This window comes from Helianthus annuus, chromosome 4 (genome assembly GCF_002127325.2).
Source record: "Helianthus annuus cultivar XRQ/B chromosome 4, HanXRQr2.0-SUNRISE, whole genome shotgun sequence".
Lineage (NCBI taxonomy): Eukaryota > Viridiplantae > Streptophyta > Magnoliopsida > Asterales > Asteraceae > Helianthus > Helianthus annuus.
The window spans coordinates 4865250-4931959 of NC_035436.2; the positions used below are offsets into that span (position 1 = coordinate 4865250).

Here is a 66710-nt window from a genome sequence, read left to right on the forward strand (position 1 = left end):
GAATCTCTAGGCCATCTCTCCCTCCCTCTTTCTCTCTCTCCAACCATTCTCTACTTTGTGTGTGCACATGGTGCTTCATATCTGAACAGACGGAATCTTCTTCAGGCGAAGAAACGTTTGTTCTTTATTCTTCTTCTTCTTTAATATTATATTTTTCTCACTTGATATCCCAGTTAGTGTTTCTTGAAATCGTGTGTGCTGAAGAGAGTTGGGACCGTTATCGGTCACTTTGTCAGCCAAATTGCTTCATGCGGATGACTTAACCTCAAATGATGTTGAAGAGAGTTGGGACCGTTATCGGTTAATTAAACCATCCGACTTTTAAAAATCCAATATGAAAATCACAATAAATTACAATCCACAATCCTCAAATGAAATTCTTAAATCATGGCTTTAAATAATTGTTTTGTTTAACTCTAACTTTTCCATTTTTTGCCTTAGATATCACTTCATCATCATCAGTATCCAACGCGATTACATCATTGTTGTCTTCTACCATTAGTGCTCGCAAGTCACCAGCAAATTATGAATATCCAATTCCTCAGTTTCTTCATTCAAATTCACAATTTGGGTTACAGTTGGTCAATATTGAAGTTAACCACGAGGTTAATATATGTAATATTTTAAGAGTTGTGGTGGTGATGGTTGTTGTTAGTGGTGGCGTCCGGCGATAACGAGTGGTGGCACTATGGGAGTGGTGGTGGTAAAGGTTGGTTGGAGAGAGATGAAGAGGAGAGATTCTAGGGTTAGGGAATTGAGGAAGATGGTGTTTATTTATGGGCCAAACTATCTACACACCAAGTGTGTAGATAGTCACCCTTAAAAGGTGTTTTTTGTCCTTATATGTACACCTTGCAGTGTCGAACTGTGGCCAAAACGTGGCGTTTTGGTCCGGTTAACCAGAAAAATACTGACGGGTCTGTTGAACAGACCAAAACGCCGAGCTTTGGTCGCGTTTTGGTCCTATCAACCATTAATTAAACTACCACAAGAATGTCTAGTAGAGACAGCAATTGGAGAAACTGTTAAGATTTCTGAAATCTTGCAAGGAGCAAGAATAGAAATTTTTGATCAAAAATTTATTGCAAACCTTTACCCAATGAATCTGGTAGGATTTGATGTCGTGTTAGGAATGGATTGGTTAATAGCCAATAAAGCCAATATTTTATGTGATCAAAAGTCAATTCAGGTAAAATCACCAAGAGGTGAAAAGATCACAATTAAAGGAGATAAGTCATCTAGATCCACTAAATTCATCTCTTTGATGAAAACTGCGAGTTATATAAGGAAAGGATCTATAGTGTATTTGATTTCTATAATCACTAACACTAAAGGAAAAGAATTAAAAGATATTCCAGTAGTGTCCCAGTTTTTAGATGTCTTTCCAGAAGAATTGCCAGGACTACCGCCAGACAGAGAAGTTGAATTCAGAATTCACCTGCTACCAGGAACAGCACCAATTGCCAAAGCACCTTACCGTTTGGCACCCGCGGAAATGCAAGAACTGAAGAAACAACTAGACGAATTGTTGAAGAAGGGATTCATACAGCCAAGCTCATCGCCATGAGGAGCACCGATATTGTTCGTCAAAAAGAAGGACGGATCAATGCGTATGTGCATTGACTACCGTGAATTGAACAAAGTCACGATTAAGAATCGGTATCCATTACCGAGGATCGATGATTTGTTTGATCAACTTCAAGGAGCTCGATATTTCTCTAAAATTGATTTAAGATCAGGATATCATCAATTAAAGGTACAGGAAGAGGATATTCCTAAAACCGCATTCCGAACAAGGTATGGTCATTATGAATTTACTGTCATGCCATTTGGTTTAACCAATGCCCCAGCCGCATTCATGGACATGATGAACCGAATATGTAAACCATATTTGGATAAATTCATAATTGTCTTCATAGATGATATTCTAATTTACTCTAAAAGTAAAGAGGAGCATGCAAAGCACTTGCACTTACTTTTAAGTTTATTGAGAAAGGAAAAGCTTTATGCTAAATTTTCAAAGTGCGAGTTTTGGTTAGAACAAATACAATTTCTCGGACATTTAGTTAATCATGAAGGAATTCATGTAGATCCAACAAAGATCGAGGCAATTACCAAATGGAAAACCCCTGAGTCTCCAACCGAGATTAGAAGTTTCTTAGGATTGGCCGGTTATTATAGAAGATTTATCCGAGATTTTTCTAGAATAGCCATTCCTTTAACTAAGTTAACCTGTAAATCTGTTAAGTTTGAATGGGGACCAAAACAAGAAGAAGCCTTTAGAATTCTTAAGCAAAGATTAACCCATACACCCATACTAGCGTTACCAGAAGGAACTGAAGACTTTGTAGTCTTTTGTGACGCTTCAAAGTTAGGTTATGGATGTGTATTAATGCAACGTCAAAAGGTTATAGCTTATGCATCTAGACAGCTTAAGAGTCATGAAGAAAATTATTCAACCCATGATTTGGAATTAGGAGCTATAATCTTGGCCCTTAAGATTTGGAGACATTATCTTTATGGTAGTAAGTTTACTATATTCACAGATCATAAGAGTTTAAGGTATGTTTTCGGGCAAAAACTGTTGAATATGAGACAAAGACGCTGGATGGAGTTATTTAGTGATTATAATTGTAATATCCAGTATCATGCAGGAAAAGCCAATGTGGTGGCTGATGCTTTAAGTCGAAAGTATCACGAAAAACCAAAAAGGGTACGTTCTCTTAAATTAAATCTACAAGTAGATTTAAATGATCAGATTAGAAAAGCACAAGAATCAGTAATCAAGGAGGATACTGAAAAATTAAAAGGAATGATTAAGGAATTAGAACAAGGAACAGATGGAATTTGGAAATTCCATAAAAAGAGAATGTGGATACCTAAATTAGGAAATTTACGTCACCGTATATTAGAAGAAGCTCATAAATCTAAATATACGATGCATCCAGAAAGTGATAAAATGTACCAGGATTTAAGGAAAAATTTCTGGTGGATAGGAATGAAAAAAGATGTAGCAGCCTATGTTTCTAAATGTCTAACTTGCTCACAAGTTAAAGCTGAATATCAGAAACCCTCAGGTTTGCTACAACAATTAGAAATGCCAGTTTGGAAATGGGAATTGATAACAATGGATTTTGTTACCAAATTACCCAAAACAAGAAAAGGTAATGATACAATCTGGGTGATTGTAGATCGGCTAACCAAGTCAGCTCACTTCCTACCAATGAAGGAAACCTTTAGTATGGAACAATTAGCCAAATTATATGTAAATGAAATTGTTTCATTACATGGAATTCCTTTATCAATTGTTTCTGATAGGGATAGCTGTTTTACCTCTCATTTTTGGTCAAGTTTCCAAAAAGCAATGGGAACCAAGTTGAACTTAAGCACAACTTATCATCCTCAAACAGACGGGCAAAGCGAAAGGACAATCCAGACAATGGAAGACATGCTTAGAGCTTGTGTAATTGATTTCGGAGGTAATTGGGACGAACACTTACCTTTAATAGAATTTTCTTATAATAACAGTTATCACACAAGTATCAATGCTGCACCATTCGAAGCACTTTATGGACGATAGTGCAGAACCCTAGTCTGTTGGGCAGAAATTGGAGAAAAACAACTATCTGGACCCGAGATAGTACAAGAAACAACTGACAAAATCATTCAAGTCAAGGAACGACTGAAAGCAGCGCGTGATCGACAAAAGAGCTACGCTGATAATAGACGCAAACCACTAGAATTTCAAGTAGGAGATAAAGTATTATTAAAAGTCTCTCCTTGGAAAGGAGTAGTAAGATTCATCAAAAGAGGAAAACTAAGTCTCAGGTATATTGGACCTTTCAAGATTATTAAAAGAGTAGGACCTGTAGCCTATCAGCTACAACTGCCAGAGGAAATGGCAGGAATACATGATGTATTTCATGTATCTAATCTCAAAAAGTGTCTAGCCGATGAATCACTCTTAGTACCTCTTAAAGATATAAAAGTTAATGAACAACTCAAGTTTGTAGAGAAGCCTCCACAGATTGAAGATAGGAAAATTAAGAATCTCAAGCATAAGAGATTAGTTCTGGTCAAAGTAAAGTGGGACTCCAAAAGAGGACCTGAATACACATGGGAGCTTGAATCAGAAATGCAAAGGAAATATCCACACTTGTTCCAGTAGATCTCGAGGACTAGCTCTAAAACAAGGTGGGGAGGATATAACAACCCTCGGTAAAACCGACACCCTCATAATAATTTTGACACCCTAATATATCTTAAAATGTCTCAACATGTCTTTATATACACCCCGTATGTGAAAACCGAGCCAAAATAGATTATAATATATACAATAAATTAAAAACCCTAAAAAGTAAGCTGAGGCGGGCCGCGTAGGGCCTCACCTCAACTTAACGCGGGCCGCATTAGGATGTAACCGGACTCCTCTGAAATCATTAGTTGATGCGGGCCGCGTACAAGTTCGTTTAAGTTAATGCGGGCCGCGAGCGACCTAGAATGTGGCGCAGCCCGGTGATGACAGGGTGACCCAGCCAAGCTACGCATTGACCGGAGGTCAACGCGGGCCGCGTAGGCCTTGTGCTCATGTCACGCGGGCCGCGAGAGGGTGCGATTTCAGCCTTATAAATAGAGGCCATCGGCCTTCAGTCCGTCTCGCTCATTCCTTTCTTTCTTTCTTAATTTTCTATAGTGGCGTTATTATACCCGGGCATTATACCCCCTAAAATAGCGAGATTCTTCTACGATGTAAGTATTATAACCCCTGGAGACGTATTAGATACTCTGCCCGATTGATCTAGGGTTCCGTAACGGCTGTCGTGGTTCTGCCCGACGTAGTCGTTGGAATGCCGTCTCGGGGAGGGTATTTACTAATGTTAAAATGGGTTATTATACTAACACACGTGCATTTGTGTAAATTATAGATATTCACCAGGAAACCCTAAAGAATAACCTAAGACAGCAATGTGAGTGATCCTTCTTTTTATATACTCATTTTTGTGAGTTGATCCAGTTTTTGTAAACCTTTTGTTAATTATTTTTACAAAACCTTAAATACCTTTCTATGCGAATAACAGTTATTGAGTATTTGTAAGAATACAATTATCGTGGGTATGTTGGGGTTTTGTATACAAAATTTGTTATCCCCTGGTTAAGGAATAACATTTCCACAAGTCGGGTTCGACAGTACCAACGGGTGATAATTGATATAACTTGGAAACAAATGTAATTGCGGGATCGCCCTCAATACTGTTCACTGTGAAATTACTTTTTATTTAAACCTGATTAAAATGGGATTCACTCACCAGTATTTCCCACTAACAAAATGTTTTTAAAACGCGTTTCATGTAACAAAATGTGAAAGCCAAATAGAAGCCAGCTGGACAGCACTGAAGGCTTGGAAAAGTGGCAATAAAGTTACCTAAGAATAAAATGGATGTTTTTATTAAATAAATAGGATTTATTCCTATGAAATGTGTGTATTGAAAACTTGGGTTTTACCCATATGTTTAATGTTATAAAACATGGTGGTTTACTCTGATTAAATATTTCCTAACTACGGTCCTGATGAAAATTTCCGCTGCCAAATTGGATAAATAAACGTGATACCACCGAAACTGGCTCGCGGCCGCCCGTTCCCGGGAACTAGCGATCGGGGGCTGTGACAGAAGGTGGTATCAGAGCTATGCCACTGATTCAGCCACAGAAGTGTTCTGCTGACATCAAAATTTCAAAGTGTTAGGAAATAAATTACGGGAATACGTGCATAATTGTATTTTCTTGCTATGTGTTATCTGACTATTTGTTAGTTTACAGTATGAGCGACCAAGGACCCTCTGACGCCTATCGTCAATTGTCTGGTTCGCCTAGGAGCGAAGGCACCTCCTCTTCTCAGCCTGCCCTCCCGGGGTATTCAGCTGACACAGAAGAAGGAATCTTTGTGTTTAAGGCTCAATCTGAAGAGCCATTTCCTCAGAAAAAGAGGGGATGGTTCAGTAGGGGAGCGCACGAGCGTAGGAAACGAATGAAAAAGTTGCAGGAACAGCGAGTGTTAGCCGCAACAAAAAGAGAGACTGATGCTTATAATCAGGATATGCTCAATAGGGGTATCGCTAATATCCATATTTTAGCAACCACTGCTGCTGACCCAAACCTGGAACAAATGCTAGCACCCCAACCACCAAATCCTGACCAACCCATGGAAGTAGAAAATCAAATAGAAATGCCTGATTACAACCCGGAGGAGATACCTAGGGTACCTGCACCAAATCCCCTAGACCCAAACTACTACGACCCCTGGTGGGATGACGTTAGGGAATACGTGCAACAAAACCCAATACAGGAAAATGTGCTAATACCCAACTTAGGAGCCTACCCAGGGCTAGATCCTCAAGATCCCTACAACATTAGTGATGCATATGTTAGGGAAATCTTAGAGAATCCGTACCCGTACCAGGCCCCTATGCCTCCATATCAGGAACCCGCACCCTATATTCCAAACCCAGTCCTAGAACCCGCACCCCCAATGAGTGCAGAAAATGTCCAAGAACTTCGGACTTTCGGTGAGGAAATTTTAGAAAGCAGTGAGAGAATGTGACAGGTGGGAGAACGCCTCGTCTGGAAATACGACGAGCGTAATATGGATTTTTGGATGAATCCATATCAGTGAATGTGATGACAGGAACGGTAGTAGTAATATAATAATAATATATGTGTGTATGTGTTAGAAAAAAAAAACACTACGGATGCCTACTATTAGTATTGTAGCTTTACATTTCAGTCGGTATTGTAATTTAAATTTCAGTACTGGTGTGTAATGATGCATACTATATAAATAGAGTAAAATTCACAATGCTCGACGTTTTTGGCTAAAAGTGCGTGTCATGTGATTGGTTATATTCAAATATTAGTTGTGATATTAATATTTGGTAAATGTTTAAAATTCAGATGGCCGACGAGGAAAATCAGGATAATCTGAATAACGATAACCAGAGTAACATTAACGTGGTTAATGAGAATCCGGACAACAATAACAATGGAAACCAAATGGATAATAGTGTCGTTCAACACATAGTGGCACAAGGAATTATAGATGCAATGCCATTTATTATTCAAACGGTTCAAGAAGCGAATAATAAAAGTAAGCATAGCAGTAAGCAACCAAGTGAACCGGAACACAGCGTGAACAATGGACCCATACTTCAAGCGCCCATTCCCAAAAGAAGAAGAACATGCCATATGGTTGTTCTTACAAAGAATTCTGGTCCTGTAAACCAACAGAATTCTCGGGCAATGAAGGACCCATTGCAGCCCTACGCTGGATAGAGAAAACTGAGGCTGTTCTGAAAATAAGCAAATGTGTTGAAGAAGATAGGATAATGTTTGCTTCAAATCTGTTTAAAAATGCAGCCTTAGAATGGTGGAACACTATCCTCCAGTCAAGAGGAAGTGATAGAATTTATAGCATGGAATGGGAGGAGTTCAAAAATATGGTAGAAAGGAAATTCTGCCCTCCCAATGAAAAGGAACAGATAGCAAATAAGTTTCTGAATCTTAGAATGACCGGGGTAGACAGTAAGGGGTACACTACCACATTCTTTGAATATGCTAGGATAGTACCAACCCTTGCATCCCCTGAACCGGTATTAATCTCCCGTTACATCTGAGGATTAATTGGAGAGATTAGACATGTAGTCAAGGCAGCTAGACCCCAAACCATAGAAGAAGCTGTAGAACTAGCCAATACCTTGACTGATGAACTAGTGCGAACTAGAGAAGAAGACCAGAGAAGAAACCTAACCCAAAGGCTTACTCAAGAATTCCGTTCTGGGAATTCCAACCGTAGAAATATAGGTTCTACCTCTGCACCATACTGCAAAGCCTGCAAAAAGAAGCATTCTGGAAGATGCTCTACTTACTGCAATTACTGTAAGGCGCCAGGACACAAGGAAGAAAATTGCAGGAGAAAAACCAGTAATGGAAGGTGCTACAACTGTGGAGAAAAAGGTCATATTAAGACAAACTGTCCAAAATTGGCTCCAGCTGCAAACGACAAGAATCCTAAAAACGCTAGAGCATTCGTTCTAACTGCAGACGAAGCTAGGATGATTCCGGAAGTTATTGCTGGTACGTTTTTAGTTAATGATATTTTTGCTAAAGTATTATTTGACTCTGGTCAATCATTAACTAAACTACCACAAGAATGTCTAGTAGAGACAGCAAATGGAGAAACTGTTAAGATTTCTGAAATCTTGCAAGGAGCAAGAATAGAAATTTTTGATCAAAAATTTATTGCAAACCTTTACCCAATGAATCTGGTAGGATTTGATGTCGTGTTAGGAATGGATTGGTTAATAGCCAATAAAGCCAATATTTTATGTGATCAAAAGTCAATTCAGGTAAAATCACCAAGAGGTGAAAATATCACAATTAAAGGAGATAAGTCATCTAGATCCACTAAATTCATCTCTGTGATGAAAACTACGAGTTATATAAGGAAAGGATCTATAGTGTATTTGATTTCTATAATCACTAACACTAAAGGAAAAGAATTAAAAGATATTCCAGTAGTGTCCCAGTTTTTAGATGTCTTTCCAGAAGAATTGCCAGGACTACCGCCAGACAGAGAAGTTGAATTCAGAATTCACCTGCTACCAGGAACAGCACCAATTGCCAAAGCACCTTACCGTTTGGCACCCGCGGAAATGCAAGAACTGAAGAAACAACTAGACGAATTGTTGAAGAAGGAATTCATACAGCCAAGCTCATCGCCATGGGGAGCACCGATATTGTTCGTCAAAAAGAATGACGGATCAATGCGTATGTGCATTGACTACCGTGAATTGAACAAAGTCACGATTAAGAATCGGTATCCATTACCGAGGATCGATGATTTGTTTGATCAACTTCAAGGAGCTCGATATTTCTCTAAAATTGATTTAAGATCAGGATATCATCAATTAAAGGTACAGGAAGAGGATATTCCTAAAACCGCATTCCGAACAAGGTATGGTCATTATGAATTTACTGTCATGCCATTTGGTTTAACCAATGCCCCAGCCGCATTCATGGACATGATGAACCGAATATGTAAACCATATTTGGATAAATTCATAATTGTCTTCATAGATGATATTCTAATTTACTCTAAAAGTAAAGAGGAGCATGCAAAGCACTTGCACTTACTTTTAAGTTTATTGAGAAAGGAAAAGCTTTATGCTAAATTTTCAAAGTGCGAGTTTTGGTTAGAACAAGTACAATTTCTCGGACATTTAATTAATCATGAAGGAATTCATGTAGATCCAACAAAGATCGAGGCAATTACCAAATGGAAAACCCCTGAGTCTCCAACCGAGATTAGAAGTTTCTTAGGATTGGCCGGTTATTATAGAAGATTTATCCGAGATTTTTCTAGAATAGCCATTCCTTTAACTAAGTTAACCTGTAAATCTTTTAAGTTTGAATGGGGACCAAAACAAGAAGAAGCCTTTAGAATTCTTAAGCAAAGATTAACCCATACACCCATACTAGCGTTACCAGAAGGAACTGAAGACTTTGTAGTCTTTTGTGACGCTTCAAAGTTAGGTTATGGATGTGTATTAATGCAACGTCAAAAGGTTATAGCTTATGCATCTAGACAGCTTAAGAGTCATGAAGAAAATTATTCAACCCATGATTTGGAATTAGGAGCTATAATCTTTGCCCTTAAGATTTAGAGACATTATCTTTATGGTAGTAAGTTTACTATATTCACAGATCATAAGAGTTTAAGGTATGTTTTTGGGCAAAAAGAGTTGAATATGAGATAAAGACGCTGGATGGAGTTACTTAGTGATTATGATTGTAATATCCAGTATCATGCAGGAAAAGCCAATGTGGTGGCTGATGCTTTAAGTCGAAAGTATCACGAAAAACCAAAAAGGGTACGTTCTCTTAAATTAAATCTACAAGTAGATTTAAATGATCAGATTAGAAAAGCACAAGAATCAGTAATCAAGGAGGATACTGAAAAATTAAAAGGAATGATTAAGGAATTAGAACAAGGAACAGATGGAACTTGGAAATTCCATAAAAAGAGAATGTGGATACCTAAATTAGGAAATTTACGTCACCGTATATTAGAAGAAGCTCATAAATCTAAATATACGATGCATCCAGGAAGTGATAAAATGTACCAGGATTTAAGGAAAAATTTTCTGGTGGATAGGAATGAAAAAAGATGTTGCAGCCTATGTTTCTAACTGTCTAACTTGCTCACAAGTTAAAGCTGAACATCAGAAACCCTCAGGTTTGCTACAACAATTAGAAATGCCAGTTTGGAAATGGGAATTGATAACAATGGATTTTGTTACCAAATTACCCAAAACAAGAAAAGGTAATGATACAATCTGGGTGATTGTAGATCGGCTAACCAAGTCAGCTCACTTCCTACCAATGAAGGAAACCTTTAGTATGGAACAATTAGCCAAATTATATGTAAATGAAATTGTTTCATTACATGGAATTCCTTTATCAATTGTTTCTGATAGGGATAGCTGTTTTACCTCTAATTTTTGGTCAAGTTTCCAAAAAGCAGTGGGAACCAAGTTGAACTTAAGCACAGCTTATCATCCTCAAACAGACGGGCAAAGCGAAAGGACAATCCAGACAATGGAAGACATGCTTAGAGCTTGTGTAATTGATTTCAGAGGTAATTGGGACGAACACTTACCTTTAATAGAATTTTCTTATAATAACAGTTATCACACAAGTATCAATGCTGCACCATTCGAAGCACTTTATGGACGAAAGTGCAGAACCCCAGTCTGTTGGGCAGAAATTGGAGAAAAACAACTATCTGGACCCGAGATAGTACAAGAAACAACTGACAAAATCATTCAAGTCAAGGAACGACTGAAAGCAGCGCGTGATCGACAAAAGAGCTACGCTGATAATAGACGCAAACCACTAGAATTTCAAGTAGGAGATAAAGTATTATTAAAAGTCTCTCCTTGGAAAGGAGTAGTAAGATTCATCAAAAGAGGAAAACTAAGTCCCAGGTATATTGGACCTTTCAAGATTATTAAAAGAGTAGGACCTGTAGCCTATCAGTTACAACTGCCAGAGGAAATGGCAGGAATACATGATGTATTTCATGTATCTAATCTCAAAAAGTGTCTAGCCGATGAATCACTCTTAGTACCTCTTAAAGATATAAAAGTTAATGAACAACTCAAGTTTGTAGAGAAGCCTCTACAGATTGAAGATAGGAAAATTAAGAATCTCAAGCATAAGAGATTAGTTCTGGTCAAAGTAAAGTGGGACTCCAAAAGAGGACCTGAATACACATGGGAGCTTGAATCAGAAATGCAAAGGAAATATCCACACTTGTTCCAGTAGATCTCGATGACTAGCTCTAAAACAAGGTGGGGAGGATATAACAACCCTCGGTAAAACCGACACCCTCATAATAATTTTGACACCCTAATATATCTTAAAATGTCTCAACATGTCTTTATATACACCCCGTATGTGAAAACCGAGCCAAAATAGATTATAATATTGATGTGCTAAAAGTGGTTAAATAAAAACTACTAAAATTAACCTAATCTAGACACTCTAAGCTTTAAATTTATAAACTTAGACTCGATCTAAAACTAAACCACGCAACCGGCAAGTGTACCGATCAATGCAGTATAGCTACAGTAAGTCCGAGTATCGAACCCACGAGACTCTCTAATTACGCTAATTAGACTCTATCTAGACCTAGACTGACACAGACTCTAACTGTTTAATTGGTTGGGGGGGGGGGGGGGGGTTACGGAAAAACTAAGGAAATCTATATTAAACTACTAAATTAACTAAAGCTAGACTAAAGACGAATGAAGACTAAGGGCTTTTCTTATATGATGAACGAGACCACCTAGACAAGAATCCTGGATCGTTTTTAAGAGATTACCGATTAAGTTAAGTGCACGAGTTATGGAACCGGGATCTTAAAGTACTAAACCTATTAAGAACCATCGAGGCCCTCGACCCTTCTCAAGGAGAAACCTGTGGAGCTACCTAGGCCGTTAATCCTACCGGTTATTAGACGCCTTTCCAGTTGTCTAATTATTGTGTAAGTACCCTAATGTTGACCTATTCTTTTCCAATCCTAGATCTAGGATAGTTTGAAGTAATTAATTTGACTTGATATACTAATAAGACCGACAGGTAAACCAAGACATGACCTTTTCCAAGGACTATCTTAAGCAATTCGCCGGGTAAGACCTACCAATAGCCCCTCACTTCCCAGGTATTAGGACTAGTAGAACACTAAGACTTAGCAAATTATTACCAATTACTTCTAGGGGTTATTGCGCAATTTCACCCTAAAGAGTTAAGGTTTTCTAACGTGATATAGACACTCACCGAAATCCTAAACCCTAATATGACTCTATGTTGTGATATAGACCGTCACTAAGAATCATACGAAGCAAATAATAACAATAAACCGAATCAAAGCATGCATACACATCAAACCATTAAATCAAACTGCTTACTAAACACAATCAACCCGTAACAATCATGCAATTAACAAAAACAGTAAAAACTTTATATTAATCCATTCATCAAGTCTAAGTGGCTTAAATGTTTAGCCGATCAAAGTCATGAAAATCATAAAAACAAGAGTAACTTTAAGTACAAGAAACATGATTGAAAGAATAGGAAACAAGAATACGGAACCCGAATAGCGTAAGAACGACCCGGACGATCCCTTCAGCTTCCAATCTTCAAACCAATGATTCGAGCCCTTAAAACCGCTCCAAGAACTCCAAGTTGCTGCCGACTTCGTCCTCTTTGTGATGGTCTTTTTTTTTCTCTTCTGTCTATCATAATTGCCGTCCACTTCTAAAGATATATATTACGTCGAATAATGGGGCTCCTCCAAGAAACGAATATACTGTCCAAATAATATCCCTCTTCTTGGGCCTCCAAGCCCAATTAAGTTGCCCTCCTTGCTGTTCATTCGTCCAACAGGTGGTTCCCTAGCCGATTCTCTACGTCTCCCTTTTGATTAGGTTGGATTTCAATGTATATATCATTTAAAGGCCCACTCATGATGTTAATTAAATTCCTTGGACATAGTAAAGCTTCTGGTCACGTTTTTTTTATGTCCAAAGTGAATTGTGTTTTTTTTTCTTTTTATAAGGTTAATAACATAACATATTATATTCATTCAAAGGCCCATAACCTTCATATTCATGTAAAACTGGACAGTAGAATGGCTTGGCCCATGGCTGCAATTTTTATTCGGTCCCTTCTATCACACTCTGCCCAACTGGCTGCTTATTTCCATATTACTCGTTTTTGCTCCATTCGCACCAGGACCTAGCAAAACATAATATAATATAATATAATCCTAAAACTAAATAAAAGCAAATAAAAACTGTAGAAATTTATACAATCTACACGGGACAAATATGTGTATTTTACCCCACATCAAATATCCCCACACTTAACCTTTTTTCGTCCCCGAATAAGAATTATGCAACGGAATCATAGATAAATAATCACTCGGGTCAAAAGCATATGTATATTTTATTAAAACCAAAACTTGCGTTAGCCACGATTGCGAATATACTTGTCCCTTTAAACCCAAGTCCAATCTCAAACCCTTATCATGTAAATTTAATTTAAGTGCGGTCAACCCACCTAGGGTCTCACACTAGAATTTACGGTCCACCTACTCCCACCTCAAGCTTATAGGACTAAAGGAACGATCACTGGACCAATTCCCAACCGTCTTATATCAAAACCACGAGAGTTTACAATCAAATTTTTTTCTTTTTTTTCCATTTTTTTTTCTTTTCTTTTCTTTCATGAGCGTAGACGATGCTTTCCCTAACCAAGAGGCAATCCGGCTGTAGAGTCGCTATCCCCAACCACAGATTACTTAGGTTTCGGTACTTTTTTTACTTTTCTTTGCACGGTCGATTTCACACACCCTAGCGGTAATCTGGCTGTAGAGTCACTATCCCCAACCCAGACTACATAGGAATGCGTTACTTTCATTTAGTTTCTAGCTCACTTTTTTCAATTTTTTCGCATGATCACAAACTCTAATGGTTTTAACTTATAACGGTGCCCCTTATACTATTATTGGCAGTTTTAATTTCCCATATCTCCCAGGTGAAACCCCACTAGTAAACCGACAATTAAGGTATATTAGCTCAAAGGGACTTAAAACCAAACCCGGGCCTATCCACATATCCATAACTAGACGCAAGCTCGATTTATTTTAACTCATATTATTATTATTTGAACCAGAACAAAAACTCATCTTTTCTATCATCTTCCGTTTAGATTTGCAAACTTCTTTTTATTTCAAAGGACATTTTCTGGTTTTTTAATTTTTTTTTATTTTTAATTTTTTTAATTTTTTTTTGTTTTTAAGACTCAAGACTCACTAACTAAGACCTAAACGATAGTTTCCCATCCCGACACTTAAACTCTACATTACCCTCAATGTAGGATGGAAACCGACTCAAAAGACTAAAAATAAATAAGAAATAAAAGAAAAGGGGCATATTGGAAAGGACTTAGCTGGTTAAATTATCGCGTATGCTCCAAACTCTCGTCCAATCCAGCTCGATCGTATAGCATTTTGGTCGCGATCGGCTACTCTGACACTGACTGGTACACTCGGAAAATGCTTGATATTCGAAAAGCAGCTCCAAAATCACCCGAATGGAGATTGAGTACGGGTGGTACATATTCAAACCTGCATAAACAAAAACAAGCAAAAACCAAAGCAGTACCGACTCTAAAAAACGACTCAAAAATTACTAAGACTCAATATACAAAAACTACGAACTACCGAAAATACACCAAATATATAAATTTTACAAACTCTACAAGAAACCTCCCCACACTTGAACTTAATCAGGAGGTTTCTCCTTGATCTGGACCCTATCTAACCCGTTTAATTCCACCCGTTCCTCGTAAACAATTAAAAATTTAATGGCGGAATTATAAAAGAATTTAAAAATTAGAAACGGGTCAGACCACCAGAATTTAAATTTACCTGGCATGAACCGGATGCGTGGCATGTAATGAGAAGAATGGTCTTGCTTCAAAAGCTCATTCCTCTCCTCCTTGTACCAGCTTTTGACCTGCAACCAATCCCGGTTCTTTATTTTTCTTTTCCTTGACTTCTCCCGTGGTTTTGATTTTTTAGTTTCGTTTATTATAAGTACCACGGGCCAGCTGTGGTGTTCTTCCTCTTCCACCACTTGGTCCACTTCCTTGGGAAGATCCCCACACTTAATTTCTACGTGCGGTGTGGGTTCATTTATTTTCTCGGGTTTACCTTCTAGTAGGGCTTCTAAATTTGCTAAATCACCTAATGGATCAAATTCCCCTACTTGTTCTGAATCTGATAAACCTTCTAACTCCCCTAAAAACTCATCTTCCCAACTTATCACTTTTCTCTCTACCTCAAATTCTACCTCATCATCAAACAGACTACCTAAGGAATCTCCTAAATCTAATTCCTCATCAACATCTACCCCTTTAACCAATGATTCCTGGTAGACTTGCCACTCGTCTACTTCTTCCACACTCTCTCTCAATATCCCGCAATTAGCCATTTGCATCATACTTTCCTCTTCTTCACAACCAAAATCAGTGATGCCCTTATTTTCAGTTTCTATTACTTCTTCTAATCTCCTAGACATTTCATCTACTGAACATCGAATGTCTGAGAGTATAGACTGGTGATTTTGAAACAGGACTTCATGTTCTTGAATCATTTTCTGAGTAGTCTCATCCGTATCTACCAGTTGAGCTAACAACCCCATTATCCTATCCAGCTGGTCCTGCTCATTTACTCCAAAACTTTGCTGTTGAGGCTGCTGATACGGTTCCTCATACTGGTACGAGGAATACCCCTGTGAAAAATATAGATGTGGCTGCACAAAGGAGTTAGTATAATAATCTACAGAGGACCCCTCATATTGTGGGCATTTAACTGTAAAATGGGGTCCTCCACAAATTTCACACATATTTCCTAGACTCAATATAAATAAAATAAAAACAAAACAAAACAAAACTAAAAGACACGGACAATTAGACTCCTACGACTCAATATACAAAAGCAAGTAGCACGTATGATGTCAATTAAGTCCAGATAAAGTAATCAACGCAATTGCCAAAGAGTCCCCGGCAACGGCGCCAAAAACTTGATGTGCTAAAAGTGGTTAAATAAAAACTACTAAAATTAACCTAATCTAGACACTCTAAGCTTTAAATTTATAAACTTAAACTCGATCTAAAACTAAACCACGCAACCGGTAAGTGTACCGATCAATGCAGTATAGCTACAGTAAGTCCGAGTATCGAACCCACGAGACTCTCTAATTACGCTAATTAGACTCTATCTAGACCTAGACTGACACAGACTTTAACTGTTTAATTGGTTGGGGGGGGGTTACGGAAAAACTAAGGAAATCTATATTAAACTACTAAATTAACTAAAGCTAGACTAAAGACGAATGAAGACTAAGGGCTTTTCTTATATGATGAACGAGACCACCTAGACAAGAATCCTGGATCGTTTTTAAGAGATTACCGATTAAGTTAAGTGCACGAGTTATGGAACCGGGATCTTAAAGTACTAAACCTATTAAGAACCATCGAGGCCCCTCGACCCTTCTCAAGGAGAAACCTGTGGAGCTACCTAGGCCGTTAATCCTACCGGTTATTAGACGCCTTTCCAGTTGTCTTATTGTGTAAGTACCCTAATGTTGACCTATTCTTTTCCAATCCTAGATCTAGGGTAGTTTGAAGTAATTAATTTGACTTGATAGACTAATAAGACCGACAGGTAAACCAAGACATGACCTTTTCCAAGGACTATCTTAAGCAATTCGCCGGGTAAGACCTACCAATAGCCCCTCACTTCCCAGGTATTAGGACTAGTAGAACACTAAGACTTAGCAAATTATTACCAATTACTTCTAGGGGTTATTGCGCAATTTCACCCTAAAGAGTTAAGGTTTTCTAACGTGATATAGACACCCACCGAAATCCTAAACCCTAATATGACTCTATGTTGTGATATAGACCGTCACTAAGAATCATACGAAGCAAATAATAACAATAAACCGAATCAAAGCATGCATACACATCAAACCATTAAATCAAACTGCTTACTAAACACAATCAACCTGTAACAATCATGCAATTAACAAAAACAGTAAAAACTTTATATTAATCCATTCATCAAGTCTAAGTGGCTTAAATGTTTAACCGATCAAAGTCATGAAAATCATAAAAACAAGAGTAACTTTAAGTACAAGAAACATGATTGAAAGAATAGGAAACAAGAATACGGAACCCGAATAGCGTAAGAACGATTCGGACGATCCCTTCAGCTTCCAATCTTCAAACCAATGATTCGAGCCCTTAAAACCGCTCCAAGAACTCCAAGTTGCTGCCGACTTCGTCCTCTTTGTGATGGTCTTTTTTTTTTCTCTTCTGTCTATCATAATTGCCGTCCACTTCTAAAGATATATATTACGTCGAATAATGGGGCTCCTCCAAGAAACGAATATATCGTCCAAATAATATCCCTCTTCTTGGGCCTCCAAGCCCAATTAAGTTGCCCTCCTTGCTGTTCATTCGTCCAACAGGTGGTTCCCCAGCCGATTCTCTACGTCTCCCTTTTGATTAGGTTGGATTTCAATGTATATATCATTTAAACCCCCACTCATGATGTTAATTAAATTCCTTGGACATAGTAAAGCTTCTGGTCACGTTTTTTTTTTATGTCCAAAGTGAATTGTGTTTTTTTTTTTCTTTTTATAAGGTTAATAACATAACATATTATATTCATTCAAAGGCCCATAACCTTCATATTCATGTAAAACTGGACAGTAGAATGGCTTGGCCCATGGCTGCAATTTTTATTCGGTCCCTTCTACCACACTCTGCCCAACTGGCTGCTTATTTCCATATTACTCGTTTTTGCTCCATTCGCACCAGGACCTAGCAAAACACAATATAATATAATATAATCCTAAAACTAAATAAAAGCAAATAAAAACTGTAGAAATTTATACAATCTACACGGGACAAATATGTGTATTTTATCCCACATCAAATATATATAATAAATTAAAAACCCTAAAAAGTAAGCTGAGGCGGGCCGCGTAGGGCCTCACCTCAACTTAACGCGGGCCGCATTAGGATGTAACCGGACTCCGCTGAAATCATTAGTTGATGCGGGCCGCGTACAAGTTCGTTTAAGTTAATGCGGGCCGCGAGCGACCTAGAATGTGGCGCAGCCCGGTGATGACAGGGTGACCCAGCCAAGCTACGCATTGACCGGAGGTCAACGCGGGCCGCGTAGGCCTTGTGCTCATGTCACGCGGGCCGCGAGAGGGTGCGATTTCAGCCTTATAAATAGAGGCCATCGGCCTTCAGTCCGTCTCGCTCATTCCTTTCTTTCTTTCTTAATTTTCTATAGTGGCGTTATTATACCCGGGCATTATACCCCATAAAATAGCGAGATTCTGCTACGATGTAAGTATTATAACCCCTGGAGACGTATTAGATACTCTGCCCGATTGATCTAGGGTTCCGTAACGGCTGTCGTGGTTCTGCCCGACGTAGTCGTTGGAATGCCGTCTCGGGGAGGGTATTACTAATGGTAAAATGGGTTATTATACTAACACACGTGCATTTGTGTAAATTATAGATATTCACCAGGAAACCCTAAAGAATAACCTAAGACAACAATGTGAGTGATCCTTCTTTTTATATACTCATTTTTATGAGTTGATCCACTTTTTGTAAACCTTTTGTTAATTATTTTTACAAAACCTTAAATACCTTTCTATGCGAATAACAGTTATTGAGTATTTGTAAGAATACAATTATCGTGGGTATGTTGGGGTTTTGTATACAAAATTTGTTATCTCCTGGTTAAGGAATAACATTTCCACAAGTCGGGTTCGACAGTACCAACGGGTGATAATTGATATAACTTGGAAACAAATGTAATTGCGGGATCGCCCTCAATACTGTTCACTGTGAAATTACTTTTTATTTAAACCTGATTAAAATGGGATTCACTCACCAGTATTTCCCACTGACAAAATGTTTTTAAAACGCGTTTCAGGTAACAACATGTGAAAGCCAAATAGAAGCCAGCTGGACAGCACTGAAGGCTTGGAAAAGTGGCAATAAAGTTACCTAAGAATAAAATGGATGTTTTTATTAAATAAATAGGATTTATTCCTATGAAATGTGTGTATTGAAAACTTGGGTTTTACCCATATGTTTAATGTTATAAAACATGGTGGTTTACTCTGATTAAATATTTCCTAACTACGGTTCTGATGAAAATTTCCGCTGCCAAATTGGATAAATAAACGTGATACCACCGAAACTGGCTCGCGGCCGCCCGTTCCCGGGAACTAGCGATCGGGGGCTGTGACAGAAGGTGGTATCAGAGCTATGCCACTGATTCAGCCACAGAAGTGTTCTGCTGACATCAAAATTTCAAAGTGTTAGGAAATAAATTACGGGAATACGTGCATAATTGTATTTTCTTGCTATGTGTTATCTGACTATTTGTTAGTTTACAGTATGAGCGACCAAGGACCCTCTGACGCCTATCGTCAATTGTCTGGTTCGCCTAGGAGCGAAGGCACCTCCTCTTCTCAGCCTGCCCTCTCGGGGTATTCTGCTGACACAGAAGAAGGAATCTTTGTGTTTAAGGCTCAATCTGAAGAGCCATTTCCTCAGAAAAAAGAGGGGATGGTTCAGTAGGGGAGCGCACGAGCGTAGGAAACGAATGAAAAAGTTGCAGGAACAGCGAGTGTTAGCCGCAGCAAAAAGAGAGACTGATGCTTATAATCAGGATATGCTCAATAGGGGTATCGCTAATATCCATATTTTAGCAACCACTGCTGCTGACCCAAACCTGGAACAAATGCTAGCACCCCAACCACCAAATCCTGACCAACCCATGGAAGTAGAAAATCAAATAGAAATGCCCGATTACAACCCGGAGGAGATACCTAGGGTACCTGCACCAAATCCCCTAGACCCAAACAACTACGACCCCTGGTGGGACGACGTTAGGGAATACGTGCAACAAAACCCAATACAGGAAAATGTGCCAATACCCAACTTAGGAGCCTACCCAGGGTTAGATCCTCAAGATCCCTACAACATTAGTGATGCATATGTTAGGGAAATCTTAGAGAATCCATACCCGTACCAGGCCCCTATGCCTCCATATCAGGAACCCGCACCCTATATTCCAAACCCAGTCCTAGAACCTGCACCCCCAATGAGTGCAGAAAATGTCCAAGAACTTAGGACTTTCGGTGAGGAAATTTTAGAAAGCAGTGAGAGAATGCGACAGGTGGGAGAACGCCTCGTCTGGAAATACGACGAGCGTAATATGGATTTTTGGATGAATCCATATCAATGAATGTGATGACAGGAACGGTAGTAGTAATATAATAATAATATATGTGTGTATGTGTTAGAAAAAAAACACTACGGATGCCTACTATTAGTATTGTAGCTTTACATTTCAGTCGGTATTGTAATTTAAATTTCAGTACTGGTGTGTAATGATGCATACTATATAAATAGAGTAAAAGTCGCAATGCTCGACGCTTTTGGCTAAAAGTGCGTGTCATGTGATTGGCTATATTCAAATATTAGTTGTGATATTAATATTTGGTAAATGTTTAAAATTCAGATGGCCGACGAGGAAAATCAGGATAATCTGAATAACGATAACCAGAGTAACATTAACGTGGTTAATGAGAATCCGGACAACAATAACAATGGAAACCAAATGGATAATAGTGTCGTTCAACACATAGTGGCACAAGGAATTATAGATGCAATGCCATTTATTATTCAAACGGTTCAAGAAGCGAATAATAAAAGTAAGCATAGCAGTAAGCGACCAAGTGAACCGGAACACAGCGTGAACAATGGACCCATACTTCAAGCGCCCATTCCCAAAAGAAGAAGAACCATGCCATATGGTTGTTCTTACAAAGAATTCTGGTCCTGTAAACCAACATAATTCTCGGGCAATGAAGGACCCATTGCAGCCCTACGCTGGATAGAGAAAACTGAGGCTGTTCTGAAAATAAGCAAATGTGCTGAAGAAGATAGGATAATGTTTGCTTCAAATCTGTTTAAAATGCAGCCTTAGAATGGTGGAACAATATCCTCCAGTCAAGAGGAAGTGATAGAATTTATAGCATGGAATGGGAGGAGTTCAAAAATATGGTAGAAAGGAAATTCTGCTGTAACGCCCTAACACGTTTTAACCTAAGATTTGCAGCGGAAAATACATACCTAAAATTTCCTTCATGATATTCTTTCTTTATTTAAATACATTAATCTCTTTTTATAAATTAATCCAAAACTAACATACATGTCTCAATTTAAGTGACTACGTACACACCCACATACAATCCATATCTTGACTCGATCTTCAACCGCGTACACTTCATGATGAAACATCCAAACATGTATAACCTGCAGTCACCACATTCAATCACATTATTAGCAACCGATGACATAATGCAAAATCTTAACACGTGCATAATAGCGCGTCAACATATCATGCTTTCTCTTATACTAGCCCCTTCATCCATCCATTCGATTACTCACATCGGATTATGGAGTCAACCTTCGCTTCCTTTGTTAACATGCCTATACTTCACATTAATTCTCAATAGAAAACGATTAGTACAATAGCTTCCATTTATATGAACATGTCCTCAAATACAAATAACTCATCTTATTCATTCAATCCTAATTTCATTATGTAAGTTCCATTTCTTACCCAAACTTAACCAAATCTCTTTCTTAACCACTTCCAACCCATTCCATTAAAACTTAAATTAGTAATAGCATTGACCCATATCTTCTTACATTACAATCAACAATTAACATATATCATAAATACATTACCAAACGAAAGGGTAAGTTAGGAGTTCACTTACTTTGCGCGCCCGTATTTGCGTTCGCTTATTTGATTGAGTATTCGTAGCCCGTTAGCCTTCAACGCTCCCATCCATCTTGACATGATTCCTATACACTCATGTCATTACATTCACATTCTTATTAGCATATATGCTTATACTTATGAACAACCATACCAAATTCACATCTAACATACGACCTACATAAAGCATACTCAACATCATTAATCCATTTAAACAAGCATAAAGCATACTCGACATCATCCCTACATAATCTTCACATGAACTATATATGTTTACCCATTACTTGCATACAATTTCACTTATTATTGTCTTTTAGACATTTTATCAAACACTTGGCGTGCGTACTACTTCCTAAGCATAATGTATAAGTTCTTTAAGCATGTTCTTCCTTATTTCATCTTATGAACTATCACATTCAAACAAGATCTCATAATCATAAATTTCACTTCAAGTTTAACTATCTTAGTCTATCATGCAACACCTTATACAACACAAGATTACACTATAGCATCTTCAAGTTCATCATGATCATCATCTTCACACTCATGCAATGGGTTTCATTCTAAATCACCCAATTACTTGAAATTATTCATAACACAAGTTCTATTTGGTGTTTCTAACACCTCTACATGCTTAATTTCATACAATTTCATGGATTGATTATAACCCACTTCAAACAAGGTCACCAAATCTAAGTTTTAAGACATACCTTATGATCCCCTTGTGAAGGTGATCATTAATTCACGTTCGGTTGTGAATTTGGACTTCGTTTAGCCTTTCAATTTGCAGATTTTATGAAGTTTAGGGTTTTGGCTCCATGGGAGCTTTCCCTGCTCGTTCATGAACACACACGATGTGTGTGTATGTGTGTGTGTTGTTTTCTTTTAACACAACAACTTTCAAGTTATCCCACTTTGGTCCCTCATGTTTCGTTTTAATTAAATAAGGCTTCAACTCTTCGCTTACTACTAACGAGACCAATAATCAACAAGGTTAATTATTCCTAGTAAATCCTCATTTTTCAGGTTAACTTTTCTCATTAACGGTACCTTACCCGTTTCTTAATAGTAACCGGGTCTAAATTACCAAACCCGTTTTTGGGGTGTTACATCTGCCCTCCCAATGAAAAGGAAAAGATAGCAAATAAGTTTTTGAATCTTAGAATTACCGGGGTAGACAGTAAGGGGTACACTACCACATTCTTTGAATATGCTAGGATAGTACCAACCCTTGCATCCCCTGAACCGGTATTAATCTCCCGTTACATCTGGGGATTAATCGGAGAGATTAGACATGTAGTCAAGGCAGCTAGACCCCAAACCATAGAAGAAGCTGTAGAACTAGCCAATACCTTGACTGATGAACTAGTGCGAACTAGAGAAGAAGACCAGAGAAGAAACCTAACCCAAAGGCTTACTCAAGAATTCCGTTCTGGGAATTCCAAACGTAGTAATATAGGTTCTACCTCTGCACCATACTGCAATGCCTGCAAAAAGAAGCATTCTGGAAGATGCTCTACTTACTGCAATTACTGTAAGGCGCCAGGACACAAGGAAGAAAATTGCAGGAGAAAAACCAGTAATGGAAGGTGCTACAACTGTGGAGAAAAAGGTCATATTAAGACAAACTGTCCAAAATTGGCTCCAGCTGCAAACGAAAAGAATCCTAAAAACGCTAGAGCATTCGTTCTAACTGCAGACGAAGCTAGGATGATTCCGGACGTTATTGCTGGTACGTTTTTAGTTAATGATATTTTTGCTAAAGTATTATTTGACTCTGCTGCAAACCAAAGTTTTAGTAATACTTCATTTTGCAAACTCCTAAATCAATCATTAACTAAACTACCACAAGAATGTTTAGTAGAGACAGCAAATGGAGAAACTGTAAAGATTTCTGAAATCTTGCAAGGAGCAAGAATAGAAATTTTTGATCAAAAATTTATTGCAAACCTTTACCCAATGAATCTGGTAGGATTTGATGTCGTGTTAGGAATGGATTGGTTAATAGCCAATAAAGCCAATATTTTATGTGATCAAAAGTCAATTCAGGTAAAATCACCAAGAGGTGAAAAGATCACAATTAAAGGAGATAAGTCATCTAGATCCACTAAATTCATCTCTGTGATGAAAACTACGAGTTATATAAGGAAAGGATCTATAGTGTATTTGATTTCTATAATCACTAACACTAAAGGAAAAGAATTAAAAGATATTCCAGTAGTGTCCCAGTTTTTAGATGTCTTTCCAGAAGAATTGCCAGGACTACCGCCAGACAGAGAAGTTGAATTCAGAATTCACCTGCTACCAGGAACACCACCAATTGCCAAAGCACCTTACCGTTTGGCACCCGCGGAAATGCAAGAACTGAAGAAACAACTAGACGAATTGTTGAAGAAGGAATTCATACAGCCAAGCTCATCGCCATGGGGAGCACCGATATTGTTCGTCAAAAAGAAGGACGGATCAATACGTATGTGCATTGACTACCGTGAATTGAACAAAGTCACGATTAAGAATCGGTATCCATTACCGAGGATCGATGATTTGTTTGATCAACTTCAAGGAGCTCGATATTTCTCTAAAATTGATTTAAGATCAGGATATCATCAATTAAAGGTACAGGAAGAGGATATTCCTAAAACCGCATTCCGAACAAGGTATGGTCATTATGAATTTACTGTCATGCCATTTGGTTTAACCAATGCCCCAGCCGCATTCATGGACATGATGAACCGAATATGTAAACCATATTTGGATAAAGGAAAAGCTTTATTGAGAAAGGAAAAGCTTTATGCTAAATTTTCAAAGTGCGAGTTTTGGTTAGAACAAGTACAATTTCTCGGACATTTAGTTAATCATGAAGGAATTCATGTAGATCCAACAAAGATCGAGGCAATTACCAAATGGAAACCCCTGAGTCTCCAACCGAGATTAGAAGTTTCTTAGGATTGGCCGGTTATTATAGAAGATTTATCCGAGATTTTTCTAGAATAGCCATTCCTTTAACTAAGTTAACCTGTAAATCTGTTAAGTTTGAATGGGGACCAAAACAAGAAGAAGCCTTTAGAATTCTTAAGCAAAGATTAACCCATACACCCATACTAGCGTTACCAGAAGGAACTGAAGACTTTGTAGTCTTTTGTGACGCTTCAAAGTTAGGTTATGGATGTGTATTAATGCAACGTCAAAAGGTTATAGCTTATGCATCTAGACAGCTTAAGAGTCATGAAGAAAATTATTCAACCCATGATTTGGAATTAGGAGCTATAATCTTTGCCCTTAAGATTTGGAGACATTATCTTTATGGTAGTAAGTTTACTATATTCACAGATCATAAGAGTTTAAGGTATGTTTTTGGGCAAAAAGAGTTGAATATGAGACAAAGACGCTGGATGGAGTTACTTAGTGATTATGATTGTAATATCCAGTATCATGCAGGAAAAGCCAATGTGGTGGCTGATGCTTTAAGTCGAAAGTATCACGAAAAACCAAAAAGGGTACGTTCTCTTAAATTAAATCTACAATAGATTTAAATGATCAGATTAGAAAAGCACAAGAATCAGTAATCAAGGAGGATACTGAAAAATTAAAAGGAATGATTAAGGAATTAGAACAAGGAACAGATGGAACTTGGAAATTCCATAAAAAGAGAATGTGGATACCTAAATTAGGAAATTTACGTCACCGTATATTAGAAGAAGCTCATAAATCTAAATATACGATGCATCCAGGAAGTGATAAAATGTACCAGGATTTAAGGAAAAATTTTCTGGTGGATAGGAATGAAAAAAGATGTAGCAGCCTATGTTTCTAAATGTCTAACTTGCTCACAAGTTAAAGCTGAACATCAGAAACCCTCAGGTTTGTTACAACAATTAGAAATGCCAGTTTGGAAATGGGAATTGATAACAATGGATTTTGTTACCAAATTACCCAAAACAAGAAAAGGTAATGATACAATCTGGGTGATTGTAGATCGGCTAACCTAGTCAGCTCACTTCCTACCAATGAAGGAAACCTTTAGTATGGAACAATTAGCCAAATTATATGTAAATGAAATTGTTTCGTTACATGGAATTCCTTTATCAATTGTTTCTGATAGGGATAGCTGTTTTGCCTCTCATTTTTGGTCAAGTTTCCAAAAAGCAGTGGGAACCAAGTTGAACTTAAGCACAGCTTATCATCCTCAAACAGACGGGCAAAGCGAAAGGACAATCCAGACAATGGAAGACATGCTTAGAGCTTGTGTAATTGATTTCAGAGGTAATTGGGACGAACACTTACCTTTAATAGAACTTTCTTATAATAACAGTTATCACACAAGTATCAATGCTGCACCATTCGAAGCACTTTATGGACGAAAGTGCAGAACCCCAGTCTGTTGGGCAGAAATTGGAGAAAAACAACTATCTGGACCCGAGATAGTACAAGAAACAACTGACAAAATCATTCAAGTCAAGGAACGACTGAAAGCAGCGCGTGATCGACAAAAGAGCTACGCTGATAATAGACGCAAACCACTAGAATTTCAAGTAAGAGATAAAGTATTATTAAAAGTCTCTCCTTGGAAAGGAGTAGTAAGATTCATCAAAAGAGGAAAACTAAGTCCCAGGTATATTGGACCTTTCAAGATTATTAAAAGAGTAGGACCTGTAGCCTATCAGCTACAACTGCCAGAGGAAATGGCAGGAATACATGATGTGTTTCATGTATCTAATCTCAAAAAGTGTCTAGCCGATGAATCACTCTTAGTACCTCTTAAAGATATAAAAGTTAATGAACAACTCAAGTTTGTAGAGAAGCCTCTACAGATTGAAGATAGGAAAATTAAGAATCTCAAGCATAAGAGATTAGTTCTGGTCAAAGTAAACTGGGACTCCAAAAGAGGACCTGAATACACATGGGAGCTTGAATCAGAAATGCAAAGGAAATATCCACACTTGTTCCAGTAGATCTCGAGGACGAGCTCTAAAACAAGGTGGGGAGGATATAACAACCCTCGGTAAAACCGACACCCTCATAATAATTTTGACACCCTAGTATATCTTAAAATGTCTCAACATGTCTTTATATACACCCCGTATGTGAAAACCGAGCCAAAATAGATTATAATATATATAATAAATTAAAAACCCTAAAAAGTAAGCTGAGGCGGGCCGCGTAGGGCCTCACCTCAACTTAACGCGGGCCGCATTAGGATGTAACCGGACTCCGCTGAAATCATTAGTTGATGCGGGCCGCGTACAAGTTCGTTTAACTTAATGCGGGCCGCGAGCGACCTAGAATGTGGCGCAGCCCGGTGATGACACGTGTCATCACCGTGTCAAGTCTAGAGGGTGACCCAGCCAAGCTACGCATTGACCGGAGGTCAACGCGGGCCGCGTAGGCCTTGTGCTCATGTCACGCGTGCCGCGAGAGGGTGCGATTTCAGCCTTATAAATTGAGGCCATCGGCCTTCAGTCCGTCTCGCTCATTCCTTTCTTTCTTTCTTAATTTTCTGTAGTGGCGTTATTATACCCGGGCATTATACCCCCTAAAATAGCTAGATTCTGCTACGATGTAAGTATTATAACCCCTGGAGACGTATTAGATACTCTGCCCGATTGATCTAGGGTTCCGTAACGGCTGTCGTGGTTCTGCCCGACGTAGTCGTTGGAATGTCGTCTCGGGGAGGGTATTACTAATGTTAAAATGGGTTATTATACTAACACACGTGCATTTGTGTAAATTATAGATATTCACCAGGAAACCCTAAAGAATAACCTAAGACAGCAATGTGAGTGATCCTTCTTTTTATATACTCATTTTTGTGAGTTGATCCACTTTTTGTAAACCTTTTGTTAATTATTTTTACAAAACCTTAAATACCTTTCTATGCGAATAACAGTTATTGAGTATTTGTAAGAATACAATTATCGTGGGTATGTTGGGGTTTTGTATACAAAATTTGTTATCTCCTGGTTAAGGAATAACATTTCCACAAGTCGGGTTCGACAGTACCAACGGGTGATAATTGATATAACTTGGAAACAAATGTAATTGCGGGATCGCCCTCAATATTGTTCACTGTGAAATTACTTTTTATCTAAACCTGATTAAAATGGGATTCACTCACCAGTATTTCCCACTGACAAAATGTTTTTAAAACGCGTTTCAGGTAACAAAATGTGAAAGCCAAATAGAAGCCAGCTGGACAGCACTGAATGCTTGAAAAAGTGGCAATAAAGTTACCTAAGAATAAAATGGATGTTTTTATTAAATAAATAGGATTTATTCCTATGAAATGTGTGTATTGAAAACTTGGGTTTTACCCATATGTTTAATGTTATAAAACATGGTGGTTTACTCTGATTAAATATTTCCTAACTACGGTCCTGATGAAAATTTCCGCTGCCAAATTGGAAAAATAAACGTGATACCACCGAAACTGGCTCACGGCCGCCCGTTCCCGGGAACTAGGGATCGGGGGCTGTGACAGTTATCTTGTGTCATATTGTACTATGTTACATTTTACTTTAATGTACGTCAAGTTTACATATATTTTTTGTGGCTTGCTAGTGGTTCACTACTACAGAAATAGGTATTTGCTATGGTCAAATTCGTAGCAAATCCATAGCAAACACCCATTTAGCTACGGATTTGCCACGGATTTGGTCCGTAGCTACAAGTCTCGTCGCTAATTTATTTGCTACAAACTTTAGCTACGAAAATTATATTTGCGACGGTTTTTAGCTACGAAAATTATCTTTATACGTATTTCAAACACTAAGGTTTTGGCTATGGCATGTACATTTTTGGATGTTGTGACTTGTTTGTGGTGAATGTTTCCATTGCTTTTGCATGAAATTTTCGTTACACTATGTGCCAAAGAGTAAATCCTACGAATGAGACATCCGGGTCTACCGAGTTTCAAAAGAATAAAAAAATCGATTATATTTAACCCATTTGATTTTGAACAAACTTTTATCGAAACGTAGATAAAATTAAGAATGTCGGTATATATTCATAACTTAATAAAGAGTAAACTGTCATTTTGGTCCCTGTGGTTTGGGCACTTTTGTCATTTTAGTCCAAATCTCAAACTTTTTAAATCTGGGTCCCTGTGGTTTCACTTTTGTTGCCATCTTAGTCGAAAAATGAAATCAGACCAGATTCTCCTAATTAAACCCTTATATTTTGTCTTTATCCTCAGGGGTGTTTTAGTCATTTTTTTATTATACTCATTATTAATTAAAAATAATAAACCTAAATAAATCAGTTTGACCAAGACATCATCTTCCCCAGATGCATAAACCAAACCCCACCATCACAACTGTTTCTCTCTCTCAATATCATCTGTTTCTCTCTAACCTAAACCAAACCCCACCATCACAACTGTTGGAAGAAGAAGATGATGCTCGGAAAGCCACAGTTCTAGGGTTCCGTCACCGATGTTTCTTTATCTCTACTCCAATCTCGCACCCCTCTCTTCACCCCTCTCTTATTAAAACTATCGCCGCCACCATCTTCCAACAACCACTGTCGCCTCCTCCGATAACCCCATCCTCGCTCAAATCGCCACCATCCTCGGCCCGGACAACACTCAATTCGAAACCCTAATCTCTCACCTTATGTTCACCGGATAACATCCACCACCACACTCCACCCCTACACCACCGTTGCCCTACCAAACCACCACCGCCGCACCACTGCTGAACCACACTTACACCTACAGAACCACACCCATCTCCAACCCCCTGCACCACCGCTGCCCTACCAAACCACCACTGAACCACCCTCACCCCACCGAACAACCACCATCTCCAACCCCCTACACCATTGTTGCCCTACCAAAACACTACTACTGTTGATGTTTCATTCTCTCAAACCCACACCAACGACCATCAAGCACCACCACACTTTCATTACCGTCGTCACCATCCCTATCCGCTCAATGATCTTCCGGTTGTGTCGACTCAGATAAGAGTGGAGCAACAAGAACTGATGAGCAAATAGTAAATCTTGAAAGAAAAGTCGATTCAGATTTGAGTGAGAAGGGTGGGGATGGTGGTGGTGTTAATGGAGGGGGGAGGAGGTGGCGGTGGTGAGAAGGGGGAGAGAGTGGCAGTGGTTTGGGTGAAATGGGGAAGATGATGTGATTAAATAGGGTCAAAGATTTATTTTGTTTTATTATATGTAATCAATATTAGGTTATAATAATACAAAAATGACTAAAATACCCCTGAGGATAAAGACAAAATATCAGGATTTTAGTTGAGGAATATGGCCAAATTTAACTTTTGGATTAAAATGGCAACAAAAGTGAAACCAAAGGGACCCAGATTTAAAAAGTTTGAGATTTGGACTAAAATGGCAAAAATGCCCAAACCATAGGGACCAAAATGACAGTTTACTCCTTAATAAAACATTACATTATATGATCAAACTAACAAAAAGAGTAAACGGCCATTTGGTCCCTGTGGTTTGGTCACTTTTGCCACTTTAGTCCAAAACTTAAACTTTTTGCATCTAGGTCATTGTGGTTTCAGTTTAATTGCCATTTTGGTCCAAAAATCAAATCAGGTCATATTTGTCTTATAAAATCCTTCTATTTTATCCTTCTCCATATGGCCAAAATGATCATTTCTTTTTTATAAATAAATACCATATTTTATAAGACAAATATGACTTGATTTGCCTCTGAGGAAAATGACAAAATTGCAGGATTTTATAAGACAAATATGACCTGATTTCTTTTTTGGACCAAAATGGCAATAAAACTGAAACCATAGGAACCCAGATGCAAAAAGTTTGAGTTTTGGACTAAAGTGACAAAAGTGACCATGGCAGTTTACTCTAACAAAAAAAAGTGAAGTAGCTTTGACAACTTGTAACTTTGTGCTACAATTACTTATACATTACAAGTTACAACTCGGTCTCAATAAAATTCATATCGAGTTATTGATAAAAATGAAATGACCAAAATACCCTTAAGTGGATATACATAACTGGAAATTTTAACTTGGTTAGTGCTAAAAGACGAAAGGTGTAATGTGTTTTCCAAACAAAGAATTGTGACTGTAATTATTAAAGTTAAAGACTGTTTATTGCAACCCGCTATAGACGTAAAGAACGAGAAGTGTAATTTACCCTTTGTTTTTTTTATTCGATGTGAAAAGGTAAAACTTTAAATTGGTTTCTTTACAACTAAAGATCATATGTAATTTATATTATTTATTATTTAAAGAGATAAAATCCTATTTTTGGTTGAAACAAACATGGAAAACCATATATAATATTTGCCTATTACTTTACTTAGCAAGGTAGGTTTGTCGCCATGTATGCTTTTGAAGGTAAAAGTCCCATGCATCGATACATAAAATAAAATAAATAAACTCACTATCACACATATGCATACACACGTGTTTATATTTTTTTAATTTGAAAAAGAATACACATGTGTTTATATTTCTTTTATTTGAGCGGCAAGATTAATACACGTGCTTATATGAAAGTATCTCTATCTTAGGGTTGTCGTGATAATTTGCATTTCTAAAATTTGAATCTTTGGTTTACACCATTGCTTGTCATTTGTCGCAAAAGAATGTGTGTATCTTGTCGTCGAAAAGAGTAAATTACAAAAATCGTCCTTTATATGTGTCACTTATTGCAAACTGTGTCCTTTGTCTTCAGTAATTACAGAAAACGTACTCGATGTTTGCAAATCCTTGCAAGTTATGTCCTTTAGCCCTAACTCAATTAATTTTTGTGGTTAAATCTGACCAAATGGACCCCGCAAGAGGGTATTTTGGTCATTTTACTCTCATGTGGGGTCCATTTGGTCAGATTTAACCACAAAAATACCCTCATGTGGGGTTCATTTGATCAGATTTAACCATAAAAATTAACTGAGTTAGGGCTAAAGGACATATATAACTTGCAAGGATTTGCAAACATCGAGTACGTTTTCTGTAATTATTGAAGACAAAGGACACAGTTTGCAATAAGTGACATATATAAATGACGATTTTTGTAATTTACTCGGTCGAAAAAGATGAAGTTCAAGGTAGCAAACTTGTATGTTGATAGAAGAATACAATGTATCAATTTCATTCAAAAGTGAATGACGTGATCACCATCAAAATGGGTTTGGTTTCTTTCAAAGGGTTCGAATTTATGGGTTTTTTGAAAATAAAGATGGAAAGATGATGGCATATTGATTGGTTGAACTCAAAAGTGTGTGTCAAACCGGTACAATTTCGCTTTCTCTTTTGCAAAAGTTGGCTAGCTTCGTTTGCTTTTTTTGATTTTCTAAGCAAAATAATATTAGTATATTTATGGATCCTAATTAAAACACAAAGCTTAAACAATTGACTAACACCATATTAAATTGTGCAAGTGACAATTATCGTAGATCATACACTTTACAACATTGACCCTAAACTATTACAAATTGACCTTCTTAGCTAAACTTATTAATAACATAGCATTATTCTCATGTCGCGTTTCGGGTTATACGACCACCCTAATCTTAAGTATACAATAAACTTAGATGATTAGAAATGTTCTTTTAACGTTGGACCGTTACATCGTTTGTTGCTTCTGCTTTTACAAGACACGATATATCCACCAAGGGTCACGGTAAACAACTAAAATCGCACCGCACTAAACTGAGCATAAATGAAAACCAAACTTAATAGTAACACTTAGGTCATAGGCATCCTTTTTTAACATTTTTACACCTAAATACCACCTAACCTTACACTTGCAAAAATTTAAACTCACACCACTTTTGTAAAGAACAAGCACCATACCAGTGGTGGACTTATAGTGGTAATAGGGGTAGCACGGGCTACCCCTCAACCCTGTCTCCGTAGTGTAAAAATACCCCTTAACTCCATTTTCATAGTGTAAAAATACCCCTCAACTCCGTTTCTGTTATATAAAGGATACCCCTGATCCTAAAAAAAAATTAGGATACCCTTAACTATTTGGACTAGTTCCGCCACTGGAGAGCTTGACCAAAATAATTTTGGGGGGGGGGGGGGGGGGACCCCGGGTATCAACTAAATAATCTACACCCCTGCACCATACCACAAACCACTAGGACATGAGGGTCGTTCTTGTGCAAATTTAGAACCGGTCCAGTCTCAAACCGCATTTAAACTTCTAGGCTAGGGATTCAAGCTCAGTTATAAAAGAAAAAATCCCGTTGACTTGTATTGGCTCCCTAGCTCCAGAAGCTATCCGTTTGTTGACTAGGGTCCACAAGGTTCTCCATGCCTCATCAACAGGGGGGCAGGGGTTTGTCTTTAATAGGCTAGGGTTTACTATTCAGAAAGGGGTAGCGGCGCAGCTTGTTGCTCGCTTACCTGCGATATTGATGTAACTCGGCCAGTATTTTATATGCGTAGTAAATTAATCTAAAAACGTTAAACTACTTAAAAAAAATGTGAACGAAGTACCAAACCGTATAGAACCTACATAACCCATGCTAGTCTGATCTGGTCCAGTCGGTTGCCATTCGGACCGACCCCTAATTTCCATAACGAAAAACACATGGTAAACATAAAAAGGACATCCAACCCAATCTACATATGAGATGTATCAAAACCATAACATTAAACGAACCACAAACGCGTGTCAACCGAAATAAATAGCATAGCTACTAGGAACAACACAAGATCCGGCGCAAGTACTACATACAATAATAGTAATAAATAGCAGTAGGGTTTACCGGTTTATACATCAAACCACAAGAGAATCCATCCAAACATAGTGGAATCTTTAAATTCAAAATAACTTACTATTCATCAAACAAACGACCAGTTGATGAACATGAAGCAAATACAGTGAGGGTTTTCTTCGTCGTTCAGTACTTTCCACGCCACGGCTCTTTCATAGGAAACGGGTCGCCCCATGCTAGATGAGCATACTCCTCCTTGAAGGCATGCAAAACCCTGCCACCAAATGCAAAATGTTTACGACTTATATTTGTACCTTGTAGAGGTTGTAGTTTCGACCCGTTTGCTTGAAAACAGGTCGATTTGGGTTATGTTTTATTTTGAACGGGTCAATTGATTAGGAGAAGAATATTGATAATAAGGGAACAAATGAAACGGGTCGAAAATCACCAATGTGTGTTATTAATGCATAAAAAATATTGAAACGAATTACTCAAGGAATAGATTTTATCATCGTAACGATATTTCGTAATTATACCTTGTACCCTATGCAGTTATAGCGGTCCAAAATCGAATAGCGGTCAAGGTCCGCTATAGGATATATAGGCTATAGCGGTGATATAGCAGTAATTTTTATACCATGCATAATTTATGTATTTTTATATATATAAATATATCTTTGAAAAATATTAATAGTAATATCAAAATTCATGGTAATATCATTCCATTATCAAAAATCTGTTGCAAATCTAACATAATTTAATAATTAACACAATCAAACACCTACCTGCGTTACTGTGTTGCCTCATTCTACTGCGTTACTGCTATAACCGCTATATAGGTTTCCAAATAGCGGCCAAATAGCGGTATTTAGCGTCGCTAATAGCGGAACCGCTATTTGGACCGCTACACACCCTGAGGTCCGCTAACCGCTATAGCACCGCTATTGACTGCTTAGTTTATACCAACAAGAAACGAAACGGGTAGAATAGGTTATAGATCCCCCAAAGTAAATTTTTAATGTATACAAGTTACTAAATGGGTCTATTTAAAAAACTAGACTATTATCGTAGTAAAATGATTTGGTGATCATATTTAATAAAATATTATTTAAGGATAAATACAATTTCGACCCATTTAGTTTTAAAGTGAGTCGAATTGGGTTATCTTTTGTCTCTAGCAAGTCTAATGGATATAACAAAAAATTAGATAAAATAGAAATAAGACGAAACAGTCGAAAACCCCACAAAGTGTAGGTTTAACACGTACAACTTAGTAAATCATTAATAAAAAGTTAAAAGTTGGACAAAAAGTGTTTCGGGTCAACAACATGACGCATTTCGACTTCACCAAAAGCTTACCATTTTTGAGCCATAACTCAACTCATCTAAATCCACCTAGCGCCCATCATGCCCCCCTCTAGTTGTACGAGCATAGTTGTCGACAGCGAATAGCGACAAATAGCGACAAGGCATGGCTAGGCTACGTAGCGAATAGCGACAAATAGCGACGGCTATTTTATAAATAGTGATTACACTAGAAAAAGAATTTTGAAAATTTTTATATGTACATTACATCAAAATACCCTTGTATATATGCTATTTTACATGTATATTTAACAAAAACCTATAAATCTACCTATTTTATAGCTATAACCCTTTATAACATTAAAAAAAATTAAAAAAAAATAACTGTCAGCTAAATTCAATAGCCATCGCTATGAACCAAATAGCGACAGTAGGTCGCGTCGCTATAAATCGGGCTATAGCGACCGCTATGGTCGCAATTAAAAACTATGTGTACGAGTCATTAAAAAGTATAAATAACTCAAGAAAACGTTCGGCAAACCTGTTGCATTATCTGTGCAAATTCTGCGAAAAGACCTTTTCGCCCATGCTCATCGAGAACTTTTTCCAAACTTATGTCTTGAAGTGCAACCAATGTCGTCTCAAGCATATCTAGCCCAGCCTGGTTAGCAAACGTGAACACTGGCAATGCCTACACAAAAAAAAAAAAAAAAAAAAAAAAAAAAAAAATTGTATGAGCATAAACGATTCGAGATTAATTTTCTAAATAGTAATTTACTTTGCACTAGGGCTGCAAATGAACTGAACGTTCAGCGAGCAATTCATGAACCGTTCGGCAGGAAGTTCTTTTGTGTTCACTCGTTAGGGGTGAGCAAGTTTAGGTCCGGACCGAAAATAACCGAGAACCGAACCGAAAATATACCTAACCCAACCCGAACCCAAGTACCTAGGTATTTAGATCGGTTCTAATTTTTCATATAAAATAGGGTCAGGTCGGGTCGGTTCTCGGTTATTTTCATGGTGTAACCCGACTTGGACCTATGGACCGGAACCGACCCTATATTTAGGGTAGTGAATCGGTTCTGTATTTTATGTTTGATCGGTTCTCGGGTCGGGTAATGGTCGGGTCGGGTTTTTCCTTTTGCTTCGTTTAATAAATTTACGAGCATGAACAATAAATTCCGTTCGTTTAGTTAAATGAACGAACATGAACAGAGGCCATGTTTGTTCATTTATGTTCGTGAACGTTCTGTGACGTGTTCATTATGTTCGTTTGTGTTTGATAGTTCAATAGGGTTTTGAATTTATATATTGTATTTAAAATAATTCAAAATTCTCACTGATAAAATATTTAATAAATGTTGCTGTATTGTATATTACATATTTACATGCCTTATAATATACGTTCGTATGCGTTCGTTTGTGTTCATGAACGTTTTTTGCGTTCGTTTGTGTCTGTTGCCAAAATTAACGAACGAACACGAACATGTTCATTTCCTTAATGAATGAACACGAACAAAAAATCTCGTTAGGTAAGTGTTCATGAAAAGTTCGTGAATACAATAATTTCCTTAACGTTCATTCGGTTCGTTTGAAGCCCTACTTTGCACGGTACAAAATAGAATTATATAAAAAAAATTCGTAACGGCTTGTATAAAAAATTGACCTTAAGAGAGCAGCACATGATTGCATCCGAGTGGCTCCAAAGCGATTTCAAAACGTTTTCGCTTCCAGATTTAAGCAGCTCCACACCCAAGTAACAACTACAACAATATCAAAAATAATTAATAAAAACCGACAACTTATTATAAAAAAAAAAAAAAAAAAAAAAAAAAAGAGCAAACTGCCATTTTGGTCCCTGAGGTTTGGTTACTTTTGCCACTTTAGTCCAAAACTCAAACCTTTTGCATCTGGGTCCCTGTGGTTTCAGTTTTATTGCCATTTTGGTCCAAAAATGAAATCAGGTCATACTTGTCTTATAAAATCCTGCAATTTTGTCATTTTCCTCAGGGGCAAATTTCCTCAGGGGCAAATGAGGTCATATTTGTCTTATAAAATATGGTATTTATTTATAAAAAAGAAATGATCGTTTTGCCCCTGTGGTAAATGACAAAATAACAAGATTTTATAAGACAAATATGACCTGATTTCATTTTTGGACCAAAATGGCAATAAAACTGAAACCACAGGGACCCAGATGCAAAAAGTTTGAGTTTTGGACTAAAGTGGCAAAATTGACCAAACCACAGGGACCAAAATGGCAGTTTACTCAAAAAAAAAAAGTAAAAATTTGTTGCATAAAATGGAACCGTTGATATTTTTTACCTGTAGCTGCGGGAAATCCATCGAGCCAGAATATGTGCTTCAGGGGTGCCTAATGGTGCATGAAGGGGACCGTTATGGTTCATGTTAGGAGATAAAGCCGATGCAACCCTTTGAACCGAAGATATAATGGACCGGACATATTGACGGGCTATAGTTGCAACGGTTTCTTGCATGTGACTCTCGCATGCAAATTCAAACGCGATTGTCATCACGGATCTTGCAGTGCCACTAGCAACATTATGGTTGCTTGAAAGTTTAGTCCCGGACCCACCGATTTCAAGAGCAGAAGCGAGATCGAGGGTGCGATTCGGAGTCGAACCATCCTGCGTTTTTACAAAATAAATAAGAACTTGGAATTTATGTTCTAACCCACTAATTATTTACGGATCAACCCAACCCAGGCCCATTTTAATGATGGTTGAGTTAATTACAGTTTTAGTCCCTGTGGTTTGTCAAAAATCACTATTTCAGTCCATTAGTTTAAAAATTGCGATTTCAGTCCCTGTGGTTTCACTTTCGTAACCATTTAAGTCCACCTTGTAACCATTTCAGTCCCTGTACTTAACAGAATAATGGATTGAAATGGTTACGAAAGCGAAACCACAGGGACTGAAATGGTTACGAAAGTGAAACCACAGGGACTGAAATCGCAATTTTTAAACTAATGGACTGAAATAGTGATTTTTGACAAACCACAGGGACTAAAACAGTAATTAACTCTTAATGGTTTTATCCACAAAAAAAAATTGTTTCGGCCCTTTAATGCGAAGAACGCCTTAAATTATTTTAAGCTCCCACTATTCCGACACCCCTAAATCTTATTTTTCACACCCCTCCATCTATACGACCCGTATAGAGTTATACAGGTCGTATACGAGAATGTTGCACGCAAAAAGATGTTAGTGAATGTTTTTTTTCGCAATCTATACGAGCAGTATAACATTATACAACCCGTATAGAATGTTGTATGACCCATATAATGCTGTACGATCCAAACTTCATATAATCTTATACGACCCGTATAACTTGTTATGCGACCCAATATTTTCTCCATCTGTACGAGCCATATAGCAGCCGTATAGCATTATACGACCAAGTATTTGTCAAGTCGGATTATTCTATACGGATTGAATAACCCTATACGGAGCTATACGAGGGTGTGAAAATAAGATTTTGGGGTGTGGCTTTATTAACACCCTTATTTTATTAAAATAAATTTAAATTACTACGATAATAAATTAATAATAATTTCTGTAATTGCATTTAAAGTTTTGGTTATTTATAAAAATGGACAAAAGGATGTGACTACACTCTGCCGGTCAACTCAACCTCCCCATGATGCCACCTGGCAACATGGGAATATTTTTATAAATTTATGGTAATATTAATTTGTCCTAGACAAATTTATTAAAAAAAATTAACATTATTACAAATAGCTATATTTCTGTAATAATGTTAACGCGTTAACTAAATAAGTAAATATACAAATGGACAAATAATCCATTTATGGATCATCCCATCCGGATCCAATCAAATTACAATTTTAACCCGCCACCCAACGTGTCTGGCCCACTCAAGTTTCCACCATTAGGTAACATGAATACTAACCTTAGTTGGATCAAGAGGAATGATACGAAAACCAGAAGGCAAAAGAGGTGCGTCGTCAGCGAAAGAAGCGTCGATGGGGGCGAATATGAGTTCGGCACACATGCCAACGGCGTTCTCATCCATTCCATTGCATAGCTTTTATTTAATTAAGTTACAAAAGAAGTGTTAGATCTTGTTCGTGAGCATAAAACTACATAGAAAAGTGCCAATTGCACAAAACATGACCTTGGTTATAAAAGAAAAGGATTAAGAAACTTATAAAATAAGAGGCCAGTTATTGTACAAATTGCCTTAACGTACGTTGCGTACGAGATGCAGTATCAACATGCAATTTTTTTTTTTTGAACATGCGATTTTGGTTTTTTTTAACATGCGAACTTTTTTTTTTTTTTTTGATAACATGCGATCTTTGGTTTTTTACAACATACGAGATTTCCTTTCCGGGGTTCAGTGGCGAAGCTTGAGATTTCTGACCGAGGGGGCGGAAGTCACCGGACCTAAAAATTTCTATAAAACCGGGGGTCGAAAACGTGTATACCCAAAAATTTCTATACGAAAACTACATACTCTCCACTACTGAGCAAAAAGTTCGGGGGGTCGGCCGCCCCCTCCCGCCCTTAAAAGCTTCGCCCATGCCGAACTTGCCATAGCGACGTTTAAGGCATTTTGCCATTTTGTACAATACAATTTTTCTATAAAATAATGAGATTATTTAGAGGAAGCCACCCTAGTGTCTTGTTTCATTTATACCAATTTTGACCAAAAACACGTCGAATGACCACCATACATTAATAATACTAGTCATTTCAACTTTCAAGGGCATTTTGGTCAATTTATTCCAGATTTAATTAAAACAAAACACATTTTTCTAATCCAATGGAAGGTTGATGAAATTTTATTAGCATTTTATGCAATTACCACTATAGAAAAATAAAATTACGAAAGAAAACATACTTGCAGGAGAAACATATCTCTCGGTATTAAGGATTCTTCGGGACAATGCCCAACACCCTCCATCTTAATAACCTCCAACAACTAAACAACACCAAAAAACTCATAATTAAACAAACATTTTAATTTAAAATCAATCATTAATGTATACATAAATTGGAAATGTAGATAATACTTTTGGGTAACTAAAATACTTTTGGAAAGCGTATAAATGGAAGCTTAGTTTTATTTTCAAGAAAATACTTTCAAAATACAAATTTTAGAAACGACCTAATTTTATAACCAACCCTTAAAACGTGACGGGGTTTGTTTCGTTTGATTATAAACTTATAACATAGGCCCTTAAACATCAATTCTACTATATCTTAAAACACAAAGTCTACTGTATCTTAAAACACAAAGTCGGTGGGTGACCCACCGGCTTTGTCTTTTCCCCCTACACTTTTATAATATTGCCTTTCAAGTCCCTCAGCTTTGCTACCCCCTAAACTTTTACAATATTTCATTTCAAGCTTCTCGGCTTTGCTACAGCCCCTCCACTTTTGGAGTAATCAATTTTAGTCCCCCACGGGCTTTGCCTTACCCCTAAACTTTTACAATTTTGCATTTCAAGTCCTCAGCTTTGCTACCTCTCCTAAACTTTCACAATATTTCATTTGAAGCCCCTCAGCTTTGCTACGGCCCCTCCACTTTTGGAGTAATCATTTTTAGTCCCTTACTAACTTTACTATTCTTCTACTTTAACAATTGACATTTTTAACCCCTAGCTTTTTACTAATTTCTATATTACTTAAAGTACAAAGTTGGTGAAACCACCACTCTTTGACTTTCAAAATTTTCACTTTTAGCTTATAGTTTTGTAATTCATATTTTTTTCATATAGAATTTTCCTTTTTTTTACTCTCTACTTTTGTAACTTGCATTTTTTACCTATATATATACACACACACACAACAATATTGACTGTATCAATAAATGGGCAGTGATATCAACTTGCCTCTTCATGCTCAACCATGTGGGCCAGGGGAAGAATCACTTGACCTCCGAAACTACCAATTCGCGCCCCCGGTAGGCTACATGGACCGAGTTTAACAGCGGCAGCCGAATAAGCATCCATATTGTTATCCGCCCATTCTGAACGGTGTTCCCTTAAAAACCGAAGCAAGAGAGCCGGAGGAACATTCTAGATATAGCAAAAAAAAAACACAGAAAAATTAGCATAAAAAATGAAAATATTGCAGCTAAACAAAAATATCAGTGCCAAATAGCATTTTCGACATGTTTACTTACAAATTGCGGTAAAACATATTATAGATTCATAAAGAAACGGGTCAAAAGGCGCCCAAAATTTTTTTATACGAATCCTACTATATCAGTTAATCGATCTACTCAAAAAGTTGGGATATTATTGAAAGGTTTATTACCGATTTTAGCAACCAGCCTTATTTTAACTGATTCTACTCACGAGCTACCGAGCTCGGCTCGAAAAAAGCTCGAACAAGCCGAGCTTAAACGAGCTCGAGCCTGAGCCCAAGCCTAAAAAACAAGCTCGTTTAGTAAACGAGCCCGAGCTTGGCTTACCGTTAGCCGTCTCGCGAGCCAAAAGGAGCCTGCTTTTTATATTATATTTTTTATTAATAATTAAATATATATTTAAATTAATAATAATTATTATTTATAAAGTGATAACTAGATTATATATAAAATAATAATTTTAATTAAGATACATTAGTTAATGAATAATAAACGAGCCGAGTCCGAGCTTTAGAAACAAAGCTCAAATCGGGCTGAACTCAAGTTTTCATAAGTTAAAATAGCTCGAGCTCGGGCTGGGCTGTAATACAAACTTAAGGAAGGATTTTTCGATATATACTAAAAATTACTCATCAAATGTCACATCGGATGCCACGTGGCATATACACAAAAATGACAATAAGATAATACGTCAACCTAATTTCTAAACTGTTAAGAGTAAATTACAAAAATCGTCCTTTATGTATGTCACTTATTGCAAACTGTATCCTTTATCTTCAATAATTACAGAAAACGTACTCGATGTTTACAAACTCTTGCAAGTTATGTCCTTTAGCCCTAACTCAGTTAATTTTTTGTGGTTAAATATGACCAAATGGACCCCACATGAGGGTATTTTGGTCATTTTACTCTCATGTCGTGTCCATTTGTCCAGATTTAACCACAAAAATACCGTCATGTGGGGTCCATTTGGTTAGATTTAACCACAAAAATTAACTGAGTTAGGGCTAAAGGATATAACTTGCAAGGATTTGCAAACATCCAGTACGTTTTCTGTAATTATTAAAGACAAAGGACCCAATGTACAATAAGTGACATACATAAAGGACTATTTTTGTAATTTACTCAACTGTTAATTAATTAAAGGAAAAATTACAAGTTTTGTACTTTATCTTTATACCACTTTTCAGACGGTGTCCTTTTTAACGAATGTTGACAGGCGGTGTCCTTTACTAGGTATTTTGTTGCAAGTTTAGTCCTTTACACCCAACCCAGTTAAAAAACCCTGTTAATTGTTGACAGACGGTGTCCTTTACTAGGTATTTTGTTGCAAGTTTAGTCCTTTACCTAGGTATTTTGTTGCAAGTTTAGTCCTTTACACCCAACAATTAACAGGATTTTTTAACTGGGTTAGGTGTAAAGGACTAAACTTGCAACAAAATACCTAGTAAAGGACACCGCCTGTCAACATTCGTTAAAAAGGACACCGCCTAAAAAGTGGTATAAAGATAAAGGACAAAACTTGTAATTTTTCCTTAATTAAATGGTAACTTGTTTTCTACTTTAGGCATTAATTAAACCCAACTGGAACCGTTTCCTTTCGACCCGTACCAAACAAAAATACCCGTTTTGACCTGAACCCATTTCGTCACCTCTAACGTCTAACCTGTAAAAGCATTGATGCTTTCGCGCACAAGACGGCATTACTAACTGACGGGTACCCGTTTGCAATAGGTAAGTTCAATCCCATAAGCTTTTCGGGTGAAGAGTTAACGAGAATGGTGACATCATCAACTCCGTCGTTTGCCATTAATGACCACCCCTCATCGTTAAACCCGTTTAGAGCCTCGTTAAAACCCCTGCTTAACCTCTGGCTAAGTGCCCTTAATGCTGCGGGTCTTCGGCCCCAACTATTCGGGGCACCCGATTGTGAAAGTTCGAGAGCAATTTGCCTTAGTTGACGTAACGCCTATCAATGTACAGAATATTAATTCCAAATTATGAAGTTACAAATGAAATAATATAGAGCCATTTAAAGATGCACAAAAAAACCGGTTCCGGACCCGACCCAACACTCGGGTACAGACCGTCAAAACCGAAACCCGAACCGGCCAAAACTCGAATGTACCCGGAACTAGAGGTGTACAAATCGGTTTTTTTTTTTCAAAAATCGGTTTCGGTTATTAACCGAACCGGTTTTTTCACCCAAAACGAAAACCGGTTTTTTTATAACCGGTTTCGGTTACTAACCGGTTTTTCAAGTCCAAAACAATAACCGGTGTAACCGGTTAGGACCGGTTTTTAACCGGTTTTTCCCCAAAAAAAACGGTTTTTTTCCGGTTTTAACCGGTTTTTTTAAAACCGGTTTCGGTTATTAACCGGTTTTTCAGATCAAGATTAGTAACAGGTCACAAACCGGCGGTTCGGTTATAAAACCGGTCTGGTTATAAAAAAACCGGTTCGGTTTTTTTTCCCGGTTTCGGTTCTAAAACCGGTTTTTTTGTACACCTCTACCCGGAACCGGTTCCTACTCTACCCGGTTCTTTATTTGTTGACCAAACCCGGACCCAGTTCCGGGTTCTAAAAAACCCGCCGGTTTGCGCATCTGTAGCCGCATTCACCGAGTCTAGGTCTGCTTTTCTCATCTTGTTCTAAACGGGTTGTTCGGGTTCGAAACTTTTCAGCTGCATTTGAAAACCAAACCGAATTCGTATTCGAAATCTTAACCGAATTCCGTTCAAACGGTTAGGGTTGTTCAACGCGCACGTACACGCATTATTGATTTCGAGTTGGTCGTTTGAAAATCAACAATTCAAAAACCGTTACATTACCATCATTGTAGTTTTTTGAGCAAGCATGGTTGACGATTCATATAACGGGCGCAAGACTTCTGGGACACTCCACGCCTAAATATTAAAACAAATAACTAATATTTAAAAAATAGCGCAAATCGACACGTTATAATATATATTGAACAAAATTTTTACCTCTAAATTCATATGATCGACAATATGAATTATCGAACCACCTTCACAGGGTCTAATTAAGTAACCACTAGACAGCATTTCGGCTCGTACAAAGTTTGGAACTGACGGTATGCTTGGACCATTTTGGGTGTTGTTTAGTGATCTTTCACAAACCTAACCACATAACAAGAAATTAAACCCTCACAATATACTTCTTATCTATGCAGTTAATGCGGTAAAATATCGGATATCGGTCAAGGACCGATATTTGAGATATAGGTTATCTCAGTGAAATATCTATGGGATATCGGTGGTTTTAATATCATGCAGAATTTATATATATATATATAATTTTATATATATATATATATAGGGGATGGATCATGAGAAAACTAGTTTAAATAAGAAAACCAAAAAACTAACTAAAAAAGCCTAAAAAACATACCAAAAAAAAAATTACAAATTTTTATAAAAAAATCGCTAGTTTTTATACATGGAAAAAAATTTTCAAAAAAAAAAAATTTTGTTGTATTGCACATGTGCACTATTATGGATATAGTGCACATGTGTAGTACACATATAATGCACATGTGCAGTACAACAAATTTTTTTTTTTAATTTTTTTATATACAAAAAATAAGAGATTTTTTTATAAAAAATTGTAAAAAAAAAAATTGGTATGTTTTTTAGCTTTTTTTTAGGCTTTTTTAGTTAGTTTTCTAGTTTTCTCATTTAGATGTAGTTTTCTCATGATCCTCTCCCTATATATATATATATATATATATATATATATAGCAATTTAACACCAACAATTCAGCGATATATCGGTAATATCAGTCAAATATGGGTGATATGTCAGTTATATCGGTTAGTATCGTCGATAATATCGGTACCGATATTTTACATGGGGTCCGATAACCGATATATAACCTATATTAATTACATAAATACTTATGAAGAAAATTAGAAATTACAAACGAAAAAGAATAAAAATGTACCACTAAACTGCCATCTTCCGTCACAGAAGTATAGCGTAACAACAAGAAGTCGCGAGCAGTAGCCAAAGTTGTAGGAGCAAAAAGCTAGAAAATTAACAGAGCAGCTTAGATCAACAAAGCATAAAAACAGCCGGGTCCGTAAGGGGTTGAGATGGATAATTTTGTGAGTCAAAGCGGGTTGACCCGAAACACTTTATTTACGAAAGAATCAGAAATTTTAAAAGGAGTAAAATGCCATTTTCGTCCCTAAGGTTTGGCGAGTATTGCGACTTTCGTTCAAATGTTTGTTTTTCCGCATCTGGATCCAAAAGTTTTGAAATGTTGCCATTTTCGTCCGACTCGTTAACTCCATCCATTTTTCTCGGTTAAATTAGGAGTATTTTCGGCTTTTATGTTAACTTAAAGGGCAATTCGGTCTTTTTCACTTTATGTACAAGCATTTAGCATAATGTGTGTGGTAGTTTTTATACCGAATTACCCTTTAAGTTAACACAAAAGACGAAAATACCCCTGACTTAACGAAGAAAAAAGGATGGAGTTAACGAGCCAGATGAAAATGGCAAGATTTCAAACCTTTTGGATCCAGATGCGGAAGAACAAACCTTTGGACAAAAGTCGCAAGACTGGCCAAACCTCAAGGACGAAAATGGCATTTTACTCTTTTAAAAATAACTAGCGGGTCCCTGTGGTTTCAATTTTGTTGCCATTTTCAACCAAAATCACAATATGGTCAGATTTTTCAGTTAACATACAGTTTTTTTTTTTTTTGTCTTTTTCCTCATTTTAATGAAGGGCAAAATGGTCTTTTAACGTTTTATTATAAGAAACTAAAAAATTTAACCATTTTGCCCTTCATTAAAAGGGAGGAAAAAGACAAAAAAACTGAATGTTAAATGAAAAATCTGACTAGATTTTGCTTTTGGATGAAAATGGCAACAAAATTGAAACCACAGGGACCCAGATTCAAAAAGTTTGAGTTTTGGACTAAAGTGGCAAAAGTGACCAAACCCCAGGGACCATTTTGGTAGTTCACTCTAAAAAATATAAGTTTTGCTATTTTTTTGGGATCAAGATTAACGCCTTAATTATCTATGATAAAATCTTAAAAAGGTTTTACCTGCATGTATAGGATCTCAATGGTTCCACCATTGGCGGTAGGTAGCACGTTGAGGATATCAACAGCTCGGCAATCACGAAACCACGAGGGGCGATCCTTGAGGATTTCCACAACCTAAGACACGAAAGTCAAAGTCAAAAGGACCACATCTTTGCTTAACAGCCGTAAACTTAACGTAAGTATGAGATGATATTACGAACCCGTGTAGGCTCGAGAGCAACCAAACCACATGCTCGTGCTGCCACTCCAGTGCAACCATGAGAAATAGCAACGATTCCAATGGAATCCGGACCAGGCTGGAAGTCAACATAGACAACAAAAAAGTCAAAATTACAGCAACAAAAAATAGTTAGAAGTCACTGCAAAATTATGCATACTACAAATAGGCTATTTTGTCTCGTCAACCAACTTTGGCCCCTCAACTTAGGCATTAACCAACTTTAGCCCCTCAACTTTAATAATGACATGTTTAGCCTCTCAACTTTGGTAATGACATGTTTAGCCCCTTAACTAAAACAATAAACAACTTTAGCCCCTCAACTTTAATGATAACATGTTTAGCCCCTCAACTTTAATAATGACATGTTTAGCCTCTCAACTTTGGTAATGACATGTTTAACCCCTTAACTAAAACAACTTTAGTCCCTCGACTTTAATAATAAACAACTTTAGCCCCTCAACTTTAATAATAACATATTTAGCCCCTCATCTTTAATAATAAACAACTTTATCCCTTCAACTTTAATAATGACATGTTTAGCCCCTTAACTAAAACAACTTTAGCCCCTCAACTTTAATGACATGTTTAGTCCTTCCCTTAACTAAAACATCAAACAACTTTAACTCTGGCAATTTACTTATTTTTATCTACTTTTCGAACCCGTTGAGGAGTGCAGGTGGTAACCCACTAGTATATTACAAAAACGAATATCATTGTTCAATTTGAAAAACAGTATAGACCAAGAATATAAGGTTTCAGATTGACCTTTCGGTTTCACTATGAGTTAACTAAAATGGTGGAATTAAGCATATAACGTCGCAAAATTACCTTCATTCCAGGCATTTGGACCCACTCAATAGCGGTTCCGGTTGCCTTCGAAAGAAACTCTGCTAAAGTTTCTTCTGCAATGGACAAAAGTCTGCATAACATAACGATAAATATATAAATATAAATATTGATAAAGTTAACATCTGTTGCTGAATAATAATGAAGCATGAATTAATCTTTGACTAACCCTGCAGGACTAGCATCCCGTGGAGGGTGTTGAGGTGTCAATCGGTGTTGACCATTTGTCACAGCCGATTCACAGCTAGTGTCTTTAGTAGAAAGTGCAGTCTGCAATATCAAAACAGCGACACGTTAGCGACAAATAATATAGATATACACTTGCATGATAAATTAAAAAATATAATTGGCTACAATTGAAGATATGTTTAAGTGATTTTACTTGCATATCAAGAATCACTTTTCTTACTTCAACTTCTTATATGTTTCTACAAATCTAGTTTTTTTTTTTTGAAGAGATTGTAATAACTAATAATCACTTTTGATGTTTTTGAATAGGGCTGCAAATGAACTGAACATTCAGCGAATAGTTCGTGACTCGTTATGCGGGAAGTTCTTATGTGTTTGTTCGTTTAATAAATGAACGAACACAAACACGAAATTTCATTCGTTTAGTTAAATGAACGAACATGAACAAAGGTTGCGTTCGTTCATTTATGTTCATGAACGTTGGGTAACTTGTTCATTTATGTTTAGTATTAATAGTTCATTAGGGTTTTTTTATTTTTATACATTATTTATATATACCACAAAATTCACACTAATAAAATATTTAATAAATACTAGTGTATCATATATTTAATCTAATAATTAATATATGTTCGTTTCTATTCATGAACGCTTGTTTTTGTCCGTCTCTGTATGAACGCTTGTTTTTGTCCGTTTGTGTTCGTATGCATTCGTTTGTGTTCGTTACCTAAAACTAATGAATGAACACGAACACGTTCATTTCCTTAACAAACGAACACGAACATGAAATCTCATTCGGGAAGTGTTCATGAAACCTTCGTGAACACATTTATTTCCTTACCGCGGTTCGTTTGCAGCCCTAGTTTTGAATGTTTGGCAAATGTCGGCTATTAAAGTAGATAATAGATAAAAACAGTGGTATATAAATAAATTTACTCTACAATTTGATAATCAATTTTGGTGCATCTAGTATCAAACTAATTATACAGAACTAATTAATTGAGATCCTAACACGATCACAAAAAATAAAAAATAAAAAACTCACATTTTGAGTATGCTGCCGAAAGTAGCCATTTTCGTACACAAGGTGTGACACTTGTTTTTGCAATCTATCATTTTCTTCCATTAAAAGCTTGTTCATGGCTGACAGCTTTCGGTTCACAGTTTGAAGGCGTGAAGCTTCTTTTCTCTGTTTTTCTCGACATCTAAACATTAAAAATAACAATCTTTTTTTATTACTTTTTTTCTAAAAAATAAGCACAAATTAAACTAACAAGAGACAAAAATGTAAACCCATAACACTGTATCCATATCACAACAAGCATATTACATAAAAAATAATATTTGTAATTACATAACACCTTTTATAGACTACAACAAACATATCACACACACAAAAAAAAAAAAAAAAAAAAAAAAAAAAACTTTTTAATACTTATTTATTGTAGAACAGGTAAAAGAAACAGAATTTGACCAAATAAGGTAATACAATGATAACCCAAAAACATATTTTTAACATCTTTGTAAATATTTAAAAAGGAAAGGGCCAAACTTTGAACTAACAAGCAACTATGATGAACACCCGTAACACTTTTTATAGATTACAACAAACATATAACAAATAGATATTCGGTATTAATTTTTTTCTTTGTAGAACAATGAAATTTTCAAGATAAAGACCATATATTTTAATCTGTTTGATAATGAAACAATGAACGGAATCAAAGATTGATTAACAAGCCACTAATCGGAACCCACAACGCAGTTCCAAAATCACAACAAACATTGCAAAAAAGATACGATCTTTTTATATCTTTCGATTACAGAACAGCGATTGAAAAACAAACGACTAAATTTGAAACCTGCCACATATCAATCACAACAACCATTTCACAAAGAGAGATAATTTTTGATATTTCGATTGAAAAAACACAACATACATCAAAGAATACACAAAAATGAGAATCTTTTATATTATAGAACACTGGGAAAAACAAAACTTGAATAACAAGGAATTACAACTGAAACCCGCATCACATATTTATAAAAATAAAACCTTAACATTTCACATATAAAGAACAATCTTTTTTTTTTTTTTTGTACAAATGTTTATGTATCATTAAAAAAACAAATGGGTTTATAATAATTTACATCGAGATAGTTGGTAAACGGGCTACAAGCTGTGCCAAAGATTGAACTAACATTAAACTACAATCACTACCCACAACACATCTCAAATTACAACAAACATTTCACCCAAAAAAAGACATTTTTTTACTCTTTTCAGCACAACAATGAATTAAAAAAAAAAAAAAAAAAAAAAAACACTTCACAAACAAAAATATGTTCAGTAACAGAACAATGAAAAGAATCAAGCATTGAACTAACAAAAAGCTATAAGCAAACCCCACAGCACATATAACAAATCACTACATTTAAAAAACACCAAGAAACAAAAAAAATGTACGATTCTATCGATATCAATGCGCACCTTCGATTCTGGAACCAAACTTTAATCTGTTTAGGCTCGATGTTCGACAAAATCGGGCATTCTCGAATGAGCTGTTGACGTCGAAGAGAACTCGGTTTCGGACATTCATGATAAAGTCTTTCGAGTGCTTCAACCTGCTCAGGTGTGTAGCGAACATATTTCCCGTTATCCATTATCGCCCCTTTACCATCCTTGCAGGCCATTGCCATCATCACTCAAAACCGAAGAAAAAAAACAGTCTTTTTTCACCTTTTGATCTCTTTTTCCACTAAAACCTCTCAAACCAGCTGATTAACTCACAACCCACTAATAATAACACGTTCCGACTTGAAATAATACTAGAAATTGCTAAAAACTAATAACTTGAACCCATTTTGTTGGCATGTTTACAAGATCAAGAACAAGTATTTCACCAAACCCTTCTTTTTTTCTTGCAAATCACACCCTTTTCTTAGCTTTCTGTTCTGATGCTCTCAAACCCTAAAAGATAAACACTAGAAAACACTAAAAACACAATCTTTTTTCACCTTTTTATCTCTTTTTTTCACTAAAACCTCTCAAACCAGCCGAAAAACCCGAAACCCACTAATTATAACACATACCCACTTGAAATTAACACTAAAAACACAATCTTTTTCCACTTTTTGATCTTTTTTTTCACTAAAACCTCTTAAACCAGCCAATAAACCCGAAACCCACTAATTATAACAAATACCCACTTGAAATTAACACTAAAAACACAATCTTTTTCCACTTTTTGATCTCTTTTTTAACTAAAACCTCTCAAACCAGCTATTAAACCCAAAACCCACTAATTATAACACATACCCACTTGAAATTAACACTAAAAACACAATCTTTTTACACTTTTTGATCTCTTTTTTCACTAAAACCTCTCAAACCAGCTATTAAACCCAAAACCCACTAATTATAACAAATACCCACTTGAAATTAACACTAAAAACACAATCTTTTTCCACTTTTTGATCTCTTTTTTCACTAAAACCTCTCAAACCAGCTATTAAACCCAAAACCCACTAATTATAACAAATACCCACTTGAAATTAAACTAAAAATAACAAAATAAACCTACTTTTTTAGCATGTTTACAAGATCAAGACCAAATATTTCACCAAACCCTTCTTTTTTTCTTGCAAAACACACCCTTTTCAGAGCTTTCAACTGTAACAATTTCAAACCCTAAAGAAAAAACTAAAAACACAAAGATCTGCATCTCAACCTAGGTGGCTCCAAACAACCCTAACCTCTGAACCCAATGGATTTCTTGAATCTTAGCAAATAAAGATTGCATCTTGCAACAGAACATGATGTGCTATGAAGTTTTTAGGGTTCTAAAAAGAGGAAAGTGAGTAGGGTAAAGAGTCTTTAAAGACTGTTTGGATTTGTTGTTACCTCATTTGCTGTTTTCCATCAATGTCAAAGCTCAAAACAGTTGCTTAGCTACTGTATCAATATCTATGATGTCAAGAATATAATAAAGTTTGAATCTTTATGGGTCTTTCTTTGGTTTGTTTAGTGTTTACCATACCCTCCATCCCTGTTGTTAATAGCCCTTGGTTTTTGGTAAATTTACAGAAATGCCATTTTGGTGATTTGGGTGGTGAAAGGGGGTTAAGAGATGGGTGGCAGGTGATGTAAATAAGGTGAAAAAGAGGGGTGAAAGATCAAGATAAGGCGGGAAGTAGGAGAGGTTCATGAAAATAGGAGAAAGATAGGAAAGAAGACATCATGATGATGGTTTTGCATGCGGCCTTGATTTTACTTTCTTTTAAAATTTTGGAACCTTTTTATCTGTCTTTTATTAATATTTTATTCAGTTTAAATTTTCAAAAACTTTTTCCTTTTTTTTATTTGTTTATTTGTTTGATAAATGACTACCATGTGTTTTGACTCCACAATCCCACGAAATTTGTTGAGGGTGGTTGTCTTTGTGTGAAACCATTTTACCAATTAAGCAATGTTTTGATTAAAGAGGTAGTAGATGGTGTTAACGATTGCGGTTTAAGAGTAAAGTAGTATAACTAATAGAGAACATTAACGGTTTTCTGTTAGCATTGCTTTGGTTTCATTTGTTTTGTTTGGTTTGATGAAAATTGTTCGGCTTATTTGTGTTAGACCATTAACTCATAGCCGAACAAGTCGATTATGTGTTCAAGACATTGGCTTTAAGCATCTAAGCTAGTTGGATAAGACGTAATAAGATGAAAAATATCGGAAGAGTAGAAAAATGTGAGGATTTAATAACAAGCGCTTCAATTTATTGATTTATTATGACCCCTGAATTAGCTAATATTATTACCAGGGGCAGGCCTACTATGGTCCATAGGGTGGTGGGTGGCCACCTTAAAAAAATTAGTGTATTATTTAGAAAAAAATCTTGATTGCACCCTTAGAAAATAGATCCTGGGTCCACCACTGATTATAACTTTTATTCTTATGTTGTTTTTATCAGTTACGAAATATCTTTTTTTTTTCTAAACTGATATAAAGTTCACTTTACGAAACTTGATGCTTGACAAAACCTTCTATTAAACGATAGTGTGTCTTTACACGAATTACTCCATACACCAAAGCTACTATTTTTACGATTGTACCCTAGTGGAAAAGTAATAGTATAAGACCATGCGTAATGGTTAAACACTATAATGCCCCCACCATGGGGCGTTTTGCGCCATGTGGCGTCCTAGTCAGCAAGGGGGCATTATAGCAAAAGTGGTGTAGTGGGTATAACGCCCCCATAATGCCCCATTCAATCCTTAAAAAAAAAAAAAAAAAAAACAAAGTTATTTCTTATTGGTGGGTCAAACATAAGTCAAACCTCCAACCAAGCAAAATGGCGTTTTAATAATCACGCCGGGAGGATTTTTTTTCAAAAAAAACGCCCCAAAACGCCCCATGTAATGGGGGTTTGGGCGTTTTTGGGCGTTATAATGCAATTTTTTTTAAAAAAAACGCCCCACTACGGGCAGTCTAAGCGTGTTAGGGTGTAGGGAGTGGTTAGACACTTGAGAGTGGCAAACTAAAAAATCAACCAATGAGAGTGTGTCATGTCAATCAGTCAAAAGTGTTTAAACTTTGGTGAAAGATGTTGGCAATGGTTTAGACACTTGGTGAAGTGGTAAACTATTTTTAAAAAAAAATGTGTGATTGGTTGAGATAGGAATGGACCCCACCTCACAATACCCTCTCTCTCATATCCTCCTTCCACGCGTCGGCATACCATCACCGCACAAACCCATCAAAATCGGCAAACATGTTGTTGGCGGTGGTTTACCGCGTCGGTAAACATGTTGCCGATCACCACTCCTCCGTATGCCCTTAGACTATACAAGAGAAATGTTTAAAAAAATACATACAGAAAGAGAAGAAAAGGGAAGAAACGCCATTATGTTTGAAAGAACTAATACGATATACATGTTATATACATTTGAGAAATGTATGTATCTTACATATGTCAACATATGATAATCAACAATTAACCGATTAGATAGTCGTGAGACACTCACATGGATAGGGTCACTTGGTCTCCTTAGTATATAAATAAAAAAATATCAATCTCCTTAGTATATAAATAAAAAAATATCAATATCATATTTTTATCACAATTAACTCAATTATAAAGTTAAGGGGCCAAGGGAAAGTAAAGCCAACAATATGTCACATCCAATTTTAATTCAATGTTTTTGTTTTATATTATTTTAATTAATAACTAGTTATAAAAATTATAGATAACAGTTTGAATATTAAATTTAAAACTAATTTACTTGTAACCAAATATTGTATATGTAGGTTTTACACGAGTTAATAACATTTAAACTACATAGTAAATCAAGTTATAATAAACGTTGATAAAGAAGAAGAATATCATCTTAGTTAATTGTAAAAGCTTTATTTATTAAGTTATAATTTACACTTAGCTTTTTTATTTTGTTAAATCCTTATACGACTAAACGTCGATATGGAAGAGAGACAAGAGGGAGAGGTGAAACGCTAATCAATCAGACCGTTTTTGACAAAGTAAAAACTTTAGGGACAGTTTTCTCAATTTGGCGCCGACTTTTATCTTTAAGATATAGTAAATTCCTAGATATTTTACATAAATATACCACAATTTGCATCTTATATGATTTCAATCCTCTTTTAAACAAAATCCTCAACCTCTTTTAGTTGTAAACTGTCACACCCCGACCACGTAAAACAGCAAAATGTGGCGGAAACGTCGGGGAGTGTTGTAACAGAATTATTGTTTCACAACCATGGCATAAAAATTTATATTTTATTTATCAAACAAACGAGTTTCATTGTCTTAAACAAAAGACACAAAAGTAGGTCACATAAATTTAAACTAAGTCTATCTTCATTTTAAGTCTCTAAGGCACAGGTCCACCCTAGTGTCACGATCAACATCCTAAGCAACAACTCCTGAAAACACATGTGAAAATAGGTACGTCAGCATAAAAATGCCTGTGAGTAACATAGGTTTTGTGAAAATAAGATTCATGACTTAAGTTTAAGAAAATGTTGAATAAAAGTTAGTCATGAACCTTGTAAAAATGTTTTGTTTTGTAAATCATTTGAAAAGCGATAAAAATGATATGTATAAATAGAGAATAATGTATGGTTAAATGAATGACCAAGTAAAATAGGTTGTATAAAATAAAATGTTTTGTAAAACAAAGTCTTGTGAAAAATATGTTATTTGCTTAAAATGTATAAGTCCAAACTAAATGATTTAAGTAACGCTACGACATGTAATATAATACAAGCACTTATATATAGGAAGTACCAGCGGCGTATCCACCATGCTTGTATCATACCACACACGTCCCGTTACTTAAGTTACTCAAACAAACCACCAAAGTATAATGTCCATGTTTAGTCCAATCATTCAATGTTCATGTATAAACCAATGTCAAATGTTTAAAAGTCCAAAAATGTAGTCATGTATGTGTAACAAATGTTTGTATGTTAAGTAAAATGTATTCACTTAAACCAAATGTAAAAATGTACAAAACAAGGTATTTTGAGAATATCAAAAAGTTATGTTTTGCAAAGTAAAAGCATGTTTTAAATGATACAAACATTTATGTGGTAAGTTAACGCATACATTCAAGCCTTGAGACGGACGGATAACCCTAAGTAAAGGTTATCAAAAGAAATGTTTTCGGATTCAGTCATTCCTTTCATCTAAACAAACCTAGGATGTCAGGAACGAGATTTGTCAAGTCCTATGGTACCACTACCTACTACCGAGCGGCATGATCAGTGTTAATGAATGTAATTTAGTCCCGTTAAACAAACCAAATGATATACCAAATGTAAGCATGTTTTATGAAAATAATGTACCTAGTATGCTAAGTAAACATACAAGGTAGAGATGTAAAACAATGTGTCCATATGTTACTAGAACATATGCAACAGAGATGCAATGTAAAACAATGTACTAAGTATGCTAAGTAAACATACAAAGCAGAAAAGTCATGTAAATCAATGTGCTAGCATGCTCAGTCAACATACATAGCAAAAGAAAATGTAATGTAAAACAATGTGCTAGTATGCTCAGTCAACATACATAGCAAAAGAAAATGTAATGTAAATCAATGTGCTAGCATGTCAAGTTAACATACATAGCAAAACATAATGAAATCATGTACTAATAGTGTACTAAGGAACATAGCAAGCATATGATGTGAAAACAAGAAAGCACGAAAGTAACAAGTAGGCACATGTGTTTCACCCCAAAATGTTTGGAAAACAGTAAAAGAGGGGTCTATGTACTCACTTGAGATTGCTCAATAGACTTTAGATATCCACCAAGCAAGCTAGAAGATCACGGATTCAAACGGCACCTAATATAGGCATCTATATTAATAAACGGACCTATCGGAGGATCGGGTAGTACGAGGGTTCGTAAACCAAATGAGTGTGGGAACCCATGTAATATGGTTTGACAAAGCCTACATACTAAAACGAAACTTATCCTAAGTGCTTCTGACCCGCTACGACCCGTTTGGATAGCTTATGCTACTTTAACGTGCCATTCGCGTAAAACGCGTTTGGACCGCCTAACTAGCCCTATGACAAGCAAGATATTCCTTAACATCTACAATATTGTTGTCAAATCAGTTTATATGTAAAAAATTATGTTACATAGGTTTAAAATGGATTTTGGCGTGAAAAGGGTATTTTGGTAATTTTCCTAAGGCATAGGAACTACTTATCATACAACTACTTAAACGACGTGACCATAAGGTATAACCTCGGAAGGTTATTCCCTAAACAACTATGGTCACCTAAAGTGTTTGGTCGGATCCTAAAGATCGACCAAATGGCTCAGGTTCGAAAGCATAAGCGATGGTTTAGATCGCTTACCTTTACGACCCTAGACAAGCACAATTCTAAAAGCGACGAGCTAAACATGCTAGATCATGTTTAGTAAAGTTTAGAAAACAGGTTTGGTATTAAAACAAGCGGTTTTAATACCCTAGAGTAGTTTGGTTACAAAATACGCGAGAAAACGCATTTTGGCCGAAACTACGACTCGTCACTGAGCCTAGATAACGTGGTAATCAGTAGGTATAGTCACTAGGGATTATAACCATCGTGATTACGCTCACATTATGAAGTTCAAACGAACTTCACGTTGACCATAAACTGGTCAATGCAGAAAGTCAAACACAGTTTGACTTTAACGCTAAAACGAATGAAAAACGCGAAAGAATACTTACAGAAGGTCCCCGCAAGATTTGACCCGATTCGCTCTCAGGTAGGAAGCATATACTTCCACTTAGAAAGCTTTGAATCCGATCAAATGTGAGGGATGAATGAAATGGGGTTGGGTTTATATAGGCATGGCACAACCGTTAGGATCGTTCGTCGAGAAACGTGCTTTGATCTAGGCCGTCCATGTGTACCCCTAGTTTTGCAAAACCATTAGAGCCCATAGATTCAGCCCATGGTTTGAGAAAAACCATTTGCAATGGGTTTTTGGGTGATAAACAGTTGTAAACAGCTGTTTGCAACAAAATTGCATATCAGACATGCTCTTGCGGGCCGCCTAAGGTTTTATGGGGGCTTACGCGGGCCGCCTGAGCCTTCTGTTCTGCAAACAAGTTTGAAAAATGACAGTTTCAGTCCCTGTTGGTGTTTAAAGCCATTTCTGACATGTTTAAAGCCCGTTAAGCCAACTTCGACTATTATCGTACTAAATGGGTCTATTTAAAAAACTAGACTATTATCGTAGTAAAATGATTTGGTGATCATATTTAATAAAATATTATTTAAGGATAAATACAATTTCGACCCATTTAGTTTTAAAGTGAGTCGAATTGGGTTATCTTTTGTCTCTAGCAAGTCTAATGGATATAACAAAAAATTAGATAAAATAGAAATAAGACGAAACAGTCGAAAACCCCACAAAGTGTAGGTTTAACACGTACAACTTAGTAAATCATTAATAAAAAGTTAAAAGTTGGACAAAAAGTGTTTCGGGTCAACAACATGACGCATTTCGACTTCACCAAAAGCTTACCATTTTTGAGCCATAACTCAACTCATCTAAATCCACCTAGCGCCCATCATGCCCCCCTCTAGTTGTACGAGCATAGTTGTCGACAGCGAATAGCGACAAATAGCGACAAGGCATGGCTAGGCTACGTAGCGAATAGCGACAAATAGCGACGGCTATTTTATAAATAGTGATTACACTAGAAAAAGAATTTTGAAAATTTTTATATGTACATTACATCAAAATACCCTTGTATATATGCTATTTTACATGTATATTTAACAAAAACCTATAAATCTACCTATTTTATAGCTATAACCCTTTATAACATTAAAAAAAATTAAAAAAAAATAACTGTCAGCTAAATTCAATAGCCATCGCTATGAACCAAATAGCGACAGTAGGTCGCGTCGCTATAAATCGGGCTATAGCGACCGCTATGGTCGCAATTAAAAACTATGTGTACGAGTCATTAAAAAGTATAAATAACTCAAGAAAACGTTCGGCAAACCTGTTGCATTATCTGTGCAAATTCTGCGAAAAGACCTTTTCGCCCATGCTCATCGAGAACTTTTTCCAAACTTATGTCTTGAAGTGCAACCAATGTCGTCTCAAGCATATCTAGCCCAGCCTGGTTAGCAAACGTGAACACTGGCAATGCCTACACAAAAAAAAAAAAAAAAAAAAAAAAAAAAAAATTGTATGAGCATAAACGATTCGAGATTAATTTTCTAAATAGTAATTTACTTTGCACTAGGGCTGCAAATGAACTGAACGTTCAGCGAGCAATTCATGAACCGTTCGGCAGGAAGTTCTTTTGTGTTCACTCGTTAGGGGTGAGCAAGTTTAGGTCCGGACCGAAAAAAATCTTGATTGCACCCTTAGAAAATAGATCCTGGGTCCACCACTGATTATAACTTTTATTCTTATGTTGTTTTTATCAGTTACGAAATATCTTTTTTTTTTCTAAACTGATATAAAGTTCACTTTACGAAACTTGATGCTTGACAAAACCTTCTATTAAACGATAGTGTGTCTTTACACGAATTACTCCATACACCAAAGCTACTATTTTTACGATTGTACCCTAGTGGAAAAGTAATAGTATAAGACCATGCGTAATGGTTAAACACTATAATGCCCCCACCATGGGGCGTTTTGCGCCATGTGGCGTCCTAGTCAGCAAGGGGGCATTATAGCAAAAGTGGTGTAGTGGGTATAACGCCCCCATAATGCCCCATTCAATCCTTAAAAAAAAAAAAAAAAAAAACAAAGTTATTTCTTATTGGTGGGTCAAACATAAGTCAAACCTCCAACCAAGCAAAATGGCGTTTTAATAATCACGCCGGGAGGATTTTTTTTCAAAAAAAAACGCCCCAAAACGCCCCATGTAATGGGGGTTTGGGCGTTTTTGGGCGTTATAATGCAATTTTTTTTAAAAAAAACGCCCCACTACGGGCAGTCTAAGCGTGTTAGGGTGTAGGGAGTGGTTAGACACTTGAGAGTGGCAAACTAAAAAATCAACCAATGAGAGTGTGTCATGTCAATCAGTCAAAAGTGTTTAAACTTTGGTGAAAGATGTTGGCAATGGTTTAGACACTTGGTGAAGTGGTAAACTATTTTTAAAAAAAAATGTGTGATTGGTTGAGATAGGAATGGACCCCACCTCACAATACCCTCTCTCTCATATCCTCCTTCCACGCGTCGGCATACCATCACCGCACAAACCCATCAAAATCGGCAAACATGTTGTTGGCGGTGGTTTACCGCGTCGGTAAACATGTTGCCGATCACCACTCCTCCGTATGCCCTTAGACTATACAAGAGAAATGTTTAAAAAAATACATACAGAAAGAGAAGAAAAGGGAAGAAACGCCATTATGTTTGAAAGAACTAATACGATATACATGTTATATACATTTGAGAAATGTATGTATCTTACATATGTCAACATATGATAATCAACAATTAACCGATTAGATAGTCGTGAGACACTCACATGGATAGGGTCACTTGGTCTCCTTAGTATATAAATAAAAAAATATCAATCTCCTTAGTATATAAATAAAAAAAATATCAATATCATATTTTTATCACAATTAACTCAATTATAAAGTTAAGGGGCCAAGGGAAAGTAAAGCCAACAATATGTCACATCCAATTTTAATTCAATGTTTTTGTTTTATATTATTTTAATTAATAACTAGTTATAAAAATTATAGATAACAGTTTGAATATTAAATTTAAAACTAATTTACTTGTAACCAAATATTGTATATGTAGGTTTTACACGAGTTAATAACATTTAAACTACATAGTAAATCAAGTTATAATAAACGTTGATAAAGAAGAAGAATATCATCTTAGTTAATTGTAAAAGCTTTATTTATTAAGTTATAATTTACACTTAGCTTTTTTATTTTGTTAAATCCTTATACGACTAAACGTCGATATGGAAGAGAGACAAGAGGGAGAGGTGAAACGCTAATCAATCAGACCGTTTTTGACAAAGTAAAAACTTTAGGGACAGTTTTCTCAATTTGGCGCCGACTTTTATCTTTAAGATATAGTAAATTCCTAGATATTTTACATAAATATACCACAATTTGCATCTTATATGATTTCAATCCTCTTTTAAACAAAATCCTCAACCTCTTTTAGTTGTAAACTGTCACACCCCGACCACGTAAAACAGCAAAATGTGGCGGAAACGTCGGGGAGTGTTGTAACAGAATTATTGTTTCACAACCATGGCATAAAAATTTATATTTTATTTATCAAACAAACGAGTTTCATTGTCTTAAACAAAAGACACAAAAGTAGGTCACATAAATTTAAACTAAGTCTATCTTCATTTTAAGTCTCTAAGGCACAGGTCCACCCTAGTGTCACGATCAACATCCTAAGCAACAACTCCTGAAAACACATGTGAAAATAGGTACGTCAGCATAAAAATGCCTGTGAGTAACATAGGTTTTGTGAAAATAAGATTCATGACTTAAGTTTAAGAAAATGTTGAATAAAAGTTAGTCATGAACCTTGTAAAAATGTTTTGTTTTGTAAATCATTTGAAAAGCGATAAAAATGATATGTATAAATAGAGAATAATGTATGGTTAAATGAATGACCAAGTAAAATAGGTTGTATAAAATAAAATGTTTTGTAAAACAAAGTCTTGTGAAAAATATGTTATTTGCTTAAAATGTATAAGTCCAAACTAAATGATTTAAGTAACGCTACGACATGTAATATAATACAAGCACTTATATATAGGAAGTACCAGCGGCGTATCCACCATGCTTGTATCATACCACACACGTCCCGTTACTTAAGTTACTCAAACAAACCACCAAAGTATAATGTCCATGTTTAGTCCAATCATTCAATGTTCATGTATAAACCAATGTCAAATGTTTAAAAGTCCAAAAATGTAGTCATGTATGTGTAACAAATGTTTGTATGTTAAGTAAAATGTATTCACTTAAACCAAATGTAAAAATGTACAAAACAAGGTATTTTGAGAATATCAAAAAGTTATGTTTTGCAAAGTAAAAGCATGTTTTAAATGATACAAACATTTATGTGGTAAGTTAACGCATACATTCAAGCCTTGAGACGGACGGATAACCCTAAGTAAAGGTTATCAAAAGAAATGTTTTCGGATTCAGTCATTCCTTTCATCTAAACAAACCTAGGATGTCAGGAACGAGATTTGTCAAGTCCTATGGTACCACTACCTACTACCGAGCGGCATGATCAGTGTTAATGAATGTAATTTAGTCCCGTTAAACAAACCAAATGATATACCAAATGTAAGCATGTTTTATGAAAATAATGTACCTAGTATGCTAAGTAAACATACAAGGTAGAGATGTAAAACAATGTGTCCATATGTTACTAGAACATATGCAACAGAGATGCAATGTAAAACAATGTACTAAGTATGCTAAGTAAACATACAAAGCAGAAAAGTCATGTAAATCAATGTGCTAGCATGCTCAGTCAACATACATAGCAAAAGAAAATGTAATGTAAAACAATGTGCTAGTATGCTCAGTCAACATACATAGCAAAAGAAAATGTAATGTAAATCAATGTGCTAGCATGTCAAGTTAACATACATAGCAAAACATAATGAAATCATGTACTAATAGTGTACTAAGGAACATAGCAAGCATATGATGTGAAAACAAGAAAGCACGAAAGTAACAAGTAGGCACATGTGTTTCACCCCAAAATGTTTGGAAAACAGTAAAAGAGGGGTCTATGTACTCACTTGAGATTGCTCAATAGACTTTAGATATCCACCAAGCAAGCTAGAAGATCACGGATTCAAACGGCACCTAATATAGGCATCTATATTAATAAACGGACCTATCGGAGGATCGGGTAGTACGAGGGTTCGTAAACCAAATGAGTGTGGGAACCCATGTAATATGGTTTGACAAAGCCTACATACTAAAACGAAACTTATCCTAAGTGCTTCTGACCCGCTACGACCCGTTTGGATAGCTTATGCTACTTTAACGTGCCATTCGCGTAAAACGCGTTTGGACCGCCTAACTAGCCCTATGACAAGCAAGATATTCCTTAACATCTACAATATTGTTGTCAAATCAGTTTATATGTAAAAAATTATGTTACATAGGTTTAAAATGGATTTTGGCGTGAAAAGGGTATTTTGGTAATTTTCCTAAGGCATAGGAACTACTTATCATACAACTACTTAAACGACGTGACCATAAGGTATAACCTCGGAAGGTTATTCCCTAAACAACTATGGTCACCTAAAGTGTTTGGTCGGATCCTAAAGATCGACCAAATGGCTCAGGTTCGAAAGCATAAGCGATGGTTTAGATCGCTTACCTTTACGACCCTAGACAAGCACAATTCTAAAAGCGACGAGCTAAACATGCTAGATCATGTTTAGTAAAGTTTAGAAAACAGGTTTGGTATTAAAACAAGCGGTTTTAATACCCTAGAGTAGTTTGGTTACAAAATACGCGAGAAAACGCATTTTGGCCGAAACTACGACTCGTCACTGAGCCTAGATAACGTGGTAATCAGTAGGTATAGTCACTAGGGATTATAACCATCGTGATTACGCTCACATTATGAAGTTCAAACGAACTTCACGTTGACCATAAACTGGTCAATGCAGAAAGTCAAACACAGTTTGACTTTAACGCTAAAACGAATGAAAAACGCGAAAGAATACTTACAGAAGGTCCCCGCAAGATTTGACCCGATTCGCTCTCAGGTAGGAAGCATATACTTCCACTTAGAAAGCTTTGAATCCGATCAAATGTGAGGGATGAATGAAATGGGGTTGGGTTTATATAGGCATGGCACAACCGTTAGGATCGTTCGTCGAGAAACGTGCTTTGATCTAGGCCGTCCATGTGTACCCCTAGTTTTGCAAAACCATTAGAGCCCATAGATTCAGCCCATGGTTTGAGAAAAACCATTTGCAATGGGTTTTTGGGTGATAAACAGTTGTAAACAGCTGTTTGCAACAAAATTGCATATCAGACATGCTCTTGCGGGCCGCCTAAGGTTTTATGGGGGCTTACGCGGGCCGCCTGAGCCTTCTGTTCTGCAAACAAGTTTGAAAAATGACAGTTTCAGTCCCTGTTGGTGTTTAAAGCCATTTCTGACATGTTTAAAGCCCGTTAAGCCAACTTTAAGGCCCTAAAACGATGCTTAAACATTGTGGACATGAAACATGCTCAAAAATATGCCGGATGTCGGTTCGTTTGGTCGTACGATCGCGATGTTCGCTTAATTACGACGGAATGCGCATAAGCGCGAAAAGCGATCCAAATTGTGCGACGAATGGATTTTTCTCATGCCAAACACTAAAATAAAATATTTTAATGCTTGCATAAATTTTTGGATGTCCGGATGTATTCAGAACGTAAGTTATGCGCGAAAATGCAAACTTATGCACTTTTTGACGCTTTTAGCCCCTGAATGAGCATAAAGTTTATTTTAGCACACCGAACCCCTCAAAGCTTATTTCTAAGCTATGTAAAGGATATTTAAGGTGTTTTTAACTTATGGCCATATTCCGGAATGTTCGTTACAGTTCAGATTGGCATACTTTCACAGTTTGTCAATTTTAGTCCCTGTAAGCGAATAAACTTGATTTTGCCATACCAAAGCCTTCAAAACTTATTTCTAAGTTATGTAAAGGTTATTTAAGGTATGTTAAGAATAGATTGATGTCCCGGAGTGTTTTTCGTGTTTAACTGATTACGTTTACGCACAATGGTTTGCGTATAATTCTCCAGAAAGCGATATAGAATTTGAAATTTAATAAAAGTCAAAACATGAAAACCATCAAACATAAATAAACAAACATTGGGATCAAATAACTTTATTTCATTGATAACTGAATTGTTCACAAAGATTACAAGCACAAATGTCACAGTCTCCCCTACTTGTGGGAATTTCGTCCCGAAATTTGTTTAGAGGAAACTCGTGAGAATAGATGCGGATACTTCGCCTTCATTTGATCTTCACGTTCCCAAGTAAACTCAGGTCCACGTTTAGATTCCCAGCGAACTTTAACCAAAGGAATGCGCTTGTGTTTAAGCCATTTGACTTCACGATCCAAAATTTCCACAGGTTTCTCAACAAAATGTAGTGTTTTATCAACACGAATTTCGTCAAGTGGTATGTGGAGGTTCTCATCAGCTAAACACTTCTTGAGATTGGATACGTGGAAAGTTGGATGAACATTACCAAGTTTAGGAGGTAATTCAAGTCTGTAGGCTACCTTACCGATTCTTTCGACGATCTTGAATGGACCAACGTATCTAGGTGCAAGTTTTCCTTTCTTTCCAAATCTGATCACACCTTTCCAAGGTGAAATCGTAAGTAATACACGATCACCGACTTGAAATTCCAAGGGCTTGCGTCGTCGGTCCGCATAACTCTTTTGACGGCTTCGAGCTGTCTGAAGGTTATCACGAACTTTCTTAACCTTATCAGTTGTCTCTAGAATGAGGTCAGGTCCAGTAAGCTGAGCCTCACCTATTTCATTCCAGCAGACTGGTGAACGACATTTTCGACCATAAAGAGCCTCGAAAGGAGGCATGTTGATGCTGGAATGATAACTGTTGTTGTAGGAGAATTCAATCAATGGAAGATGTGAATCCCAACTACCACCAAAGTCGATCACACAAGCTCTCAGCATATCCTCCAAAGTCTGGATTGTTCTTTCAGTTTGGCCATCAGTTTGCGGATGATATGTTGTGCTTAGATTAAGTTGGGTCCCCATAGCAGATTGCATGGTTCTCAAAAAACGAGAAGAGAAGCGAGCATCTCTGTCAGAAATAATGTTCAAAGGAACACCATTTCTAGAAACGATTTCATCCACATAAATTTTAGCCAGCCTTTCAGCAGAAAAACCCTCATGGATTGGCAAGAAGTGCGCTGACTTAGTAAGACGATCAACAACTACCCAGATGGCATCATGACCTTTCTTAGTGCGCGGAAGTTTAGTAATGATATCCATAGCAATGTTTTCCCATTTCCAAACTGGAATTTCTGGTTGCTCCAAAAGACCAGAAGGATGTTGGTGTTCAGCCTTAACCTTAAGACAAGTGAGGCATTTTGAAATGTACAAGGCAATGTCTTTCTTCATACCAGGCCACCAATACCGAGTACGAAGATCCTTATACATCTTGTCTGAGCCAGGATGAATAGAATAACAAGACTTATGGGCCTCATCCATAAGCAAGGTGCGGAGATCATCTTGGCTTGGGACCCACAAACGGTCCATGAAATAATATGATCCATCATCTTTCAGCACAAGATCAGGCTTAATGTGATAGGGTAATTCCTTACCCATCAAGTCTTGTGAAACACAAGCATGTTGAGCCTGAGAAATGCGTGCTTGAATATCAGATCGAGCTTGAACATCAGATTGAACACGAACACAATAAAGCTTAGTACGTTCCTTACGACTCAATGCGTCAGCCACAACATTCGCTTTACCAGGATGGTAGCGACTTTCACAATCATAGTCGTTTAGGAGTTCGACCCAACGTCTTTGCCTCATGTTGAGTTCTTTCTGATTGAAGATATGCTGAAGACTTTTGTGGTCAGTGAAAACCACGCATTTTGTACCGTACAAATAGTGTCTCCAGATTTTGAGAGCGAAGACAACTGCACCCAACTCAAGATCATGAGTGGTGTAGTTTCTCTCATGCACATTCAATTGTCTTGATGCGTAGGCTATGACTTTGTTCCTTTGCATCAAAACACAGCCAAGGCCCAATTTCGATGCATCACAATAAACAACGAAATCATCATTGCCCTCAGGCAAAGTCAGAGTAGGTGCATCACAAAGCTTCTGCTTCAAGGTCTGAAACGTTTCTTCTTGCTTAGAACCCCATTCAAAAGGTTTGTTCTTCTGAGTTAGAGCAGTTAGAGGAACTGCAATCTTCGAGAAGTTCTCAATGAAGCGGCGGTAATAACCCGCAAGACCAAGAAAGGAACGAACCTCAGTAGGAGTAGTAGGCGTATCCCAATCCTTAATCGCACTGATCTTGGAGGGATCTATATGAATACCTTGTTCGTTGACAATATGTCCCAAAAATTGAACTTCCTTAAGCCAAAATTCGCACTTGGAGAATTTGGCAAAAAGTTGCTCTTTCTTCAGGAGTTCCAGAGTAAGACGAAGATGTTGCTCGTGATTAGCTCGCGTCTTAGAGTAAATCAAGATATCATCAATGAAAACGATGATGAACTTATCCAAATAAGGCTTGCAGACCCTATTCATCAAGTCCATGAAAACAACAGGAGCATTGGTCAAACCGAATGGCATGACTGTGAACTCATAATGCCCATATCGAGTGCGGAATGTTGTCTTGGGGATATCCTCTTCATGCACACGAAGCTGATGATATCCAGAACGAAGATCAATCTTCGAAAAGCAAGTAGCACCCTGTAACTGGTCAAAGAGATCATCAATGCGAGGTAGGGGATATCGATTCTTGATGGTAAGCTTATTCAGCTCACGATAATCGATACACATTCTGAAGGATCCATCCTTCTTTTTGACAAAAAGAACGGGAGCACCCCAAGGTGAAAAGCTAGGACGAATAAAACCTTTCTCAGAAAGCTCTTGAAGCTGCTTAGACAACTCTTGCATCTCAGATGGTGCAAGACGATATGGAGCTATGGCAATAGGATTTGCACCAGGTACAAGATCAATACGGAA

At 36.7% G+C, this 66710-nt stretch overlaps 1 protein-coding gene and 1 long non-coding RNA gene across 2 annotated transcripts; both read right to left on the reverse strand.

Moving 5' to 3' along the window:
• Positions 1-21397: 21397 nt before the first annotated feature.
• Positions 21398-22860, reverse strand: LOC110934308. Its single transcript, XR_002588221.2, has 3 exons — positions 22726-22860; positions 22014-22101; positions 21398-21543 (listed from the first exon to the last, which is right to left on the reverse strand). It is a non-coding gene; the product is annotated as an uncharacterized LOC110934308 (long non-coding RNA).
• Positions 22861-33615: 10755 nt separating this feature from the next.
• On the reverse strand, positions 33616-51677 carry LOC110935583 (homeobox-leucine zipper protein ATHB-15). The gene is made up of 17 exons (XM_022177957.2): positions 49951-51677; positions 48505-48664; positions 47440-47540; positions 47253-47343; positions 46405-46500; positions 46205-46318; positions 45088-45171; positions 44111-44263; positions 43955-44029; positions 42790-43092; positions 40867-41052; positions 39873-39953; positions 38919-39053; positions 37311-37633; positions 36652-36748; positions 35527-35676; positions 33616-33954 (listed from the first exon to the last, which is right to left on the reverse strand). The coding sequence occupies exons 1-17, from the start codon at positions 50160-50162 to the stop codon at positions 33808-33810; spliced, it is 2508 nt and encodes an 835-aa protein (XP_022033649.1). The 5' UTR covers positions 50163-51677; the 3' UTR covers positions 33616-33807.
• Positions 51678-66710: the final 15033 nt, after the last annotated feature.

Excerpts from the sequence above, each read along its gene's own strand:
- LOC110935583 (XM_022177957.2), bottom strand. The coding sequence starts at position 50,162 with ATGATGGCAATGGCCTGCAAGGATGGTAAAGGGGCGATAATGGATAAC. Across the intron at positions 48,665-49,950 it reads GTTTGGTTCCAGAATCGAAG|ATGTCGAGAAAAACAGAGAA; the intron begins GTGCGCATTGAT and ends TTTAATGTTTAG. Across the intron at positions 45,172-46,204 it reads TTGAGATCCTATACATGCAG|CTTTTTGCTCCTACAACTTT; the intron begins GTAAAACCTTTT and ends TTAATTTTCTAG.